This window comes from Psammomys obesus, unplaced genomic scaffold (genome assembly GCF_907164565.1).
Source record: "Psammomys obesus unplaced genomic scaffold, mPsaObe1.curated_primary_1811, whole genome shotgun sequence".
Lineage (NCBI taxonomy): Eukaryota > Metazoa > Chordata > Mammalia > Rodentia > Muridae > Psammomys > Psammomys obesus.
In genome coordinates this window covers 1,487,972-1,557,825 of record NW_026593895.1, presented here as the reverse complement: position 1 = coordinate 1,557,825, position 69,854 = coordinate 1,487,972, and the positions used below count along the sequence as shown (strand labels likewise).

General features: G+C 51.7%; 2 protein-coding genes across 2 annotated transcripts; one reads left to right on the top strand and one right to left on the bottom strand.

Annotated features, from left to right (window-relative positions):
- Positions 1-33,949: 33,949 nt before the first annotated feature.
- Positions 33,950-44,996, bottom strand: Tpra1 (transmembrane protein adipocyte associated 1). Its single transcript, XM_055617431.1, has 13 exons — positions 44,730-44,996; positions 43,781-44,003; positions 40,289-40,413; positions 38,344-38,475; positions 38,098-38,230; positions 36,904-36,990; positions 36,696-36,768; positions 36,504-36,583; positions 35,951-36,061; positions 35,806-35,866; positions 35,563-35,665; positions 35,336-35,416; positions 33,950-34,537 (listed from the first exon to the last, which is right to left on the bottom strand). The coding sequence occupies exons 4-13, from the start codon at positions 38,457-38,459 to the stop codon at positions 34,273-34,275; spliced, it is 1,110 nt and encodes a 369-aa protein (XP_055473406.1). The 5' UTR covers positions 38,460-38,475; positions 40,289-40,413; positions 43,781-44,003; positions 44,730-44,996; the 3' UTR covers positions 33,950-34,272.
- Positions 44,997-47,410: 2,414 nt separating this feature from the next.
- Mcm2 (minichromosome maintenance complex component 2) lies at positions 47,411-63,111 on the top strand. Its single transcript, XM_055617397.1, has 16 exons — positions 47,411-47,458; positions 48,348-48,580; positions 52,866-53,041; positions 53,156-53,416; positions 54,078-54,297; positions 54,391-54,598; positions 56,813-56,947; positions 57,553-57,744; positions 58,342-58,435; positions 58,796-59,046; positions 59,136-59,262; positions 59,656-59,768; positions 60,614-60,865; positions 61,677-61,859; positions 62,041-62,196; positions 62,435-63,111. The coding sequence occupies exons 1-16, from the start codon at positions 47,453-47,455 to the stop codon at positions 62,543-62,545; spliced, it is 2,718 nt and encodes a 905-aa protein (XP_055473372.1). The 5' UTR covers positions 47,411-47,452; the 3' UTR covers positions 62,546-63,111.
- Positions 63,112-69,854: the final 6,743 nt, after the last annotated feature.

Below are 69,854 nucleotides of genomic sequence, written 5' to 3'. Positions count from 1 at the left end.
GTACGGTGCTGAGTGCCTATAACCAGGGCACTGGGCATGCAGACACAGGGGATCCCTGGGGCTGACTGCCCAGCTAGTCTAGATTCATTGGTTCTAGGTTCAGCAGAAGGCCTTGTCTCAAAAATAAGGTAGAAGGTGATGGAAGACACCTGATGGCATCCTCTGTGTGTGTACACACACACACACACACACACACACACACTCCAAATAAATAATTTTTTTTGGCTCCTTTGAGACAGGGCTTCTTGGCTGTCCTGGACTCTCTTTGTAGACAAGGCTGGCCTCAAACTCACAGAGGTCTGCCTGCCTCTGCCTCCAGGGCACTGGGACTAAAGGCGTGTGCCACCATAGCCTGGTCTAAATAAATAATTTTTAAAATCAGTCACAAGAGAACGAATGCCATGTGCTTCCCTAGCATGTGTCCCCTAGAGCCTTGGGTTCATAGATAGTAGCACGGTAGGCTCCAGGGCCTGGGGGACAATGGAGAGTTAGTGCTTAGTGGGCACAGAGCTTCATTTTGGGAGGATGGGTGGCTGCAGGGCTCTCTGGGCTTCACGCTGGTGAGCCATGCAATTAAAAAGGTTAAACAGAAATTGTTGTAAGAATCTCATTGCTGTTTAAACCATTTTATTTATTAAGTTTACAGACACCTCATGTTGATTTTTTTTTTTTTTTTCAGATAGTGTTCATAGATTGGGACTTTGTGTGGCCCTGAAAATGATTTCCATCTATAACAGCCCCTTCTTTGGACTCAGCTGGGTCGCTGCATTGTTGACAGCTGATTCTCCCGTCAGACTCTTGGCGTGAGCCTCCTCCACACATGAAGTAGGCAGACAGCAGGGCTGGACAAGTGATGACTGTTAATGACCACAGGAAAGTGAAGGCCCAAGAAAGAAACAGAAGCTCTGGCCCTCAGTGGGAGGCTGAACAGGAGGGTCACCAGCTGCGTTACACCTCTGAATTTAGAAAAAGCCTGTGGCCAACAAGAGTAGGAGCAGAAGCAGCCAGCCTCAGAGGCTAGCCTGCATGCCCACTGGAGGCAGGAGAGGCTAGTCCAGGAAGTCAGACTACAGGATGATGTGCGAGAGGTTTACATAGACCCAAGTGAGCCCTGACTTGCTGGGTGCATACAAATGAGGAAAGAGTAAGAATCAGTCAGTGGAGAGTTTGCCAAAACTGAGACAGGTTCTCAAGCCCCGGGCCTTTGCCCCCTTTCCCCTCCCTATCAGTTTGCAGGAGAGAGAAAAGCTAGCGAGAGGGTGGGGCTGAAGCTGAAGTTTGAGGGCTGCTCTAGGTGCTGCTCAGACCACAGCTGCCGTCCTTCCTACCGCCATGCCATCAAATCCCGGCCTGGGGTGGGCTGAGCAGTGTCGCAGTGACTCGACCTATCCACAGGCTCTCTGAAAAAGGCTTTCCCCAGCTCACAGGGTTCTCACAACATAGCTGATGACATGTCAAAACCGGACCTGGATTCCAGCACCCTGTGTGGCCTGCAGTGCCTCCAAGGAAACCTCGGGTTCTCTCTGGGGATGATGGATGGTGTCATCACACCGAATGCTGAAGACTGAAGGTGTAAGGAAGGTCTCCTCCCTCAGAACTTCTGTACCCTGACCACCTGTCAGAGCCCGCTGCACTTACAGTATTGAAAACACCACTCAAGGGTCTTCTACAGCATTCTAATGCAACATAGCCTTTCCTTGTACGAACACAAAGAAAGATGATTTAGGCCCCCCACCTCGCGGTTGTTTTAAACTTTTGCTATTATAATTGTCCCTACAGGGAACATACGCATAGCTAAATCTTTACTCGCTTAATTACTACCTTGGAATAAATTACTAGATCTGGAATTAATGGTTCAAAAGACACAAGCATGTAAAGGCTTTTTGATACATATTGCCAAATTGACCTAGCAAAACTGTACCAAAACCTGCCCGCAGACCTGAAGGCAGGGCCACGCCCCCTTCCCTACACACGTCCCAACACCCCCTGCCCCCAGCAGGCTTCGCCCCATCCTCAGCTTGGCTTGTGCTTTCCCTCATCTGTCAATCACACAGTTGTTGTTTTAAGTACCTTATGGTTGTGCTAGGAACGCTCCAGGTTTATTAGCCACTCATGGCTTCGAGCCTTTTGTCAGAGTTCTTTGTCCGTCTCCCTATGGAGGGGCCTCCTCTCCTCTCCATAATGGCCTACCGAGAGCTGAGAAGTACCTGCTTTCCTGAAGCGGGGCCCAGCTGCAATCTGTACCCTCTCTGGTTGCTATGCAGATGTGCCAGTAGAGGGGACCAGTCGCCATGGCCACAGATGCCCGGGTCTCCATGAGGAGCTAGCGGGGAGAGGTTGCCATGGTGATGCTACCCAAGCGGGGCCTGGCTCCCCGCCCACCATGCAAGGCTTTGAGGGCTGTGGGGAGGAAGCAGGGGGTTCCGCAGCCGTGTGCCCGCAGCGCCCAGCCTGAGGAGCCAGCAGCTTACACTACTGCATCCTGAACATGGAGATGCGCGATAAGATGAAAGATGAAGCTGCTCATCCCAAAACTTAAAAGTCATGTCCCTCGGCCAGACCCGAGAGTCCTCAAGGCGCTAAACGAATGCTTTGTGAATAAAATCGGGATTATCTTGTGATTGGCACCGTCACGGTGCGTTATTTGTGTGAAGTGTGTTTAAAAGACTGGCTTGTTAGAGTAACATTCCAAACACACACCAGTCCTTTAACAGCGTGCCTTTGAGTTGTAATGGCCACGTTTCTCAAAAACAATGAAAGGGAAGCATCAGGCCTTTTGGAGGCAACCCTGTCCTTCATTCTACAGATGAGCTATGTTCCCTAAAATCCACCTGATAAATTCCTCATCATTTTAGGATGGGACAGCACTTAGAGGTAGTCTTTAAGGAGATAATTAAGGGAAAATGGGGCTTTAGGGTGACCCAAGCCACTGGCTGGTGTCTTTATGAAGAGGAGGTGACAGACATACACAGAGGGAAGATGTTGGGAACCCACATGGGAAAATGGCGCCTACCAGAAAAGGAAAGTCGACCTCAGAAGAAACCATCCATGACTGCGCCCCCTGCACATACTTCCCAAACACTCTGAGCTGTCCCGAGGATGTGGAGGGCAGCTCACTGCTTTGCTTATTTCTTTGGGGGAAACTGAGTTATCCCTGCTCCCACCTCTGTGGAGAGGCTGAAAGCAAGATGTCACCACTCCTCAAACTGTCACAGCTCTGGCTATCTTTGGCAGGCCCGCCTGAGGTTAGGGATATTTATATCTTTTTTTTTTCCTCTTTCTCTCATTGTGAATTCATCCCATGACCTCACTCACATTCTCCCAATGCCTCCCTCGCACCAGGCACAGGGGAAGGTCTGGGCTGACAGACTGTGTGGAGCAGGCCCACCCTCACCACCCGTTACCCAGGACATCTTCTCAGATGCTCCATCGGCAGCATGGTGTTGATAGGACAGATCTGGAAGAACAGGATATAGTCAGGGATAAAGAAGAAGGGAACATTTGAGAAACCAGTGTTCAAGGGACAGCCAGAGGGAAGGCTGGGGGCAGAAGGAGGCATGAGTGGCTGTCTCCAGGCTGAGGTAAGTGTGGGCGGCCGTGAGACACTGCTGCAGTGTTCTGTGTGGAGGGTAAGGGCGCAGGGGCAATGAGGATGGTGTCTTAAGTTGCCCCCGAGTTTACTGTGCTGGGGTGGTGTGCAGCAAGCCTTGGTGGTATAAAACAAGCGACTGTTAGAAAACGAAGTTAGACTCTTAGTTTTGAACCAGCAGTGTGTGTGACCTCAAGGGTGCTGTGGAGTAGGAGACACTGTGCACAGCCCCGACTCCTGCTTCTTGGCCAAGAGCAGCTGATCCTGCTGAGGCAGATGGGAGTGTTGATGGCTGCCTCTGGGCTTCAACCAATGCCAGCCACCCTGTTAGTTCACATTCCTCTCAGAGAGGAAGGGGTGTCAGAAGGAGCCTGTCCCATTCAACAACTGGCTAGTGTGGGGCTCACAGACCTGGAATTAGGGACAGTTCTGCAGGAATACCGAGGGGAGTTGCTGGGGTTCTGCTGCTCCCCTCCAAAACCCTAGTCCCTGCAGGCAGCTCCCCTCTGAAACCTCTTTTCCCCTGGGAAATGGCTCCAGGCATACTTGTTCTAATCAGCTCCCACAGATACACCACAGGTACTCAGCAGTCAGCATCCTGAGAATGGTGATACTATGCGGACTGCTAGCCCAGGATGTGGGTAAGCTCTAGATTCATGCCACTCTCCCCCTTGTCTGACCTGGCCAAGCTACCCATTACCTTTTCCCACTGAGCTATGGCCAGGGCCTCGCAGAGAGGGCTCAGCCAGCAGCTCCTCCCTGACTTTTCTCTGGTTCCACTTTGTTGTCTGCCACTTTTGTTCAGGATGCTATCTCTCACTCCCTTCACTGGCCTGTCTCCAGGAGGGTATCTTAGAAGCCAACCCCACTATGAAGATTTAGGTGCCCATGAAACATTTTTAAAAGTGTCTCCAGGGAAAGCAGTTGGGAGACTGGAAAGAGTTAGAGAGACAGTAGAGGAAAGCCATGAAGGAGCCTCTCTGTGTCCCTATACCACACAATAGGGCAGAACTTCCCTATCCCCACCCCACCCCATATCACCCAACACCCTGTGCCTATCTGCACAGGAGAGAAGCTTTCCAAAGAACTAGGAAGGGATACCTGAGTTGATGGCAAGGTCTGTGGAGGATCTGGGCCAGGTTAGAGGCATTACCCCATCAAGCTGGACCAAATGTGTCTCCTCCTCCTCCTCCTCACAGCCTCTGGACCCAGGAAGGCTGCTTGTAACACAGGGGTCCTCTGTACCACTCACCCCACCCCCAGCAATCCATCCCATCCTTGTGCCCCCCAGGACCAGATAGATAACAGGTGCTAGGTTCGGCTTTCCCTACAAGGCCTGTGGTTTGGTGCTCACTCAGGGTACCAGGAAATTGTTCCCTGGTAGAAAGGTCCAGCAGGGACAATGGCACTGATTCCATTCTGACACAGCTGAAGTTCACGTTCAGAAACAACCATGAGATCAATCCCTGTAGGTGTGGTGAACTTTAGACAGACTCCTGAGAGTCCTGGCCATGGGGGCTTCGCAGCTGACAGGAACACAGACTTAAATCTATCTTATTCTATGTCACATCTGTGGGAATAAAAGATCAAGACATGAAGCAGCTGCCTGCTGACTCCCCTCAGTTTCACACAGGCCTGTGGTTACTTCGAGCCTGGTGCTAGCTCACATTTCTTTGTCCTGACAGATGCCAGCATGGAGTTGATGAAAGACAGGGAACAGGCACTTTTCTGTGGTTCACAAATGTACTCCATCAGCAGGCAGACTACTCACAGAGACCACGAGGAGAAGCCGTGAGTCCAGGCAGCCTGAAAGTCAATCCTCAGTTACTACCTTGCCAGCCTGGGGCGGGTGTTTCAAAGGTGGCTACCACAACAGACGCTTCAGCAAAGCTGTACACAGGAAGGAGCCAAACCCTTTCTGGACGGTACAGAGACTCTGTGCCCTCCATTCTTTCTAGAAAACGTCCAGGGCCACTCTTACATGCAGGCGTCAGGCCTTCTTTGTAACCACGGGCCTGACTCTCAGCCCTTCTGCCTCCAGTGTAAAATGGAGGCGCTCGTCCTCCTTGCTCTGTGTTCCCTCCAGCACGGAGCAAGCTGAAACACTCTAAGGATTCAGCACGGAGCTTGGCACGCACACAGCAAGTGCTAAATGAGTCTGGCTATTCTTAGATCCCGGGGCTGCTGTTCTGGTGGGTGAGATGGAGAACTAAGAAGTCAGTGAACGGTAGGATCACCCAGAGAGGAATAAGTGCCGCCACCCAAACAAGGTAGCCATGAAGGGTACAGAGCAGGAGGACTGATCTTGTGCACCAGCCAGAACAGTCCAGATTGTTGGCCTGGAACACGATGGAACAGGAGAGCATCAGAGAGGAGACCTGAGCCCCAGAAGAAAGTAAGGGCCATGGAGTGAGTACCATGCAGAAGCACTTGAGCTGTCTCCTTCCCATTCCTGGGAGCTCTGACCTCCTCTCCATGATGCTGGCTTCCAGGGAAGGCAATCATAGTCCTGCAGGGAGAAATAAGACAAACACCTCCACCCAGCCCCGAAGGCCCACCCTCTCCTGAATGGCTCCAACCCAGGCTCCAACCCAACGTTGGCCTGGATCTGAGGGGCCAAGGCCTCAAACTCTAAGGCCAACCAGATTCACACCTATGCTGTCATCTTGTCTTCACCCCAGCCAAATGAGGTCCATGGAAGCCCACACAGTGGCCAGTGGGAGCAGCTTCTGTGGGAAGGGTAAGCATATCTGAGGACTTGGGACCTCAGAGACCCTCTGGCCACCTGAGAGGCTGAAATGCGGAAGGATTTACACAGAAGACAGAGCAGCAGACTGATGAGGGGTCCGCTGAGCTGACAAGGGCTCACAGTAACAATTTCCACAATGCCCCTCCTCCACCTTCCACATTCCCCTCCCCCTCTAAGCTCTCCCCTCAAAAGAACACTTTTTTTTTTTTTTTTGTCTGAGAGGCTACCATTGACTGGAGTCCCCAGTTGCTAGGTGATAATAAGAGGGAGCTCTTGCAGGCAGAGCAGGGAGTATGGCAGGGGCTGGGGGGCTTGAGTATCTTCCCCTCCCCCCACAGCCCTGCAGGCAGCTGGGCACACAGACCCATAGGCCCATCAGCAGGCAGAAGAGACAATAGCAGACACAGGCACTGGGCCCCTACAGCATACTCTCACTACCAGAGTGCACCCAAACAATCCCAGGCTTCTGTATACAAACACCCCCACCATCCAGACAGACACAGCAGGAAGACAGGAGGCTTGGATTCACACAAACACAGGCACAGGTGCACCCCAGATGCCTGCCACTCTTCAGAGAAGGGAAGGGCCTCTTCAGGCTGTACCAGAGCTCAAAAAGACCCCCTCCAAGGCAGGGACAATAGGACACCCAAGGAGAACGACATCCTCTTCCTAAGAATGCTGCCCACACCGTCCTTCCCTCCTCCCACATCATCTAGAAGAATAGAGGCCATCTCCAGGCCAGAGCCCAGCCAGGCTTTGTGCATCTCTTATCTCACTTGCTGGGGACACTGAAAATGCCCTCTACTCCTATGGTCCATTGATACCTTCAGCAAATATCCCATGAATGTCTGGGGGGGCCACTGTAGGGAAAAATAGTACATTCTAAGGCTCTGGGACCACACACACATAAACACACACACACACACACCCAATTGAACTGACCGCATACAGAGAGATCTGCCTACCTGTCTCCCAAGTACTGGGATTAAAGATATACCCAGTGACTGACCCTAGGACTTTCACAGAGAAGACAATGTATCCCAGAGACCCTGTATTACAGCGGCACATTGTATCCCAAGAGACCCCTACCTGGAGGTAGTGTCCTAAGAGGGGTGTTTTGATCAGGGGGTGCTGCTGGAGTGGTAGGGATCATCTGAGGCACCAGCAAAGGTTGCCACGAGTCAACGGTACCGGGCTGAGGGAGAAGAACTGTGATTAGGTACTTTTCTCATTGCCCAGATCTGACAGGTAGCAGGTTAAGGAAAGAAGGGTTTATGGAGGCTCGTGGTCTGAGGGCGCAGCCTGTCATGGTGAGAAGCCTTGCTGGCGGGACCGTGAGGCAGCTGCCCACAGTGCATCCACAGTTGGGAAGCAGGGAGAGAGGCATGCCGATGCTCCGGCGAATGACACTTCTCACGTTCAGGGTGGGTTTCCCCTCCTCAGCTGAACTCTGGGAACACCACACAGACTGCCCAAAGTGTGTTCCTGTGGTGATTCTAAGTCCAGCCACATTAACCCTCCCGGGGAGCCACCACGGCTGCTGCACAGGGGTGCTTGTGGAGGCTTGTAAACAGGGAGTACCGTGAATTCTGGGGGAGGCAGGTCTAGAAGCGAAGCCTGGGTGCAGAAGACAAAACGGCCTTGCAACAGACTGAACCGGGGATGGCCTCGGGGACTAAGAAGAAACAGCTTGATTGATTAAATAAAACAGAAAGAGCTAATGGTGAGATGAAGCTATATTATATAAATGCAAGCTTATTGGGAGCAGTGAGGGAGGGGGAGGTGGAAGGGGGAACGCACACGGGTCGGGGGAGGGTAGGAAATGGGGAAAGGGAGAGCAAGGGCGGAAAGGAGGCCAAGAAACCAAGCTGTCTGGGTATACGGTTAAGGGCCTCTGGAAGAGAAGCCCCACTCCTAGGTGAAGGGCAGGGGATGGCAGCCCTGCCCTGCAGCAGGTAGGCACGTTAGCACAGCTGTGTGGTTTGGCAGGTTCAGGACCAGGCGATGGGCACAGTGGGATGTCTTCCATTCCCTGAATAAATCCCAACACTTGGTCCTCTCCTTCAGGGGGCATGTCTGTGTCTGTCGACACAACAATACTGGAAAGCAAGAAGCTGAGATTCGTTCTTAGCCTCTGAAGCCACTGGTGGTCCTGCCCTTTGTTCTACACTGTGTTGTGTTTGGTGTTGTGTAGGAGCAAGGGGAAGATGGGAGCCATGGACCAGCTGGGGCCTGACATCACTGAGCAGTTAGGCCAGGCCCAGAACAAGCCAGCACCCAGCATATGCATGACACCTTTCGCCTGGTCAGGTGTGGTAGCACCTTGTAGCTCAGGAGTCTTAATTCTCCTGGCAGGCCCAGCCACAGCAATTATACTACAAGAACACGCTAGAAACTCTACACCTACCACAGGGTGTGAGAACAAAATGTTAGAATCTCTATTGTGTGTCTCCCCGCAAAGAAAAACAAATTGGCATACGAGGGCATACAAAAGTTCAATCACCTCATCAGGCAGCCCCATCCCTTCCTGGGGAAATATGACAGAACTGAGCCGGCCTCTCCCAGGCTCATCCTCCTTCACATGGCCTGTAAGTGGATTTGTGGATTATCATCTCTGTACTTAATTAAACTAACCCTAACAAAATGAGCAAGCGGCTTAAGAAGTGTCCTGTTCAGGAAACAAGGTTGAAGATAAGGGAAACAAACGCTTAGTGGGAGACTTGGGGATGCACCATCGGCCCTGTCTTTCCATGTGCTTCACACGCGTGGATTCCCCCCTTGGGGTCCCCTCCCTGGGGGACAGCTACACTTTATATCCTGTGTGTGACAAACAAAATAGTGAGAGACGTACATGCTGACAGCCGAGTGAGCCCTGAACGGTGCACACACTCGTTCTCCGGGGCTGCCCTCCCTGCAGGTCTCTGGGAGGTCAAACCATTATAGCGAGTTTGTATTACAGCAAAGATGAAAGTGCAGTAAAAATGTTAAGCATCTTGGGCTTTTAGACTATTTTGAAAATAGTCGTAGGCTCATTATTGAAGAATTGCAAACACACACACACACACACACACACACACACACACACACTTCCTGAAAACCCTCTCTTAGCACCCTCTAATGGTAACATGTCACATAAGCAAGCTGTGCTTGAAAAGATAAAAAATGGATACTGCTGTATAATGTTGGGGGAGCAGTTTTTTGAGTTTTTGTTGTTGTCATTTTGGTTTGGTTTGGTTTGGTTTGGTTTGGTTTGGGTTGGTTTGGTTTGGTTTGGTTTGGTTTGGGTTGGGTTGGTTTGGGTTGGTTTGGGTTGGGTTGGGTTGGGTTGAGTTGGGTTTTTCGAGACAGAGTTTCTCTATGTAGCCTTGGCTGTCCTGGACTCACTTTGTGAACCAGGCTGGCCTCAATCTCACAGAGATCCACGTGCCTCTGCCTCCCTGAGTGCTGGCATTACAGCCCTTCACTGTGCCCAGCTGAAGGAGTAGTTTTGATGGTGTTGTGAATGCCCGAGAGGACACAGAAGAAGTCTACCTCCCCCTCTGTGGGAATAAGAAAGAACTACCAAGTCACCGAACTCAGGACTTCCCTAAAGAAACCGGCAGTCCTCTTTAACGTCAAAGATGTGACGTTAAAGATGTGATAGGTAAGGAAAGATTGAAGAACAGTGCCGGAAAGATCAATGAAGACTTGGACATCACCCTTCCTGCTAAGCTACCCCAGCTTGCTCCTTGCCCCCCCCCCTTCGCCCTCCATGGACACCAATGGTGACCTTGAAGCCTCAGCTGACTGTGTCATGGTACCTGCAATGTAGGACCCTGGCTTATCCCTGGAACACAAAAGAACATTAGTGGAAAAACAGGGCATCTCTCCATCAGTGAACAGGAATGCTGTGGTTTGGTTCTGGACTCTAGAACATCATAGATCTTAGTTTATGTTGAGGTTGTTTCTGCCAGCTGTCAATCGAGTTGGAATTTGACTTGTGACTTGGGTCAAGAGACAAGGCAGAGGACAGTCTGGATGGCCTTTACCACAGAGTCTGAAAGGCCTGGTGCTGTCAGAGTGGGGCTCTGAGGTTCCTGAGTTATCCATGGGTGGGGCAGAAGCAAGCCAGAACAGCTAAGCAGGAATGGTAATATCCAAGTGATACGGGAGGAGAGAGACAGATACACCTTAGCAAGCCCTGTGATAAGAGGAGACAGTGGATATGAGGGGAGCATCTCTCCCCTGGAGAGCAAAAGCCAGGCCTCAGAGGGACTCTCTTGGGAGACAACATCTGTCACGAGGCACAGACCCACATCCTCAGAAGGTTGGCTCGGGGGAGGGCTGTGCACATCCTCACCCTGTATCACGAGAGCTAACACAGCAGGGGCGGGGAGCCAGGGGCTCAGCTTGCCATTGTGTCTCTGTGCTTGAGTCATCAGCATGTTCTGAGCCTCATGCTTCCTGTTTAATGAATGAAGGAGACAGACTGGGGGAGGTGGGGTCAAATGACTGGATGCAACCCAAGCCTGAGTCCCTTTCCTCACCATGAAGGCTTCTCGGAGCCTCTCTCTGGTCCTGAGCTCCCGGTCCACAAGCTCCCTGCTGGGGCTGGCTCCCAGTTAATAATGTCAGTGGCCCAGATCAAGTGGGGACCAGCAGGAGGGGGCTCTGCTATAGTTACTGCTGCTGTGAGCCTCTCCTGACTTCCCAGCATTAAACAGTTGCCATTTCCTCCATTGCTCTGCTCTAAGGGACAGTACTTCACAAAGAGCCCAGCGGGATAGCTCACCTCCACGAGTCTGAAGCAGGGCTCAGGGAAGCTGAGGGCTGGCAGTGATGAGCCACTGAGGGTTAGCGTCACCTGGGGCTTCTTCATCATTGGAGGCTGGGCTGGGATGCAGGCTGGGTGGCTGGCAACATGTGACCTTCCTGCTTAGCCTGGACTAAGAGCCTGCTCTAGGTTCCCAAGGGGCTGCTACAAAGAAGGCAAAAATCTGACCCTCACCTCTAAGCAGCATTCTGTCCAAGTTGTGGAAATCAGGAAGATTGGCCCAGATCCAAATCGGAGGCCGGCCTTGACAAGGGCAGGAAGCCATTGCAAAGGATCCTGGGAGCTGGAGCATACTCTGACCCACTTTAGGAAATGCTTCTTTCCACAGGGTCCTTCCGGCCCTGTGTCTATACCCAGGTTCACACAGGGCCTTCCCCCTGGCCCTGCATCTCCCCCAAAGCCAGCACCACCGCAGTGTTGATCCAGCCCAAAACTGGGTCTACTGACCTCAGGATGCCCACCTGACACTTGGCACAGTAACCTGAAGGAGAGACTGGCTCTTGGCCTACCAGTCTTGTATGAGGCTCTGACTTCAGGGGTAGCTTATGTCATCCACAATGTTGGGCGGGGGAGTTGACTCCTTGACTCCTCTCTCTCCCTCTGCCTCAGCCCTGCACCCCACTCCTTTACCAACTTGGCCAGTAGTCCTGCCCTGGGTTGATACTCCACTCTGACAGCCTCTGGTCCCCTCTTTTTCCCTGGCCTGGGGATTCTAGTCCTGTGATCCTGCTCACGCCTCAGTGATGCCACTGAAGGTGTAGGTTCCCTGAAACTTTTCAGGGATGGAGCCAACACCTGCCAGCTGCTCATCCTCCCCTCATGTCACAGGCCCAAGCAAGAGTACAGCCCTGTCCCCGTGGAGTTCACATGCCAGGATGTGTGGGGCACATGGACTGTGCAACTAGGAAACCAGCCTGGAGCTGGAATGAGATCAAGACGCATCCAAACCCTGAAAATCTCAATCTTGAGACCAGCAGGAGTCAGGATCACTCCCTCCCCGTTCTGTGCCGGCACGCCCTGGTGCATGCAGTCTCCACCCTCACAGTTCTTGAGGCAGTCTCATAGCCTAGCACCTGAATTCCTCTCCATGCAAATGAAGCATTCCCAGCACCTCAGCCCCAGCCAATGATGGACGCTCACCCCTACCCACTTCCCCAAGGTATATATAGCACTTATGCCCCACCCACTCCCCCAGTAAAGAGTGCTGTATCAGTGAAGGAGCTGTGTCACTAAAAGGGCAGTATCACTGAAAGAGCTGTATCAGAGATGGTGACCCTCCCCCCTCCCAGACATCCACTGCACTGGGATCCCGCAAACCCACCCAACCAGCTAAGCTTCATTCCTTTGTATTCATCCCATACCGCCGAAGCACCTGTATACTTCTTCTGCTTCAGTACCTGGATGCCCTGGGGGGAAGAATCAGGGCGGGGAGGGGGGTGAGGGGAAAGGGGGGCTCCAGACCACCAGGAGACTCCTAGTGCATAGACCCCTAAACCAGCAGGTCCTGGCCAGAAGCAGATGCGCCTTGTGGCAGGCTGGAAGAGGGGGGGCAGGTGGACAGAGGGAGGAGGAGGCAGAACTGAGCTGGGATACTGCACTCTGACCAGCTGCCCTCCAGCCCCAGCTGGCCCACCAGAGCTTGGGAGGTGGATACCCTGCAGAGCTGCCCCCTGAAGAGAGGGCCATGCCCCATCCAGGCAGCTCTCTGCAGCTGGCAGGCTGGCCCTACTTACCTGATCTTGAGCAGCTCAGCAACTCCCACAGGTGCCATGTAATTAAGACTTCCGTGCTGGGTAACTCCGGGTCAAGTTAGCCAGGTTAAACCAATACTCAAACAGAGGTCAAAAGTTAGTCTAGATGTTTCACAAAGGTGTTTTTTTCAGACAACGTTCATATTTAAATCAATGGACTTTGAGGAGCTCAGATCATCCTCTCCGGCACAACAGTTCTCACTTGATCCATCAAGGCCAGAAGAGAGCAGAGGCTGACCTCCCCGGAAGGAAGGAAGACTTCAGGATGCTCTCAGATTTGAACAGCAAGGCACCTCTTTCCAGCTGCCCAGTCAGCTCTCAGGTGCTTGACCTTGACATGCCTGGGAGCCAGTTCTGCTCCATTTTCCTCATGGCTATGTTGATTTCCTCCTCAGGAGACCAGCTTCTCTAAGGAGCAGTCATTTACACAGACCTGAATGGCATGAGGGACACTGACACGAAGGCACCTGGGACATGGGTTCAATTAAGGACCTGAGGGCAACTGGCAGCTTATTGCCAGCCAGCATGGCTGGGGAGCCAGAGACCCCAGCAGAATGCAGAGGTGGTGACAGCTACAGGGCCAACCACGTAGGCCAGGTAAGAGAAGATAAACTGCTGTTTGTCCCAAGGAGTTAGGAGGGAGGCAACCAGGTGAGCATGGAGGGTGAGGTCCGTGGAGAAGGTTATGATGTGGCCTCTGTGAGAGGTGACAACCACAGCTAATAAGGCTGGAGGAATGGGTGATTCGATACGGACTATGTTTTAGAGGTTGAATCTAAAGGCCGGGGTGCTGGATGTGAGCCTTGAAGCAATGAGAGGGTTGGGGTGGGATGAGGATGAGGTCAGAGTTTAAAAAGCTCCAGAGAATCCCGTCACAGTAGGATGGCATGAGAGGGGCAGTCACCACTGTCCCCCTAGGCAGAGTGAGATTTGGTAACACATGAGTCGAGGCACCATCTTTATCCTAGGCCCTCTGTGGCCCGTAGGTGTGGACCCCTTTGCTCCAGGCAAAGGCAAGAGTAGACCCTGACCTAGTGAGCAAGGACCCGGCAAAGAGAGCAAGACCAGAGCCGAGCCAGCCACAGAACAGAGCCTGAGGAACTCAGGCGAGCTAAAGAGAGAAGACACAAAATAATTAGTGAGCAGAGTGTGTAATTAAGTGCTAAATTGTGTGTTTCAGACTGGCTGAGCTGCGGGAGTGTGGGGTGGGGAGTCACCACACTGGAGTGGCTGGGGAAGGTGCTCCACAGAGAGGTTTACCAGGTGTGTGAGCAACGGCAGGGGCTGCGTCCAGATTACAGTTTGGAGGGGGGTGAAGGAGAGAAACCCCAGAACAAGTAGAGGACGAGCACAGTTCATGAGCCAGAAAACCCCAACATCCTGTGCCAGGGCCTCAGGTGACAGGATTCTGAAATATGGTTGCTTGTACTTGGGGACACCAGTGTCATTCAGGCTCAAGGCAGGGTCTGGAACTCAGAACGCTAGGCAGACAAGGGGATAGGCAGGCAGGCAGGCAAGGGAGACCTGGAGAGATAGGTTGACAACTGCTTTTGGCTCACTAGCCTGGCCCTGCAGCAGGACCCCTGGTGCAAATCCTACTCACTCTTCTTATCCTATACCTTATCCTATAGGAGTATAGGGCTGCATGTCAGCCCTGGTTTGGTAAAGACTCAAGGAACCTACATGACAGGATGACCTCACTGAAACTCTGGGGAGTCTGGGGTGCTGAGAGAGGACCCTGTGGGAACTACAGCACCAGGAAAGCAAAAGTGGGGGCCTCAAAGCCCAACAAGACTCAAACATGAAGTTCACAGCTGGGGCAGGAGAGGGCAGACCTGGTTGAAAAGCAAGCCAGGAGGGCCAGGCTCCAACAGGGACAGGCAGGGCCTGGCAGGGCACCAAGGCCAGTGGCTGGAAAAGAAACAGTGTGAGGAAGCCCCCCCTCTTCCGCTCTCTGTTTGCAGTGTGGCTTAGCACACACTGCCGGCTAAACAAATGTTATGACAGGACTACTTGAGCACCCAGAGACAACAGTAACACTTGGCTGTCACCAGGGGTGGCCTGTAATGGGGCACTCTCTTTCAGCCAAAGCCTTCCAGGGTTCACACATGGGCAGAAGGGAGATAGCATTGCAGGATCCTTCTGTCCCGCCCCCCCAAGCATGGTCCTATCCGCCAACAAGGGCTGATCAGGCCCTGTCCTGGGACCTGGGACACAGAAGCTGCCTGGCTGCAAATGATACCCACGTGCAGTAGGCTGACCAGAGAGAAATGAATCCAACTTGTGCAGGACCCATGTATAGATAGGGCATAAAGACTCAAGATGAGGAGATGGGCACAGAGGGATAGCAGTCTCGGACAGACTTCAGGGCAGACACACACACACAGTGAAGGAACCAAGTGGGGATACGCAGGAAGACTATCTAATCCCTGAACAGCACAAGCAAAGATCCTGAGGCCAAATGACGCTGGGCCGTTTCTGAGATGGGAAAAGAAACAGGAGCACGGAAGGCAAATGAACATAGCAAGCCAACTTCAGGAGGCCAGAGAGGCACCTGGATCTGTGCACTCAGCATGGGGCCACTGGAGGGGATGGAGCAGCAAGGACAGGATCTGAGTTTAGAATGAGCAGAACCTCTCTGGATGCTGAGAGGAAGAGGTGTTATTAAAAGCAGAAACAGGGAGGCTAGATATTGGGGATGAGTAGCTCTGCAGAGGGAGTTGCCACAGGCTGGGGTCAGTGTGTCTAGGGTAGCCATGACAGGACCTTTTTACAGAGATCTCAGGGGCAGGAAGATCCCCAGGCTTCCAAAGAGTGCTAAGTCTCCTCCATCCATTCATCCATCCATCCATCCATCCATCCATCCATCCATCTTCCACCCATTTCTCTTTGCTTTTGGTGGGTACCATGAGACACAAAGATCTGGGTACAGCATTGCTTGTCAGAGTGAATTGGTTGCCCCTTTATCAGAAGGGTAATGAACAAACACACCACTCAGAGTCGCTCAGAATAAAGGAGGCAGTTCTGAGACTGGGGGAGAGTTCTACCCACCAGACTTTTGTTCTCTACAACAAATACCGCTCAGCCCTTTGCAGGCCCCTCTCGACGCTGAGACCCAACAGCCCTAGCCTAACCTAGGCTAGCCCCATTGCACCAGGACACAAGAGGCCTCTGACCAGCCAGAGAGTAGAGGGAGGACCAGGGAAGTATACTGAAGGTGATGACAAATCAAAGCTAGCTGAAGACATAGCTGGGACCAGAGATGCTTGGAAAATGATCAGGGAAGTGTGTTTGACAAGGCAGACAGGGTGGGTCTTACCTGTCTTCTGTCCTCTGAGCCCTAGTCCCACACCTTACTACGAGACCTTGGCAAGTCCTCTGCCCACTCTGGGCTTCCATGGAAGGCCTAAATTCAGTCTGCTCTTTGCAGAGTCAGGGACACAAGGCACAATGAGCCAGTAGCCCTCAGAGGGCCGTCTCCACGGCAGTCGCCCAGCTGAGCAGCTGATTTCACTGTCTTTAAACAAAGCTTCCAGATGGGGCACTGCTGTCTGTGGGTGCGCTAGCCGGCTGCTTCAGTGAGCCACTAATTGGGTCTCCAGGGAAGGGGCTGAGGAAGAGCAGCCTTGACTCCCTCCATCGGTCCACCCATCCGTCCATCCATTCACGGAAAGCCTACCACATGAATGAGGAAGCGGGGGGGCCGTTGCGGTTAATGGGAAGAATCGTTGCACAGATGGGCCAGCTGGCCCACCATGCCTGCACAGGGCAGAAAGTTAAACAGGATTGAGGGGCAGAGAAGGAGCATCTCCCAGGAGGTGAAATTTAAGTGGAGACCCGGCAGGTGAGATGGGGCCGGCCGGCCACCATGGGAAACAGACTTCCAACAGTGGTCTGTAAAGTAAGAACCAGCCTATGCTTAGAGGTGTTGAACTGCTTCCTTTAGGTTGATGGGCACGGCCAGGAAGAGGAGAGACAGGCTGCCAGCAGGGCCTGTGAATTGGCATTCTCTAGGAAGAAATGGCCCCGAGCCCCATGCATCGGGCCCAGGAAAGGTGTGTCATAGCTGAATTCCTCCCCCTGCTGGGGAGGGCTTGGATGACCATCAGTGTGTTCAATTGCTGTATTGGGGACTAAGGACCAGGGGCTGACTGAACAGGATTCTGTCCTGAAGAACCTTTTTCTTCTACCTGAAAAGCTAGGAAAAAATCTGAAGCTGTTACCAGCTCTCACGAACTGGGAGGCTAAGCTGGACATGGCAGCACATACTCCTCTGATCCAGCACATGGGAAGTTGAGGCAGGATGGGAAATTCAAGGCCAGCTTTAGCTACAAAAGGAGACTGTTGAAAGAACCAAAGTCAAATGAGATAAAACTTCATGCAAATGAGTGGCTTTTCAGTGCCGCCGGCACTGTCTGGCACAGGTGGTCAGACATCATGCCAGGCCTCATCCCTCTTCTGCATCTTCTGCCAGGCTGCTAGCTCCCTGGGCTGCCCCTGTGGGGCCCACCATGGCCAAGAGCTCCTCTCTCAGCTGATAAGGGACCCAAGGAACTGGGCAATCTCCAGCCTCTGGTTCCAAGACTGTCTCCTCATATCCCTGTTTACAGATGTAGGAATAAAACCCTTTAGGATACAATTTAATTTCAAAGGCCTCCACAGCCAGAGTCCATGAGTGGGTCAGTCCCACGAGGTGAAACTGAGGCTCAGTGGGGCTCAGGATAGCCTGGCCAAGCACCTCAGGTGACTTAAAAGACATTAAAAAAAAAATCTTCCTAAGTCTTGGAGCACTTGCATTTAGCTGTGCGATTCTGGGTGAGTGTTTGACCTCTCTGAGAATCTGAGTCTTTGTCCTAAAGACAAGTTCCCAGGGACGGCCAGGCTCCTGGCAATGTCCTCAATGTCCACCTTTCTGGGTGATGCAACCAAGCCAAGATGGGGAAAGGGGAGTGGAGTGGTGCTAGGGTCTAGGCAGCCTAAAGGGTTGGAATCATGCAGCAGTGGATCCCAGCCCAGCAGTCCAGGCTACGGGGTGAAGCAGGAGAGAGGAGTCCAGGCTAGGAAAACAGTGAGGGTGGAGCAACCTGGGGTGGGGAGGGGCACAGCAGCAGTATGCAGTGTGGGCTAAGCCAGAGCTAGGATGAAGGGAGGGGCAGGAACCAGAGAGGAGACTTGAACTGTACCCCAGGAGGAGCATAGGAGGAGGGACAGGGTAGAGTAGACTGAAGTCTAGGCAGGAAGCGTGGGCAGGACACCGTGAGACCATAGAGACACAGCATATCTCCAAGATGACTGGGATGAGCAGCTGAGTGTGGCCAGGTCCGAGGAGGTGGCCTGGAGGGGGTGGGGGAGATAGGGGGAAGGCAGCAAAGGCCCCCACCTCCCTACTCACCCTTCTCTGATCTGCCTGCCTTGCCCTATCCTGTCTTCCTTCCCCGGCTCTTTAGAGCCTGGTGCCACAGCACCCCCTGCTGTCCTCACAGAGCATCGCGTCCTGCCAGATCAGACCCACCAGCATCCTGAGACCACATAGCCTTCTCTGGCTCAGTCTTCCTGTAGGACACAGCCTAGAGGTGTGTGGTGCTGTCCACTGAGGCAGAAATTGTGAACCATGGAACCTCCATCTGGCTCTGAAGGACAAGGCCTGGGGTCACCATCTGTGCATTTGTGGTGGGACTGACAGAATGCAGGCGCCCTAAGTCCCAACCATGCGGAGATTCTCCACATCCCTTCCCTCTTCCTCTGCGTCCCTCCAGCACCTGGAGCAGAATGACACTGAGGGTCTTTGTGTGCGGAGGTGGCTTTCCTCCTGGTGTCAGAGCTGGAGAGTAGCCTTGGTAAAGCGGGGCCTGGGAACTGGTTTCCAATTTAAAATACACTTGAAGCAAAGGAGGAATAAAGTCACATGACAAATGGAAAGCTGCAGCCCTTCACAAGCCGAATGAGAGGTCAGCACAGAAAACAGCCTCACAGGAAAACAAAACAAAACAAAACAGCAGAGACCTGGAGCAGAAGGTCTGCAGCAAAGAAAAGCCCAAATGGCCCTGAGCTGGACAACCGCTGTCTCTCCAAATGATGAGTGAACCAGGGATGTGCCAGGCACCATTAGTCACCATCGGAACCGCAGAGTGCCCTCAGGTGTGGCTGAAGTGCTGTGGAAATAGAACCCTGCTGGGCTGCTATGACCGCGCCCCCCTGCCCCCAGATGGACCCAGCACACACTAATGGGTCTTTACAGACACTGGGTGTCTCCACAGCTGCACCCTGAGAGCTAGGGCATTGTCACCTTGGAAATGCTGACGACACCCTGCCTGGGAGCTGGAGTTACATAAGCTCTGCAGTGCCACAGGAGGAGGGCCTCCGGCTGTTGTGGGCTGGGAGCGCCCTGGGCAGCACAGAGTCCCAGGCTCTGCATTTGGAAGCCCTCCCAGGGCAGGCGGCTCACCCCCTTACAGGGAGAGTGAGCTACAGCTGGATGGCTGGATTCAAAGCTCTCCTCGTACTCCCTGCCCTACACCTCCGGCAGAGTCTAGCCACCCTACCCTCCAGCAAAAGCCATGAAGACCCATGGCCAGCGGTCTGGGGCTAGGCACTGCTGCGGTGGCTTCTTCTGAGTGACACTGGCAGTCCCCCTTCTCCTCTGAGTCAAGGCAGGTAACCTGTCCTCCTTCATGGAGGACTGTCCCAGAACACACAGATGAGGCCAGTATCCTCTAACTCTTCCCCAACTCCATGGTTTAGTTGCGATATTTGGTTTTGCCTAAATTGGGCATTCTGGGCCTACCTCCAGGGCCTTTATACCGTTGTTCCTTCTATGTGGATAGCACCAATGCCTGTATCGTCTCTCCTCTCTTTAGATAGGCCTCCACTGCCCATTCTGGCTAACAATAGCCTCTTTGCATTCCCCTCTCATCTTCTCATCCAGGCTATTTATTTGCCTATTATCTGTGATTTCTAATAGAACACAAGCCCAGAGGGCAGAGGCCCTGTCTATTCCATGCACCACCAGGTCCTAGTGCCTAGAACAGTGTCTGGCACATAGTAGGTGTTCAGTAAATAGACCGATGAGTAAGCAACTGCAGGCTGGGAGCTGCAGGCAGGAAGGGGGATGCTGTGCACGGGGCCATAGTCGTGAGCTCTGCCCTGAGCAGCCCCCACCCAGGTCCCATGCACTGGCAAGCCCCTGCCTTTGTGCCCCTCCCGCTCCCATCAGCCTCCTCAGGCAGAGAGGAGGCCAAGAGGTCATGTGTCTCTTAGAGACATCCTTAGGGTCTCAGTTCACTAGAAAGGAGGCAGTGTGGTGCCTAGTCACTCTGCTCCGGTGCAGGCTGGTCACAGGTGCCCCTCAGTAGCCCAGCCAGCCTATCGGAAAATTAGCACTGCAGCCAGAGAGAACAAAAGAGGCGGAGTCCAGAGGGCGCCCTGCTCACAGCCACCGCACTTCCTCACACCATGCCAGGCCTGGCCACCACAGGACAGAAGGGATCTTGAGAGCACAGTGCAGGTGCTGTGGGGAATGAGCGGGTGCTCAGCCTGTGGATGGACGCGTCTGGTCAGTGCTCTTCCGCGCACGCCTGTGCTGGCCTGTCTTTTGTTCTTAAAGTAGACTTTGCGACAGAGGGCACACACAACACAGAACTCGGAATAATAGGTGTACGGTGGAAAAAATCCCTCTCCCACACCTGGCTCCCACCCCCAAGGATAAGAACACCCAGTGAATCCTTGCAAGATGTATTTATGTGCACAGAAAGGTGTGGCCACACACACATAAACACACACACTCAAGCCCGTGCACGCACAAATACGCACAGACACACTGTAAGCTTGCTTCTGCTTGTTGTATTTCTCCAGTCAGTGCATCTGGAGACTCTTCCTCATCAGAACTTCTCTCGAACCCCCACCCCCCGTGATTCACTGTGTGGATTCACAGTGAATCCCCTCTTGTTGGACATTAAGGGTACTTCCAGCTTTATGCTTTTACAGATGATATCTTGATATGCCAATCTTTACACATTCCTCATTTTGCAAGCTGCTTTTCTTTCTTGCTCAATAATAAATGATGCTTATCTTCCCGGGTAAACAGTTCTGCCATTCCTTTGAGAGCTGAATAGCATGCCATTGTGCTTTCTAGCCAAAGCAGATGTAACCACTCCCTTACTGGAGTCTAGACTGTTGCCAGCGTTTTGTTATTACAAGCTTCTCTGCAGGGACATTCCTTTAAGCTAAGCCTTGGCACACGTCCTTAATTCTCTCCTCGGCCATGTGCCCAGAGATGGAATTTATAGGTCAAAGGCTGTATGTGTTTTCTTTTTCTTTCTTTCTTTCTTTTTTCTTTTTTTGGTGCCACATTTTAAAAAATCCTTTGAAGTGTGTGTGTGTGTGTGTGTGTGTGTGTGTGTATCTATGTATGTGTATCTGTGTTTTCTTCATGGGCTAGGGGCTGTATCTGTAGGTGTCTGGAAACTTTCCTGTGGTTTTTCATAATGGGCCATGTGTGCTTTCTTTCCCTGACTCTAAAATTGCCCAGCCATATTCTGCTCCTAACTCATGGGTGTGGACAGATAGGAGTCTCTCCCCAGCCTGGAAGTTTTTTTCCCCTGCTAGAAATGTGGGAGGAGCTTCAGCTCTTACTGGCGCTCCTGGCTGACCTGGGCAGCCAGGGCAGAAAGCAGGGAGTGGTGGTGTGTCTATAGCCACAGCTGCTCAGAGGCTGAGTTGGCCTGAGACCTGGGACAAACATCTCATCACCAAAAGCATAACTCACAATGAAGCACGGGAGCCTGATCCAAAAACTAGAGGGCAGAGTTCCAGGCCATCCTGCTTGACAGAGGGAATTCCAGGTCAGCTAGTGATCCTGGAGACAAGCCAACTCAGCACCAACAGGCCTGACTTGATGCCTCAGCCACTAGGAACCTTGCTCGGCTTACTGGCCAGTAGGGGGGTGTCGACTAGGGTCTCACCCATCAGTGTCACTGACTGCCATTGGTGGTGGTACTGGAGCCATTGGAGGGAAAGAGCCGCCTTCTCCCTGTACTCTCTGGCCTTCCAGCCTGCCTGGGTGTCCTATGCTCAAACACAGACTCCCTTTGGCCTAAGACAGACAAGATATAGCCAAAGGGGCCGAAGCATTTATACTATGGCCAACCCCAGCCACCAGGTGGGCAATGTAATAGTTCTGAGAGACCTGAGACAGAGGAGAAGCCCCTGCTGACCCTGGAGTGCTTGCAGGTGTTGGACACTGTTAAAAATCACCGTTATTGGTAATTATAAATATTTTAGGTTCTTAATGTAAACTCACCCTTCTGCTTTCCATGTTCCTGAAAATAAACAAAGGCATGGGAGGGGGACAGCAATCTGACTCCCTCATTAGCAGATATTAGTCTCCCTAGCTTCTCTGAGCGAAGGATTTATCAGTCAGGCAGATTGCCCTACACCTTGAGGAAACTACGCAACAATTGCAGCTGATTGCTGCAACGCTTGATGTAGCCTCAGCCCGGGGTGTTTTAGCATGTCTTTTGTTTTCACAAATCTTGGTGAACTCTTGATGATCCTGAAAAACCATTTCTTCCTAGAGGCCAGTGGAAAAGTACTTCCTCTGGTGGTCTCCCAGAGGGACTGCTATCATTGGTGGCAAGAGGGAAGGCTGGAGTGGCCTAGACATAAACCTCCCTGGCTGTGATTGGAGTAAAGGACTAAGGCTGTGGTTGGCACAAACTCAAACCGTCATTTGCATGGGATGTTTGTGCAGTTTGTGCACTCACCTCTCTGCAGGCTTTAGAAACAGGCTGCTTAGCTCACTTGCCTCAGCAGTAAGGAAACAAAAAGTGTGTCCCAATAAGTCCTAGTGCCAACCTGTCCTGAGCACCCACTCGGGGCTGCTGAAAAAGCCAGTGCTTGCTTCTGCCTGACACACTTTAAAGACCCTTTGTCAACAGCATCCCAAGAAGCTCTCCTGGATAAAAGAAGCAGACAGAAGACTCACAGCTGCTTCAGCCTGAGGGGGTAACCCTGGGGACTCTCATGCTGGTTGTCATGCTCTGGCCCCACCAGTCTAAATGGTGGTTCTGTCTTTGGCAGAACCTGAAAGGTTTTGATCTCAAGACTTTTTTTACATTCTTAAACACTGAGGACCTCAAAGAGCTTGGTGTTTGTGTACACTGTCTATATTTACGATACTCATTGTCAAAATAGACAATTTCTTTTCATTTGAGAAAAGGTCTTATGTAGCTCCCAAGTGCAAAGATTATAGACATGGCTCATCATACCTGGTTTAAAGACTTGTTGTTGCTGTTATTGTTTTAAGACAGGGTATTTCTGTACACAGCCTTGGCTGTCCTGGAACTCATTCTATATATCAGGCTGGCCTCGAACTCAGAGATCCACCCGTCTGCCTCTCTGCTAGGATCAAAGGTGTGCGCCACCACCGCCTGGCAAAAGACTTTTTAAAAATGAATTTTAAATTACGTGTTTTTATTTATTGAATGTGTGGTCACATATACCATGGTGTACATACAGAGGTCAAAGGATAACCTGGAGGAGTCAGTGCTCTCTTTCTACCATGTGGGTCCCAGGGATCCAGCTTGGGACTATTTACCTGCTAATTTATCTGCTGAACCATCTTGATATCCACTAAAATAGCTCCTTTAAAAAGAGAGAGACTTTTAAAGGACACACATAAGCTCATGCTTGTCCCTTTAGCTGCCAGAGCTATGAAGTCAACACATACTGTGCCTAGAACGTTCTACTGGACACCTGTGAGAGAATGAGAAGGCAGGGGTTGTCTCACATTATTTTAAAATAGCTTTGACCTCAAGAGCCCTTTTAAAGGATCTCAAGACTCCAGTTTGAAATTTCCAGGTTTGTGTCATGCCCCTGCTTCAAAATCTTCAGAGATTGTTAAAAACACTGAAAAGAAAATGGCAGCATGAGCGATACTGCAGATGCATGTGCTATGATCACAGTGGCTTTGTTCCTCAGAACAACACATGGAAGGGCTTTCAAGAAAATCAGATGCAGGACATGTGTCCCATCCTCCTTTGTTATCACAGCTACCAAACAATTGAAATTGACAGGAGAATCGACAAATAAATGATGCCATTTATGTAACAGGGGCACACAGGCATCTTGAGTATTAGCACTAGTCTCTAATCAAAGCGAGATGAACCAGCAAGTTGTGGTTCAGAACAAACTGGTTCACATCAAAGCAGACATGACAGAGATCACATGTTATTTACACACACATACACTGAAGTTTCAGTTTCAGATTGGGAAAGAAGGGATGGATAGAGGGGTTTTCACTGTACCTGTGATGATTGATTCCTAAAATAACTGCTTCAGCACCCAGTAACGATGGGAAAGCGCAGGACTCCAGCCAGGCGTGGGTTGAACCACACCAGCCTCTGGGCCCATTTGTTACCATTTTCAGTCTGGACAGCCAGCTGCCAGCTTCCAGCTGCCTGACTAGTATCCATCTCTTTGCTTTCTCCTTCACTTATGGAGAGTAGCAGCCCCAGACATGGAGAAGTGACTCTTTCAGCCACTTTGGGCCAACAACGCAAAAGTAAGCTGTGAGGCAGCCTTCTCGTGCACACAGGTGAGAGTGTTAGCAAGGGGATGGGGCCACTCTTGAGGACTAAACAGTTGGAGCCTCCGTCCTGTGATGGAGAAGTGGGGCTCAGGAAAAGCAAGGCACAGTGAGGAGACATCATGGGGCCCCTGTGCCAGCCTGGACCCAGGCTCTCTTCTTGAAGTCGGTATGGTCCAGCTGGTACCTACTCAAAGCCGTGTATCCGTGAGCACCCCTCACACGGCCCAAGCGGGACCGGCACCCCCCCAGCATATGCTGAGTATGTTTATGCTACTAAAGATGCAGATGTCACGTGCTCCACCTCACTTCTCCCCCCCAGCCCCTGCCCTCCCTCTCCTGCCAGCATCTCTGAGAAGGCTTCCCCAGGCACAGCAGAGCTCAGACAGGGACTAAGCACATGAAACAAGTCAGCATGGAAACATCTGGATCTGCCTGTATGTGAACCAGCACAGCTAGAGATTTTGAATGCCTTACAGGCCTCTAGTTTAGTTCAAGCTAGTTTGAAGTGAATTCTTGCTGCTTATATGCAGAGGAGTCCAACCGATAAAAGAGCAGGAGCAAGATGGCCTTTGTGCCTCTAGAACAACCATACCATAAAATTATTTCATTGCTATTTCATAACTATAATTTTGCTACTGTTAATGACTCATAATATAAATATCTGATATGCTGGATATTTCTGGTATGCAGCCCCAGTGAAAGGGTCATTTGACTCCACAGGTTGAGAACCTCTGCTTTGGCCCAGAAACCTGCCACCACAGTTCTCCTGTATTTTAAAAGAAATTAGGAAACACAAATTGGTGAAGGAAATGGATTTATTTAGAGCTTGGCCAAATGTCGAGGGTCCAAGCTCTTCCCCATTCTGGTCCCCGTGCCTGTATTAAAATTGTGAGAGTCATGAGTCAAAGCCTGGGGCAGGTGTCAGCTCACCTGACAGACAAGGCAGCAGGTTCATTCCTGGAGGAGGAAACCTGGACATCAAGTTGCCTCCTGCTCTGTCACAGGGTGAGTCTTTTATTCAAGTCTAGGCTGAGGAAAGTGGAGGTCTTGAGGATTTCCCACCTGGAAAGAGGAAAGGACTTTAGAATTTTGAAAGATTCTCTACCAATTTCAGGCCTGGCCAGAGGACTTTGGCCAGAAGCCCCTTCCTTTGAGTTAAGTCCACTCAGTGTGAAAGATGAGCATAGGGGAGGGAGGGCTCGAGGGAGGGCCAGGCAGGGAGGCTGTGTCTGAATGCCTCCCTCCCCGGGTAGGGGTGGGTTGCTGCCCAGGGTCACAGTCCTTGTGCTTTGGAGCCTCTTACTTTAAAAATTCTTTTCTTCCTCTTGGTGCCGAATAATGACATTTCAGCATTTAGCCTTGAAAACTCTGAGCTTTTCTTCTTGCTCCTGAAGAATCCAAAAGAAGATAAGAAAGAAAAAAGTGCCCACTTTGCTACAGCTGCAAAAGCAGCCGCACTCAGAGCCATAAAAACGGGTTCTAATCAGGCAGGAGAATATATATATATATATATATATATATATATATATATATATATATATATATATATATATCCTTCAGCGTGGAGAACAATGTGAAAGCCTGAAGCCCGTTCTAGTTTCTGCTGCTATAGCTACATCTTCCTGGAAGGTTGATTTGCACAGAGCCGTTAGGATGCCTTCAGCCGTGTCCCCCGAAGCGTGTGATCGTTGAGACATCTCCTATGATCATTTCTTGCCCTGCTAATAACATCTAATTTGGCGTCTGCTGTTTTCTGAAATCTCTTTGTCAAGTCTTAAGAAGATCACTGCCATTTGCATGGATGGAAATAATTAGCAGACGCTGAGATATTGTTAGGGGCCTTATGGGAGTCAAGACTCCCAGGGTCTGGCTTCATTTAAATCAGCACTGACCTGGGTTCTCCCTCCTGCCCCACCCCACCCCCATTCTCACCCCTTGCTCACCTTCAAACCTGCCCCAGTGTCCGCTTCTCCTCAGGTGGAGCCTAGCATCCCTTGGCTTCTCCCTCTCTTTCACATCAGCTGGGCTCTTCCAGGTTTGAGTGGTAAGAGCTCAACTCAAACTGGTTTGAGCTAAAAAGCAGCTGCCCTCATTCTTGTGTCTGAATGTCCCAGCTGGTCCCTGCTCAAGCCCAGGTGTGTCCAGGTGTTCGAAAGCTGGTGGCTCCTGTGCCCAACTCTGGCCCGGTTCTCCTCTGCCCCTGGATGACTTCCTTGTCCAAGAAGAAAAATTATTCAGCAAGTACTTCACATTCAGAAGAATTGCAGAAGCACCTTGGCTGGATGCTGATTAGCTGGGCTGAGGGATGCGCCCGTCATTCCCTAGGGAGGAGTGCAGCTAGTTAAGTTGGTGGCCCTGTCCAGCTCCCTGGAATCAATTGCTTACACCTCCCTAAGGACACAGTGACTTCACCTTGCTAACTGGACATCAGCAATGAGCGGTGAAAGTAATGAGCAGACACTATACAGGCTCTCTTGGAGCCGGGAATGTAGCTCGGTTGGTAGGGAGTTTGCCAGGCATACACAAAGTCACTGCCGCCTCCCACTCGCAGAATTCCCTGGGGAAGTCAGGGCAAGGGTTTCATGATGGCCAGTCTTCCATAATACAAGTCAGCGCTGCAGTGCAGAGGCGCTGGAGTAAAGGAGAGAGGGACACACACTGTTAAGGCTGCTATTACCAGTGGTTGCCTTTGCTGGAACTGTGCACTGAGTGTTTTCTGTGAATGGTTAACAACACTGAAGAGGTTCCCCCCACCCACTGTGGTTTCCGCCTTAGGCGGAGGAATGGTGTCAGTCAGCTGCTCCTCGTGGGCAGCCTGGGACTTTGAGTACTATGCAGAGGCCTGAAGGAGCCAGTCTGAGACCACAATTACTGCTAAGCACAACGGTAGCCCTCCAGACAGTTTGGTGCTCTCTGGGCACCACCAGCCTCGGGTGAGCTAAGAAGAATCTGCAGCCATTTCCACCCAGGCCAGAGGGAGCATTTCCCCTGGTAGCCAGCATGAAGGGCTGTATCCTGACTGAGGCAGAGAGCCCTTGCCACACCCCTTCTGGCTAAGCATTCTCTAATAGCCGTAACTGTCCTCACAATGAAAACACAGGTGCTGGTAGAAGCAGAGACACCAGGTAGTTAAAAGAGAGAGGACAGAGAGCCAGGGCTGATGAGAAACAGAAGAGAAACTGTTTCTGGTCACCAGAAGATTTCACACCAGGACACTGCCCTGCCTCATGAGCCAAAGGCCGTTACAACTAAGGCCACTACTAAGTAGGGTCTGAGGATCTGGATGTCCTATACCTGAGAGCTGTTACAATAGCAGCTATGGGAGCTGAGGATCCTAGTCTCTGAGGCTCATCCAGGAGCTGTAGCTCCAGAAGATGTCATTTGGTATCACCATGAGAGGTTGCTTAGAGCTGAGGGTGAATGCTGTACCTTCAGAGCAGAGCAGTGAACCTCCAGCCTCCGTGCCTGGAGCTACAGTCCTCTGCCCACTGAGGGTGACGCTGTATGTCTTTTAGTTCTTGGAACTTGTGGCCTCTGGGATCTGTTGGCCTATTCCTGAGCCTTCGGCTTCATGGCCCCAGGTCTGCCAAATGTCAGAGGCTTCTTTCTTTGTATTCATGACATCCTTCTGAGACACTCCTTGGCTGGACAGGCTGAGGGACAGGTCACTGAAGACTGGGTGGGCAGAGTGGGGTGGGTTGTCCTCTAGGTCACATGGCTCTTGGCAGCAGCTGCTGGCGGTGTCCCAGCAGCCTGTGAGGTGTCACCTTAGTGCCACAGGATGACATTTAAGGCTTATACATGCACAGGGCTGCAGGATGGACGCTAGGTCTGTGGATGTATAGAGTGGGGGCTCCCATCCCTGTAGTTGGAGAGCTGTCTCCTTGGGGTGGCTTTGTGCTTCCCAGCTCTGTTCAAGTTGCCCTCTCCAGACACTATCAGGCCCCAGCCAGATGGAACTGATTCTGTGTTGAGAGGCTCCTGTAGGCTTAGATTTTTCCAAAACCTACTTTATTTAGGGTTCTTAAACACTTCTACCTCCCTTCTAACCCACTGACAAGAGGTGGGGGAGAAAGAAAATTATGAGGAAAAGGGGGTTGTGGACCTTTTTAGATGTAGTTCCTTGAAGCAAGTCTACTCTTCATTATCTGGACACCAGCAGTCCAGCCAACACCAAACAGCAACACAAATCAACAGCAACGGCACAATTCAGCAGAAATGGCAAGACTCTGCCCAATCGGAATGCACCAGCCAAAGCCACAAGACTCAGCCAGAGTCCCACGAGAAGTTCCCTGCTCTGAGGGTTTCTCTCCGAGAAGTGTAGAGAAACGAAGACCAGCGAAGCAACGTGCACCTTACAAAGATTTTGCATGGATGCCCTGTCGGTGGGCCTCTATTTATCCCTTCTCAAGTCCACACAGGCTGTTTAAAAGTCATGCCCCTTGCATGAGGCAGCTTCCAGCAAAACATCACATGCCCGCTCACCTGCCCCTTTTCAGCTGACCAAGATCATGGGCCCTCTCATGTGTTTGTTTTCAACTGAGAATGAACTAAAAACATTTCCACATCCCACATTTGGGACCAAAACAAAACAATACAAAACAAAACAAACAAAACATAAAAGAAACCAAACCTTTCACTCCAGGCCCCGAAGGAGATCTGACTGCAGTAGTGCTGCACCCACCTCACAACAGGCTACAGTGCGCAGCTGAGGCCTCAGTGCCAAGTGATACGAGGAACCAAGCATTAGGCATGCTCTAGCAGTCAAGCCTTGGGGCCAATCACACAACAGCTCCCCTTATCACCTGGGGCTCCTAGAAGGCTGCTTAGAAACAGACCATGGAGGGGCCGGAGAGCTGGCTCGGTGGTTGTGAGCACTGTCTGCTCTTCCTGAAGGTCCTGAGTGCAATTCCTAGCAACTACATGGTGGCTCATAACCATCTATAGTGAGATCTGGTGCCCTCTTCTGGTGTGTAGGCACACATGCAGGTAGAGTACTGTATAAATAGATAGGAAGAGACCATGGAGAGTGTCTCAACAGAGAAGCTCCCCTCTGCAGCCACCTCCTGCCCCACCCCTACCACACCACACCCCCAACACGATCAGCCTGAGATGGAGAAAACTGAAGGCGGCAGAAGGGGACTGAGAAGCACTCCCCTGCGTTTGCTGGGGATGCAGTTCAGTTGGTATAGTTCCTGTCAAATGCGCCTGAAACCCTGAATAAACTGGCTGTGGTGGTTCATGCCTATAATCCCAGCGTTTGAAGTAGAGGTAGGAGGCTCAGAAGTTCAAGGTCATCTTGCACTATATAACAAAGTCTAGTTGAATAAGTGACTGAAGAAGTGGTTCAGAGCACTGGCTGCTCTTGCAGACGACTGAGGGTCAGTCTCCAGCACCCTCATAGTGTCTCGCAGTCAGTTATAATTTCAGTGCCAGGGGATCCAACACTCTCCTCTGGCCTTACAGGCATTGCACACGTGTGGCAAACACTCTCACACACAAAACAAAAATAAATACATCTTTAAAAGAAGAACAAGTAAGGCCAGCCATGACGGCACATGCCTTTCATCATCAGTCACCAGGGTTACAGCTCTTATGCTTACAGCAGGGCACATCATATCAACTAGTGCTCAGCTCTAGGCCTGTGGTGTGGTGAGAGCAGCTCTTAAGAACTGCAAAGAATGGAAACTCCTCCAGTGACTTGGACTTGTAGTTCCTCACAGCCTTCTACTCCTACAGTCTTAGCTCTCCACCATCTCTGTTGCACCAACACTATCCCTTCTGCCATCCCTTTTCTCTGCTGTCCTCTCCTCTCCTCAGCGGCCTTCAGAGCCGATGCTGAAGCTGCTCTTGACACCAGGGGGCAGCATAGGATGGTCAGCAGACTGGAAGGGTGAGCCAGGCCGGCAGCTTTCAAAGGTATGTGTGTGTCAGGTATCAGCACCAACCACAGCCCAGCCCTTTCTGTAACATAAAGAACTTTATTCACATTAAAAAAAAAAAGAACTTTATTCACAACATGCAAATGAGGGACCACTTTGTCCCCAATCATAGCAGTCCCTCATGCAAATGAGAAATCATATTTGCACCAATCACAGGACTTCCGCTGCTTTTTGGATAAAAATGTCTGCCAGAGTCCTCCCCCACAGCCCCAAAAGGCTTGTTATGGTAAAAAGCTCTCGCACTCAGGGCTTCAAACAGTGGCCAAAGCCTTCAGGAGCCTGAGTGCTTTGGCAGTGAACAGCTGCAGTTGGCCTGGAGATTTCATCCATGGAGAGTTCAAAGCAGTGGGTGCTGGCATAAGCCACAGTCAGGCTGGCTGCTTGGCTGACAGGCTTTGCCCAAGGCAGACTCTTCAGAAAGACAAGGCGTACACAGCATGTGATTGGCAGCCTGGTGTGTTGGCTAAGATTAGGTTCAAGTGTGAGGGGAGAGCCCAATGTGGTTAAAAAAGATAGCCATTTATCTTGCTCATTCCAAAAGCCATTGGAAAGCTGAATTACAAGGCCATGGCAGACACTTTGCAGTGTCAGGGATATCAGCCCCTGTATCTTGTTGCGGGAGAGGCTTCTGGTCCCCGAGGTAACCTACGGTTCAAAATGGCTACCGTTACCACAGCCATTACAAGGACAGCTCCAAGAGCTGGAAAGGGCCCTGTCCCTCTCCTTCTGGGCAGAATGCTGCTTGCCCATTCCATCCCACTGACCAGAACTTGGCTGCTGGGCCCATCATTCAGGGGAGGCTAGAAAGCATAGGCTTCAATTAGGAGCAGTTGTGCATCGAGTCTCACCAATCCCCCCAAAAGGCAGGGCTTCTATTACAGTAGGAAATGAAAAAATAATAATAAGGCCTATCTGGGAGAACAACTCTTAGTCCCTGTAGAAGACTGATTAAAAGTACTTTAACTGTGAATTCCAGAGGGTTTAGAGTTGTACTGTTCACTGCGGCAGTATCAAGCCTCTCCAGGTGGCTTGCTGGTCATGACTGAGCACCCACACCTACAGAGAGGCCCTTCTCCCACCTGCCTGGAAAGGCCACCAAGACCCACTGAGATGGGGCATGGACAGCTGCGGTGCTCTCAAGGTTCAAAGGTGAAACGATAGCAGCCTCCTGGTGAGCACGGCAGGCAGGCTAGCTCCAAGGCGCCAGCTCCTGCCCTGCCTGTAGAGATAACGTCAAAGTCAGAGGGGGAAGGTCACCTTCCACCACCCACATCGGCAACAGACGTTTACTGCGCCTTGCTTTGTTCTGCTTCTCCATGTGTAAAGTGTCTGCATTCATTTTTAAAACAAAACAAAACAATACAAAACAAAAAAGCTGGGGAGATGGCTCGGTGGTTTTAGAGCACAGACTACTCTCACAGAGAGAGGGCTGATGTCTTTGGTCAGATTTTCTGTTGCTGTGATGGAACACCATGACCAAAAGCCAAGGAAGTCAGGGTAGGAGTTCAAACAGGGCAGAACCTGAAGGGGCTGACAGACGCCATGGGGAAGTGCAGCTCACCAGCTTGCTCCTCACAGCTTGCTCAGCCTGCCTTTTTTTTTTTTCCCCAATAGGATCCAGGACCACCAGCCTCAGAGCGTGTCCTCCCACATCAGTCACTAAGAAAAATAACTCCATCAGTGGTTCTCAACCTGTGGGTCACAACTTTTCACAGGGTCACCTAAGACCATCAGAAAACACAGATATTTATACGATTTAGAACAGCAAAATTACGGTTATAAAGTAGCAACAAAAATAATGTTATGGTTGGTGACCACCACATTAAAGCGTTGTAGCATTAGGAAGGCGAGAACCACTGCCATACAGGCCTGCCCACAGCCCGATCTTATAGAGGCATGCTCTCATTCGAGGGCCCCTCCTCTCAGATGACGTCAGCTTATGTCAAGTTGACATAAAACTAACCACCACCACTGGACTGTGTTTCTAGGACCCACTTTAGGTTCATCACCATGTAACTCCAGCTCCAGAGGATCCAATGCCTTCTTCTGGTCCCTGTGGGCAACCTCCCACAACACACATAGAACAAGCATATACCCACACATACATGCATTCACATAAAATTCAATCTCTCTCTGTATTTTTGAGGCAGGGTTTCTCTGTGTAGCCTTGGCTGTCCTGAACTTGCTTTGTAGACTAGGTTGGCCTTAAGCTCAGAGATCCACCCTCCTCTGCCTCCCCGAAGCTGGGAGAGCCCAGTAATAAAGTTGGCATCTGCCTCAGCTTTGTGGTGGCTCCCACAGCTTGCTCAATAACAGCTTGACAAGCAAAGTTTGCTACTGTGATGTCACAGCCTACTCCTTCACACTCACTAAACACGTGCACGCACACACACACACACACACACATGCACACTCACATTCATGTACAACTCACGCACACACACTCAGCAACAGCATGAACCCGGCTCTGTACTTGACTGCCCAATCCTCCTTGGTGGTTCCCACAGCTGCTGGAATTTCAGGGAGAGCAAGCTCTCCACACCCACATCCCAGACTCCTGTGTGCGCCTTATGAAAGAAGCTCCAAGACTCTGCCAGCTTTGTGGTCTGCCCCTTCACCGCCAGTGCTCAAGCTCACTGACCATACCAGGTCATCTGAAATGTCCAGGCCTAGATCCCAAGGGCTCTTCCATGGGGGCCTTACCATGTGACAAGATGTTAGGGGCTGTGCCCTTGGCACCCTCCTGGCCTGAGGGCCAGCCACTGGACAGGTAGACACCCAGCTGAGCTGTGATTGCCTCTTAGCTCTGACCACTTGGCTTGGCTATGACCTTGGCAGACCTCCTGCCTGGAGGTCACCTACTAGACTGAGCTCATTTTTCCTACCATGTCTTATAGAACACCCTCCAGTTCCAGCCTTTTGTTTTACTGTTATATTTTAATGTACATGGTGTTTTGTATGCAAGGATGTCTGTGTACCACATATGTACCTTGTGCTTGAAGATGTCAGAAGGGGGCAGATCCCCTGGGATTAGATGGTTGAGTTGCCAGATAGGTGCTGGGAATCGAATTCAAGTCCTCTGTAGGAGCAGCCAGCACTCTTACCTTCGAGCCATGGCCCCAGCCCACTCCCAGCACTTTCTTCCACCTGTTCTGCTCTGAGCCAGGATCCCTCCGGGGTCCTGCACTGTCCAGAGACTTACAGTGAGTTGTCATGGCAGGTGACTGGTACACACAGGGTTAGAAGGGTCCCTTTGCCCCTACTTTATTGATGACATTGCTGGAGGGATGGCCCGAGATGAGAGTGTAAGGAGCCAAAGGGGGTAGGGACCACAGGCTCCACCATACTTCACAGACCTCAGCTCCCAGAACTCCCTTCTTTCCACATTGGTCTCCTACCCTCCAACAAGTGGCCTGCTCCTCACCCTGCCCTGGCAGCCAGTTCTGGGGACATCACTGGGTGGGGCTTCCCTGCCACCTGTACGGCCCTGCTGAAGAAAGGCATCAGCACACACCTACTACGCTTTCTGCTTTTATTAAAAAATAGATCAAGAAAATATACACACTGCGGCCCTGTGGCTAAGGAGGCTGAGAGCTGTAGGGAAGGGACAAGGGGGTAGGCAGGCAGGACCCCAGCAGGAACGTAGTGCTGGGAACGTGGGGGTCCCAAGCTGGAGCAGAGTCAGCAAAGGAGAAGTGGGGATGGAGAACAGGAAGAGCCCGGTGCCTAGGGCACAGGTACACCTGTCCCTAGGGGGTATCCACACAAGTTCCTCAGCTGCACTCTGCTCCACCTGGGAGCCCAGCTGTCCTCACAGACCTCCCGATGCCTGGGTGGCCACTCAGGCATTGATGGCTTTCCAGCGCTCGCTGTCTGTGCTGTTGATGCTGCCCGTGTGGCAGGGCATTGAGGCAATGTCATCTAAGTAGGCCACCCCGGCAGAGTCGAACTGCGTGCTGGAATAGCTGGCTGCGGAGGCCCCCGCAGGGCCTGCAGACTCTATGCCCTCGCGCCGGGCCACCGCGTACGGTTGTGGCAGGTGCATGTCTGGCTCTTCAGCCTCATCCACTTGGCATTTGTAGGAGAAAAGGATCTTGGGCTCTGAGCTGGTGAGACAGTGCGGAGGAAGCACTGCAGTCAGGAGGAGCAGGGGCCAGACAGAAGCCTAGCTCATCTGAGGTCCCTGAAGGAACCCTTGAGCCCACCAAGATTTATTTTGAAGCTGGTCCCACACACACCTGAGAGTTGCGGCAGGGGTTTCCATACCTCCCCATCCATGGGTGTGTCAGCACCCCATGGGAGACAATAAACTAAACCCTAGCCTTCACCAACCCTGGCCATGTGTGACCTCCATGCCTGCAGCATATGACTGCCTACTCCCGAACCTGGTCTTCAGGATAACTAGAGGAGGCCCAATAGAGCAGCAGCCTATGCAGATTGGTGCAGGCAGCAGCCCCTTATAGCCTTACCTAGGCCTCCCCAGAGATAGTCCATGTCCATCACCCCAGCCCTGACAGGACAGCAAGCCCCTGCCTGCACTCCACCCTATCAGCCGGTCCCTGCATCCTAGCCTCTGACGTTACCCACAAGCACCTGTGCCTCAGCTCACTGGGGACCCTCAGGGCCCCTGCCAGGTACATGCTGCTGCCTCATGCCTGCTTTGCTCCCCTGGGGTCTGTACAGCAGCGTCTAGCTCATAGTAGGTGCTGCTGACAAATTAGGTAATGGAACAGCACTGCTAAGCTGCAGCCCTGTCTGGTGGGAAATGCAGCCGTCTGTGCTTGTTGCACATCCGCAAAGAGATACATAGTGCCATTCAGTGCCCTCTGCACACCCACCCCAATGGCCATGCATACACAGTAGTTACAGGCACATTGGAGTGCATAAGTCTGGCCATCACTCACCCAAAGAAGCCACGGAGGAAGGCCACATAGATGAGCGGTGCAAAGAAGCTGAAGTACAGGAAGGTAGTGGCATCCACACAGCTGTGGTAGAGAGCAGGTCAGCATGGCCAGGGCCTGTGGTCCTGCCCTGACCCCATGCCTTGCCCAAAGGAATGGGGACCCCTTCTGCCACGGTGGTAGCCACTCCACCCAGGCCCAACCCACTCCCACGGTGGGCACCCTCTTACCAGAGCCCCTCAATGATGTTAGCGCACAGCAGAGCACTCCCCAACCCCTGCAGAAAGTTGAGTGTGGCCAGGATGCCTGCATACACGTAGAAACTCCTCCGCGCTAGGGGGCAAGGGTCATGAGCTTCTGAACCACCCTACCCTTCAGGTATAAACCTTGAAGCGATGCTCCTTCCCAGTGCTCCCCAGCTGCAGGCCGGAACAGGCCAATGCCCCCACACCCTTGCCCCAGCAGATACTCACAAGGCAGGGACACACGCTCCCTTAGCGGGGTCTTGGGGAGAATTACCACCAGTGAGTAGACCTGCAGAGACAGGGGTGACAGGGAGGCCGGGCCGGGCCGGGCCAGGCTATTTCACCTGCCCCCAGGGAGCACGCCAGACCTCACCAGGAAGAAGAAGCAAGAGCTGACTAGCCAGAACTGGCGGCCGCCATGGCCATAGATGTTGAAATCCTCAGCCGAAAGATGGGAGTCAGGGTAGAGGATCTCCAGAGTCCCCTGTTGTAGGTGAGGAGGTCGGGTCAGTCCTAGCACTGGAGCGTCTCTTGGGTTTCCCTTGCAGAGCCCAGGGCTCTCCAGCATGCCAGGCCCCACCCTTGCCTATGCCCCAGCCATGGCTACCCACCTAACTCCAGGGGCAGTTCAGACCCTGGCTGAGTCCCTTGTGGACAAAGCCTTCAAGGCCGGCCCTATCCAGCCTAAAAAAAAACAAAAACAAAAACAAAAAAAAAACCAAAAAACAAAAAACAAAAAAAAAAGGCCCCACCTCATATACTCTCAGAGTGCCTGTCCAGACACCAGCTCTCACACTTTTCCTAGCCTTCCTGGGGCTCACTTATGGTCTGCGTCCAGGGGAAGGTGGCCCTGCCTGGTCCATGTGGTTCCTTGGAAACACTCACAGTTTAGAAACAAGACCCTTGATACCTCCCTACACACATACCTGGGTGACTGAGTAGGCCAGAGACAGTACTGTGGTGATAGCCAGCACCCGCTTGATGCTGGACTTGCTCTCTAGGTGACCTGTAAGGTACAGGGTGAGTCAGCCCCTCCTCCTAGGATCCACTTGTGGGTAATTGCAGGAAGGGTAGGGAGAGCGGGTCCGGGTTTCAGCACAGCCCTACAGCACACATACCAAACGCAAGGCCCAGGATCACTACACTCAGCTCAATGGCCAGCAGGAAAAAGCGGGTGATCTCCCACAGGATCTGGGCACAGAGAGGCACAGGGTCAACTGAGGGTGGGCTCCACCCAGATAGATATCCTGAGTCTCTCCAACTCAGGGTGGATCAGGGTACAGAGGGCACATCATAACCTCCACCAGACTGGCTTCCCCCCTGCACCTTGTCAGCAACTGTCGCAGCATCGGAGGCGCTGACCGTCATAGAAACCACAGCCCTGGCAATGCCCACCAGGGCTACCACAAACACCTGCAGGGCAAGAGAAGGACAGAGTGTAGTGTTAGGACTAACAAAGCCTCACTTCTGCAGGATCCACTCAAGAATGGGAGGCTGTAACCAGATAAGGAATAGGACAGGGAGGGTGAGGGGGACATAAGAAGGCAGGTCCCAACACAGGGCTCAGGCATGGAGAACTCCACTGCTGCCCACCCGAAGACCCACTGTCTCACCGTGGTTAGAGGACCAGGCAGCTGGAGCTTTCCTAGGCCCCCTGCTTCCCTGCTCTGTGACCTTAGGCAAGTGACAGAAGAAAGCCAGCCTTTGCTCCACTTCTACCTCCTTAGCCCCCAGTGCTCCCCACGTCATGTCTCCCTACTTGCCCACTACACACCAATGGTGGGAAGCTTAGAGTCTGACAACAGAAGAGACCAGGGAGCCACTCAGCTCTTGGAGTGACATCTCAGAGCCTCAATGTAGGGTACTCCAGTCAATTAGGCTCCTCTCCATAAGGAAAAAAGAGTCCCACACCCTGAAGTGGGGGTACACCCAGGGAGGTTACCCTTAGAGCCTCTGCCTCATGCACAGCCTTGCTCCATATCCCCAAAGCAACATGCATAGGGCCCACCAAAGGCTGAGACTACAGGTCCTTCTGTCAGGTGAGACTGCTGCCAAACCATTACATAAGTGGAAGAATGGACGACTGAATGGGGCTGCTGTGAACATTTTCCTCATCAACGTTCATTCCATCCCTCTAGTACCAATTCCCCATGTTCCCACAGGGATCACCTGCCTCCTTCAGTCAGCATGGTCTACTGACCTGCCTCAACCTTCCCTTTCCTTGCTAACTGGCTCAGGCAGGAATGTGGGATCCTAGATGGGACAATTCAAGGCCAGGCTAAGTCTCCCCTACAGGCCAGGAAAGAGGGATTCCCTGGTGCAGCTGGAAAAGCCAGGTGAGCTCCCAGCTGTCCTTGGCATCATTTCCATGGAGAGAACCGAGTACAGTAAAGAGCAAGAGGAACAGTCCCTGGATCCAGCCATAACTGAAGCCATTTTCGTTATGGAAGCAATTCATTCATTTTCCTTTTGTGCTTAAATCAGAGATAGGCTATCTGTCACTGATTGGAGGAAACTCACCAAGATGTAGAAGGTGATAAAAATGGGGCTGGAGGTGACACGGATCTTGGCCCGAGCTAAGGGAAGCTTCCAGAGCAGGAAGATGAAGAAGAGCACATTGGGAATGAGCAGCAGGAGGTCCCAGTACCGGACCCTGGCAGAGGGCACAGAAGCTATCTCACTGGTGAGGTAGATCCACAGTTCCCCAGCCCATGACATGCTGAGAGCCCACCCACAGCCCACCCTCAGCAGGGTCAGGAACCCTACCTGGAGGAGCCGATATCCTCATACAGCAGCAGCAGGCACTGGTGGGGCTCACTGATATTGGATGCTGCGGGCGGTGGCCACGCTGTGCTTCCATTGGCCTCCTGCAGGCTGGCCATTCCACCAGCAGTGGCCCTGAAGACAAGCCCATGTGGTTAGGGCACAGGGTCTTGGCCCTCCTCCATCGGCCTAAGGCTCTCAGGGAAAACCAAAGTGGCAGCGCAGAGTAGAAGTCATACTTAAGACTCGCCTGGTAGGAGGCAGGGAGAAGACTGAGGGGGCTCTTAGCTCTGTACAGGGCATGGGCCCTCCTCTCAGGCTCTGCCTTAAGCCTCTGCCCCCTGACAGTCACCCAAACCAATTACTGAGAATCATGTGCCAGAAAGCAGTGACAACATACCTTCCAGATTCTTCCTCCAGTCTCAAGAGATGAAGGAATTCAGAGCACGGCCCCCACCCTGCCCCTGCCATGGTGATGTAGAATGCTCAGCAGGATTGAAGGCTCAGTGATGTGGCTCCTAACCCCACCTTGCAAAAATTAACCCACCATTTGATCTATGAGGCCACACGGCCACTAATGTCCTCGGAGGAACCCTCTCTGCTGCACTGGGAAAGCAGCTACAGGTGGAGGGGATACCTGGAAAGACACGGAGGTCTCTAGATATAGGGCCTGGAGTAGTGGTACAAAGAGAGAGGGCAAGGGTGGTGCATCTGAGAAGGCCAGGCTGCCAGGAGAAGCTGGAAGCCAGAGTAGCCCAGAGGTTACCGTCTTTGTGGCCATCTGGGTAGAAAAGACTGATGTTCAGTCTGGGGGACCAGAGAGCTGAGGATCTGGTGTCCCTGCAATGCCTTGAAGAGAGGAGACTAACGGTGGCCAGAAAACCCTAGATGAGGAATCTTGATGAGATAACTGCATGGGAATGGCAAAAGGGCTTCCTGCAGTACAAGCTGAGCCCCAGGACTCATGGGTGATGATATCAGGGTTAAGAATCACTCAAAACAGCCAGTATCCAGGCAGGGGATGCAGTGTCAGCCCGTGACCACAAGATGGCAGTAAAAAGAATGAACCTGAATTGCTGGCAAAATGAATGGGCCTCCCCAATGTGAGGTGGGTGGATCCAGACACGCCACACGTGACCAATATGGAAACAATGCTGGGATCCACTTTGCAGCCTAGGGGGGCACACTGCGCCCCAGGCACTCCACCCAGGCGGGGGCGCACGATCCTACATACTAGCAGGAAAACTTCAGAAAGCTTTATACAGGAAAAGGTCGTGGCCTGATGACCTGCCTGTGGCAGGAATGGCCAGGAGCTTGGTGTTGTCCCCCTCTCCCGGAGATAAAGCAAAAGGAGCCCTGTAGGTCTACTTAAAGCTCTCTGGACAGCAGCAAGAAGAGGCAGGCCTTGGGAGACTCAGGGACATCTCAGTTTGCTGGGGCCATTATACACTCTAGTGCTATCTCTGCTGAAAGGGACAGGAAACCCCTAAACAGGCAGCCAAGACCCGGTCCCCAGCCTTCTCTGAACAGGCTGTGCCCTGGCTCTGATTTGTTACACCTCCAGCTTGCTGATGGGGAAGATTAAGGAAGGAAGTATGTGCCTGGTTCCTCCAAAGACACTGGCTTCTTCCCAGCCCCAACGATGGCAAAGGCGAATGGAGCAATCATCCATCACTCATGCATCCTTCTGCTTGCCCAGCAGATCTGACCAGCCATGTGGTCAGTGTACCCAACAACTCACTGGATCACTTGGATATGGCAGGGACAGGGCAGGCAAGGCCTACTCTCCTGAGGTCTTCCTCCCAGGGACAGAAAGAGAGCAGACACAAACCTTTATAAGTAAAACGCAAACTTCTGCTGGAGAGAAGTGCTGAGAAGACAGCGGAGTGGGACACAAGGACAGAAACACAGCACACACAGGGAAGTCCCCAGTATCCACACTTCTTACCAGCAGAAGCCTGGATTTCAGTCTGCTTTCCCCAGCTTCCCTTGCAGGAGAGACTGGCCACGTGGACAGCAGCAGCAGAGCGCGACTCGCCAGTTTCAGGTCGTGCCCTTCTTTCTTCCCATCAGCTGGAATATGAACACGATAGAACACAAGCAGCCATGTTAGACCATTAGACAGAAGCATGTGTTGAAGTCAGAAAGTAGCAAGAAAGATGCTCTGTGGGTCCCTCCATACACGCCCAAGGCTGTTTCCAAAGACAGCACGGTCTTCTATCCAGTTATCATGGCCTTGCTTCACAGTTAAGGCTGAGTTCCAGGGAACATGTGAAGGTTGGTTTAGGTTGGTGTTCAGTCAAGATGACACGTGACTGAGGAGTCAACCTTGGAAAACTCTAGATAAAGAACATTCTTTGGAGAGAACAGCAAACACAAAGGCCCTGAGGTAGAAACAGACTTGGCCAAAGACCAAAAAGAATAGGCCTGGGCAGCTGGACAGATCAACAGGGTTGGGGTGGCCGGGTCAGATGGGGTAGCACACCTACATGCAGTGTGACTGCACTCTCAAGAGTACTGAAAAAGGCCTTTCCAAAAAAGGCGACAGGGTCCCATTTCACCTGGGCAGGGTCCCGTAGGCTACTGCAGAGGATGGGCAGGCCTAGCAGAAGGTGAGACAGGGAGGAAGCACTGCAACAGGTCAGAGAGGATAGGACAAGGGTGAGGCAGCAAGAGGGCCCCACTTTCCCGAGAGAGCTCAGCCAGCGCTCCTGCTCTCCACAAAGCACAAATGTCAGGAAATGTGAGCATATCCAAGCCTGGCCAACCAGAAAGTTGCAGCACCCTGGCCAGTGATAACCTATCCTGCTGAGGTCAGCAGGCCAACTGTGACACTGGGCTGGGGCTCTGGAGAGAAAGCTCACAAAGGGCAGAGCCACAAGTTGGATGCAGAGAGAAACTGTGAACTCCCAGCAACCCCTGGATTCAGCCACACATGACACCCATCCTTCCCGATCATAAGACCCCCGGCAAGTCCTCTTCACTACTAGGGTGTCTGAGTTTGACCTCTCAATGTCTCAAACATATATTTTTGCTTCTTTATCTTGCATTGCTGGAGACTGGTCCTATTTGAGGCAAGCACTGGACCACTGGACCACTGACCTACATCCCTAATCCTCCTTCTGAGACAGGGTCTCCCTATGCTGCCCAGCCTTGAACCTGTGATTCTCCTGCCTCAGTCTCCTAATAGCTAAAGCAACAACAGGTTTGTGTCCCCGGGCCTGGTTCCCATCTCCTGTAGGTTACAGAATTGGCAAGCCTGACTAGGATGGCATTCCTGGCCCTCGCCTGCTTGCTGTGTGACCTCTGATGAGTCACTTCCCTTCTGAGTGTCACAGGGACAATCACAGCTATCCAGCAAGGTTGCTATGACAGCCAAAAAAGGCAAGCTGTGAAAATGTCTACAGAAGCTAGCAATGGATGAGTTTCCTACAGGCTGAGGAAATGAATGTGGGGCGGAGGGGGGGGGGGGTCTGCCCATGGACCCAGGTGTCCTTACAAGGTCCAGTGGCTTTTCTGGGAAGAAGGACCAGAGGTGTCTGCTGCCACCTGTGACACTCCACTGTAGGACTGGGAACCCATCCCTGGGAGGTACAAATATTCAGAGGTATGGCCTCCAGCTGCCCATAGTCCAGCTGTCCCCTCCAGATCCTGACATTCTGGCCAGTTCTACACCTAGCAGTGGCTCAAGGTATTCATCTCTACCTGAGCAAGTGGACACTGCTAAGCAGGCAGAGGCCTATGAGCTACCAAGCCACACTCCAGACCCAGAATATTCCGCTCCAGCAGCACTGGGGCTGGGAGGCAGCCAAGCACACTGCACCTGACAGGATGACTGTCCTCCGAAAGAAACTGAAGTAGTGAGAAGAAATACATCAGGACACTCTTCCTTCCAATACACAGGTCCGGTACCCTGCGCTGCCCTCCAAGGAACACTGGGCAAGCACCCTTAGGGGAAGGGTGGGCACTGCCCAGTGGACCCACAGACTCTACCCTACGGCCCCAGAGCCTCTCCTTCCCCAGACCTTCTTCTGGCCTTGGCAGCATGCACTGATAGAGAAGTGAAAGGAGCTGGCCCACCAGGAAAAAGAGGAAGGAGAGAGGGCTGACCTAGACAAATATGGGCTGCGACATCTTGAAACAGTAGCAGAGCATCATGGGGGAGCCCGGGCCTCTGGGGACCAGGGAACTGAGGCAAGGTTTCTTCTACCTGTGAACCTGAAAGGGCAGCTCTGACCTCAGAGCATTCTCCAGAGGCAGGCTCCTGCCCATGGCTCCGGGCTCGCCTTCCTCCCACCCTCTGTGGCTAGCCTGCTGGGGCCTTAGGTGGGACCTAGTCTGACATTCCTAGACACACACACACACCCCTCCCAAGGGCCTTCTCTCCCTGGCAGCGGTTGAGAGAGCTTGTCTTTCCCATCTGTGAGATGGAATTGCCCAAACCTTCTGAGCTTTCATATGGGATCCCTACCCAGTAGGAGGGTAGCAGACTCAAACTCTTACTTCTCTCCCTTAACTCCTAGGATGCGGAGCCTCTAAATCTAGCTGCAGGGCAGCATGGGAAATCTCCAGAGGAGAGAGATTCTAAGTTCAGTGCCTCTCTGAAACTGTCAGCCTTGGTGACAAAGAAGAGACTCTATCCTGAGGCCACCGTGGACACCAGGAAAAAGGGATGGTCCAGATGACCTGCCCTCTGCCAACCCTTCTTGCCCTTCTTTAGCCACCAGCTTATATCTCACCTACTTCAGAGGTCTCTGTGCTCGCTTACCTTCCTTCCCCCAGCTTGATTTCATCACTCTGGTTACCTTCCCCTCCAAGTGGCCCACCTGGGTGTTCTTTCAGTAGGTTTTTAAAGGCAGGGTCTCATGGGGCCCGGGCTAGCCTCCAACTCTGCATGTACCCAAGGCAGGTCTTGAACTTCTGATCCTACTGCCTCCACCTCCTGATTCCTCCACCACCACCCGGCTCTTCTGTGTGCTGTTTATAGCACTAGGAGTCCATCTGCGGTAGGTGTATTTACATGTTTTCTGTCTGTCTGTCCTCACAAAATGCTGCGACGCGCACAAATTTCCAGCACAATGCACCCGAACGGGGCAAGGATTGGAGGTCTGTGTCCCATACCCCACAGCCCTCTCCTCCCTACGGAGCTGAAAGGAGTTGTCCCTTCCTTCCGAAAGGCCAGGGAGGCAGAGGCAGAGGCTGGGCTGTCCTTTCCGGCTGCCGCTGAGCTCGGGCTGCGCCGGGAGCTGCCGGTGCCCAGACCCACACAGGGTTCGGTCCTGACCGCTAGGGTCCCCAGAAACTTCTCAAAGGCTGTCCTGCGGCTGCATCCCGAGGGGCACCGGGACAGGAGGGGACGGTAGGCCCGAGCCCGAGGAAGGAGAGGGGCAAGGCCTTCTGGCTAGCTCAGCGGAGCAGAAGCCGACTCGGCCGCGCTTACCTGAGAGCTCAGCAGCGCAGGCCGCGGGACTCCGACCCCCCGAAAGCAGCGAGAACCGGGGAGCGTCGCGCAAGAGCCGCGGCCGAGTTTCCACTCGGGACGGCGGCAGGTAGCCAGACACCGCCAGCGCGCAGAGCACCCACAGGACCCGAGGACTTCCCTGGCCCTCTGCAGCAGAGGAGTCTCGCAAGCGCCTCGGCTGGTGTTTTTCGTCTAAGCGAAGCTGCGAAAACAGTCACGACCCCTGTTATCGGCACTCAGCCCCGCCCCCGGCCTGCAGCAGCCAATCGCAATGGGCCCCCACCCACAGGAGTGGAATAGGCCAATAAGATTTCTCAGGGGGCGGGGCAACCCGCGGAACTCTTAAAGGGACAGCAGCAAGCAGCGAAGAAAAGTATAGACGATAGAAACTTCTACCGGAAAAAGAGGTTCTTTCTGCACAGCTCACCCCTAGAACGTTTCGGGACAGCGGCACCGAACACGCTCCGCCTTTGCCCCGTGTCTTTCTGGAGTTAACTCCGGTCCTCCGACCGGGTTGCTTCATGTCTCCGAGGGCGGAGCCTCGGGAACCGGCCCCCATAATAGTGACCTCTGGTCACCTGGACCAGGGAAGAGGGAAGGGGAGATGGCCCTTCCTAGGACGCTACGTGCTTGCCAACTTCAAAGAGACCTGAGTTTACAGGGCTCCAGCCCCAGCCCCAATTACCTCGAAGGCTGGGTGCTATTATTTGCGTTTTGCAGAAGGAACCTGACATTTCCTGAAGGGGTTAAGGAGTGTGTCCAAAGCCATCGGACAAGGGAGTGGTCAGACCAGGTCTCATGCTTAGGCAGGTGCCTTCTGGAGAGACGTCTCCCCACCCCCACCCCCAGCCCAGGGCGCCCCAGCAGTGTGCGACACCCCCAGGGCAACTAGGAAGCCTGGCCTTATCTCAGGCCACCTCCTGCTTACCTAACTGCACCTTGCACCAGCCGCACGAGCTTTCTTGTAGGCCTTGTGGATCCAAGCTTGTGGCCTCCCCTGGGCCTCTGCTGTGCATTCTCAGGCCTGGCTTCTCATATCGACACGCCTGCCCCTTCTCAGGCATCCAGGGGCCCAGGACACACCCCACCCTGAGGGGTGACTCAGTGCCAGTGGAAGGTGCAGGCACCTGCTTATTATAGGATCCCAGGATAGCCCAGGCAGCACAGTGGGACTGGAAAGAGACTGGACTTCCTCGTGACTGGTGTGTGAGACTTAGCTTCCCTGAGGTTTTCAGGTTAGGCCCACCTGTCAATTTTGTTCCTAGCCAGAGAAGCTATCTCTGCCTGCCTGCCTAAGAGGTCAGCAGTTGTCATGGCCACAGTGGGCTGAGAAAATCACCAAGAGCTCCCAACTTTCTGCCAAGAGAATATAGTACCCTGTTTAGGAATAACGGCAAAAACATGTCCTAGGCCCTCATTGGCCTCCAGGAGTCAGAGAATTGAACTCAGGTTTTGCTGTTTAGATTTCTTTATATGGTGTTCTGCCTGCATGTGAGTCAGTAGGCCAGAAGAGGCCCCCAGATACCTCTATAGATGGTTGTGGACACCATGTGGTTGCTGGGAATTGAACTCAGGACCTTTGGAAGAAGATAGTGCTCTTAACTGCTTAGCCATCTCTCCAGCCCAACTCAGAGCTTCCACAAGGCAGTGAATGCCATGGCATCCCCCATCCACTAACAATCACACTAGGACCAAGTGACTAGGCAAACAAGGTGTGGTAGGTAGGTAGGTGTGAGATTACATGCTTGTAATCCCAGTGTCCTAGAGGCTGAGACAGGAAAATTGCCTCAAGTTTGAGGCCAACCAGGGCTACATAATAAGACAATGTCTCAGAAAGACAAAAACATGTATGTTACTCTGCGTTTCAGACTTTGGAATTTTGGGACCCATGTGTAGGTTATCTGGGAGATATTATGGCATTTGTTGAGGTCATCCAACGCCTCTTTCCCTCTGACAGCAGAGGCAGGGGCTCCTCCATTGCAGTCTCCTCTGCTCTCAGGACAGTGTGGCATCCGGAAGTCACATGAATGGGGACCTGCCAGGTGGTGTTCCTGGCCTACGCCAGTGCCGAGTGTGGACAGCTGTGTCTGTCTTGAGAGCCTAGAGTCTGCCGGGCCCTGGGGACCCTCCGTAAGCCTATTTCACTCATTGTTCTGCTCTTTACAATTACAAACCACACCTCCTTTCATCCCATTACAGTAGGGGATAACCCAACTGCAGGATGTGGTGACTCCGCCCGCCTCTCCTGTCCCAGGGTCTGGCAGCGCCCATGCCACTTGGATTCTTGTCAGGATATGGCTCTGGTTTATCTTGTCCATGACATCCTGCTAGTAAGAATGGATGAACATGGAGTAGCAGGCCAGTGATGAGCCTCTGTAAAGGAGGAAGATAAGTGTTGTAAAGAACTGGGGACTTGTCATATCCTTGGAGCGTGTCGGGGTCTAGGGGCCTAGGGTAGACTCAGTCCAATTTTCCAAAGAACATATCCTATTATGGTGACAAAATGTGTCCGTTATTTTATGTTGGTTTTGTTTTGTTTTATGCTGCACTTGGATGCAGTGTCTTCCACAGTGGAGAATGTTGCTATCACCGGCATATGTCTGGGTAGCACAGTGGCTTCTAGCTTCGAGGGAGACCTCCAGCAGAAAAACGGCTGTGGGTTCTTGTCTCAGAGGCCATGCAATTAGCCCATCTCCCAGAGACACATCCTTTAGCCCCTAGGGTTATCTTTTGTACTAGAAGGCCTGCAGAATCCACCTCCTGAGCTTCCTTCCATATTTCTTCTCTGCCCTGTACAGAACTATTCATGCTGTACATACAGCAGAAATCCCATCCTGCCCTGTGGCTGAGATCCAGCTGCCTAGGACTGTATGGAACAGCAGCAGCTCTCTCACTGGAAACATCCAGCCTGTCTCTGCCACCTCGCCAGGCGGTTCACCCCGCACCTGCCTCTCACAAACCCCTCGGGTGACCTCACGTCAGGATAAATCTCCAACTCCTAGACAGACGGCAGATCTGCGATCCGAGTTCTCCCACCCCTTGCTGGGCGTTACAAGCCGTGAGCCAAGGGAGCAGTAGTTCCTATGCCCTCCAGCATGCAGGCTACTGCTTCATGCACCAAGTCCTTCCCGCCTGCAACACCCTCCCGTACCTTTGCCACCTCAGCCAAGTAAGACTCCCAGTCTGATAAAAGCCCACAGCAGCCTGGGTGCTTGCAGGACTGAACCTCAAAGCTTTGGGAGAAGTTGATACCAAGTCAGGAAAGAAAATCAGAAAACAGATTCAGTTGCATCAAGTGGCCATACCGACACCGAGGTCTCACACCCGCAGCTGGAAGGCCAGGTTGCCGGTTGCCACAAGCAACCCTGCTTCTCCGCCAGAGCGTAACAAGCTGAAGGGTTCGGCCTCTGTGTCTGCACGCGTGGTGTTGGCGCAGCCTTTGGAACGCTGTGGGCGGGTTTCCAGGAAGAAGGGCTGGGCTTCGCATGTTGTGGGTGTGGACCAAACGCTCCAGCCCTGCTCCCGCCCTCAGATACACGCGGACGTGGTGACGTCTGGGTTCTCCCGGCGTTTCCCGGGCAGGGGCGGATCACGTGATCCAGTTTTCGCGCGAAAACCAGTGGCTGCTGGTGCGGTGGCACTATCGCAGGGATGGCGGTGAGTAGTGGGCTCACCCCGGGAGGGCGGTGTTCAGCGGTCTCAGCTTGCTTTGCCGGGCACTTCCCTCCGTGGCATGCCGGAGTGCGTGGCCGCTTGCTCCAGTCCGGGACGGGCTTGCGCCCCTCGTGTGTCCCTAGGCCCCGGGTCTCCGCGCACTTTCGGCGATGAGGGTGCAGGAAATGGAACCCTGAAGCTCGCCCATGGAGGAAAAGCGTGCTGCCACGTAGCTGCAGGCACCTGGAGAGAAAGGCTCACGGCCAGGCGGTGGTGGTGCACGCCTTTAATCCCAGCACTAGGGGCATAGCCGCAGTGGGAGCTCTGAGTTCGAGGCCAGCGTGGTCTACAGAGCGACTTCTAGGACAGCTAGAACTGTCTTGGAAAGAAAGAAGAAGGGTCTCACAAAGTAACCCAGGCTAGTCTTGAACGCACTCTGTAGTGCGGGTTAGCCTTGAACTTGGGGATCCTCAGGCCTCAACCTCAGTCTTGGTGTATCTACTGTTAGTATTAGAGCCCTCAAGAAGCTCATTAAAGGTTTAAAGGTCTGTTCTTTCCGCCACTCAATTCTAGAATACTGTTCTGTTCCTTGACGGGTCTTAATCCTCACCTCTTGTCCCAGCACCCAGCATATTGTGGGGCATGGGGTCTCTGGGGTGTGGAAATAGCTGACAAACTTAAGGAGCAGAAATAGATGGTAAATGGCTGTAAAAAAAAAAAAAAAAACAAAACCAAAAAAACAAAACTGCATCTCTCCTGTGACCAGAGATGACCTGGTATGTGAGGAGTGGGCCCGGCAGGTGGGAAGGACTCAATGCCTGGTGGACAGGACGGCCTGTGGTAAACACTCAGCCTGTGTCCCTCCGGTGTCTGATCGCGTCCTCTCTTGCAGGAATCTTCTGAGTCCTTCTCCGCAGCATCTAGCCCTGCCCGGCAGCGGCGCCGAGTCAGTGATCCCCTTACCTCCAGCCCGGGCCGAAGCTCCAGGCGTGCTGATGCCCTCACCTCCAGCCCTGGCAGAGACCTCCCCCCATTTGAGGATGAGTCTGAGGGGCTGCTGGGCACCGAGGGCCCCGTTGAGGATGAAGAAGATGGAGAGGAACTCATTGGTGATGGCATGGAGAGGTATTTCTAGTCTAGGCCATGGTTACATTGCTGAGCAGAAGGACCCTCTGTCCGGTGGCCTGGCCTTGGGGACCCATGAGTATAGAACCTGGTGACTTTGCCATTGAATGTGGCTTGGTTGGGGGCGAGGGTTCATCAGCCACTGTGAGGATCTGTTTAGCTCAAACTAGATCCTAAGGCCTAGGTAAGCCCCAGCTCAGAAGAAGGGGACCCACAGAGTCTGAGCTGAGGAGCCCTGAGGGGTGGGCCAACTCAGAAAGATGGATTCAGTCAGCAGTGTGGTACCCAGCCTGCCTCAGGCTCTGGGTGAGAAATGTTCAGGTTTTTAATTAGATATGCTGAAGGTAACTGAGGCCTGACTGCTAGGAAGCAGGATGTAAGCTTTGCCCGTTAGTAGTCAGATCCCCACCTCGGCCTTACTAGCAGTTACTGGGATCTGGTACCGATTATGTGAGCACCTAGGAGCTTCGTGGTGCCCTTCTTTTGTACCCTTCCGTGGGGGACGCCTGTGAGGTGTGAGCCATCATAGGGAGTATCAAGGACTTTCTGCACCATTCAGTTCTTTGCCGCAAACAAACACTGCCAGGCTAGGTATGTAGTGTGAGTCCAGGTTTGGGAGGAGGCGATACAGATCATCCCAGGCTCAGGGTCAAGGGCTTCCCTGCAGAGCTGCAAACATGGAACCCCTCCTGTACTACCTCCTTCTCTGTCTTGACTCTAGACGAGGCTGGATTCAAACTTTCAGAGATCCCGTCGCCTCTTCCTCCTGAGGGCTGGGATTAAGGGCGTGAACCACTACTGCCAGGCTTTTAAACCTCCTTTTTTATAGTGAGGACCTTGGGGGTGCCTGAGGGCTGTCTGACTTAGGGCTTGTGTGGAAAGAGGCTAATTTATATGTTATAACCCTGATCCTTGTAAAGAACACAGCACAGGGACATTCAGTGCAAGCTTTCTGAGCACCATTTCTGTCACCCCACTGCGGTCCCTCCAGCCTGTCGATCATAGTTGCCGACCTCACCACAGGCTACCAGCTTTCTACTCTGGATCGCCTTAGCCCTCCCACTTGTGATCATTTTATCTGAACTGGAACCATACTTTGTCTTTTTGTGCCAGCATTTCACTCACTCAGCACAGTGTTTTCAAAGTTCAGTCTTGTAAAAAAAAGAAAAAAAAGTGTATTGAAGCCGAACACTGTGGCAAATACCTGTAATCCCAGCACTCAGGGTGGCAGAGGCAAGCAGATAGATCTCTGATTTTGAGGCCAGCCTGGTCTACAAAGTGAGTCCAGAACAGCAAAGGCTAGACAGAGAAACCCTCTCTTGAAAAAACAAAAACAAACAACAAAAAATGTTGTTTTACCATATGCATGCCTATTCCTGCAGAGACCAGAAGAGTGTCAGACGCCCTGAAACTAGGGTTAACATGGTTGTAAGCTGCCTTGCGGGTGCCGAGAACTGAACCCAGGTTCTCTGCAAGAGCAGCCAGTACTAGTAACCACTGAGCCATCTCTCCAGCCCCTCATTTTTTTTTAATACTGTCTCCCTCCTCACCCCTGTTACATTGTTCATTGTGTTTGTGTATGGGTGCTTGGCACACATGGCACGTGTGAACGTGTGATCGGAGAACAACTTGCCAGAGGTGGATTTTTGTCTCTTTCCACTATTGGGTCTCAGATTAAATTCAGACCAGGTTTGGTGGCAGGTCTTCGGCTGTCCAGAAATGTTTTTTTCAGGCACAAAAGTTTTGAAATTTGATGAGATCCAAATTGTTTTGTTTTGTTTGTTTGTTTCACTCTAGACTAATTAGAATTTCACTGAGTGTGTTTCGAGTGACTGAGATCCTTTAAGGGTCAGACATATTTTTCTGAGAAGCCTTTAAATTCTACGTAGGACCAGTCTGGGCTTTTACCAGATTTAGCCTTTGGTGTTGTGAAATTGTTTGTTTTGAGACGGTAGTTTGAGAAAGGGTAGCCTTCCCAGTAACCCTTGAAGAAGGGAGAACTTGAAGTCAGTTTCCCTGGGAGGTGCCGGCTCCTGTGTCACACTGAGGAAAGAGCTTCAGCTCGTTAGACTACATGCTGATGTGATGTAAAATCACATCACCCCCTCAAGGATGAGATGGCACCAGGGAAGCTGTGCCCAGTGCTCTGTGACACAGTGCTCTTTTCAAGTACCTAACTGGGAAGGGACTGCTTGACGGTCTTGGAATAGCTCAGGCCATTGAGCTGTGGATGCGAGCTTTGCAGGCAGCCAGTCTGACTGGGTTCATGGAGGGGAAGGTGTAAGCCTGGTCTGCTCTCTCAAGCCTTTCTGGTGTCAAGGTCCTGGAGTCCTCTAATTCCATTTTCTTTTTCTTAATGATTCTTTTTTTATGTGCACTAGTGTGCACATACATGCATAACTATATAATATATACACATGATGTGCATGTATGTGTGCGTGAGGGTGTCAGATCCTCTGCATATGGAGTAGTAGTTGTGAGCTGCCATGTGGTGCTGGGAGTTGAACCCGGGTCCTCTGGAAGAGCAGTCAGTGCTCTTAACTGCTCACCCATCTTTCTAGCCTCTAATTCCATTTCCTTATTGGAGTTAGCAGCTCTCTGTAGAGCCCCCATTCTAAACTCCCACCTTTAAGAGAATTATATGTGTGTGCTTGGGTGTCTGCATTTATTCCCATGAGTGTTTAGATGCCTGCAGAGGCCAGAGGAAGGTGTCAAATCCCCTGCTTGTAGTTGGAGTTACAGGTTGGTTTATGAGCTGCCTGGTGTGAGTGCTGGGAACCCGGGTCCTGCTGAGCCCTCTCCAGCCCAGCCCCCTTATTTGTAAATACACAACAAAGTGTCTTCACCATTTTTAGTGTGTGGCTCGGTGGCATCCCTCTTTATTATTGTGTGGCCATCTCCACAACAACCTCTTTATCACCTCAGAGCTGAATCTCTGTCCCTCGTAAACACTGACACCCCATCCACCATTTGGCTATCTTTTCTGAGTCGGTCCCCTCTGTGGACTATGTGGTATGGCGTAATCCTTTGGTGTGGTATCCTCAGGATTCTCCCTGGTGCTGCTTCTGTCAGAGTCCCCATCCGTTTTAAGGTTGAGTGTGATCTACTCTGTGGTCAGGTTTATCCACTGGCCACCCTGGGATTTTATCCCTAACTCCTTTTTTAGAGTTTCACTCTATTTTCCTCACCTTAAAAGTGATTGATTTTCTTCTGAATGTCCTTGGTAGTCATTTTCATTTTAACTCGTGAGAATTCTCACCCCTTTGGCTTCTACCCTGTTCTCATACTGGTGTGGATTTTAAAAGTTTGACTCTCACTATGTAGAAAGCTTTGATTGGCCTCAAACTCTCAGAGATCCACCTGACTGCCTCCTGAGTACTGGGAGTCAAGGTGTGCCCTCCTACACCTGACAAAGATGGTTTCTTTTAAAATAGATTTTTTTAATTTAAAAAGGTGTATCTGTGGGTATGTGCATATGAAAATACAGGTGCCCAGTATGGGTGCTGGGAATTTAGCTCTGTCTTCTGTAAGAGCACTTTGGGCTAGGTGCAGTGGCACATCTTTAATCCCAGCAGAGGTAGGCAGGTATCTTGAGTTCCAGAGCGATTCCAGGACTACCAAGAGAGACCCTGTCAGAAAAGGAAAGGAAGGAAAGAAGGAAAAGAACAGTCTGTGCGCTAAACCACTGAGCCATCTCTAGCCCCATATGTGTTCATGCTGTTGAGAGCAGACTTGGTTAGCCAGTTAGTGCCTTGCATTTCCACTGGGGTCGTAGAGTTCTAGAGATTTTCCCACCTTTGTTACCCAATTTTGTTATTTGTTGTTGGGTTTTCCTAGTTTCTGTCCTGTGTCATGAGTCTCCAGTTTCTCCTGGCATTTGACAGTTTCATGCTTTATAGTTTCTGATGAAGATGGTGCCAATTGGAGATTGTAAATGACCTCGTTTGATTCTTTCTTGGTAATTTTCTCAAGACCGTGTTGGGTTAGTACCTTTGCAAAGAGACTGCATAAGGGGAAGCGTTGGTCTTGTCCACCAGCAGGTGGCGCTGTGGGTGTGGGACTTGCTCTCCTGACCAGACTCACATGGCTGTGCACGTCCTGTACAAGGGTGGACCCCCTTTCCATCCTGGGGGCTTGTGCCACCTTGGTGGAGTTCCTAAATAATGTATTTCAGATTTTCAGCTTCCTGTTTACAGCTGTTGAACTAGGGCCTTGTAAGCCTGGAGCAGATCTTATTCCCAGGTGCCTGTCTGGGGACTCAGTGTGTCTTGTTGGCTTCTCACAGAGACTACCGTCCCATTCCCGAGCTTGATGTCTACGAGGCAGAGGGACTGGCCCTGGATGATGAGGATGTGGAGGAGCTGACAGCCAGTCAGAGGGAGGCCGCTGAGCGGGCCATGAGGCAGCGGGACCGCGAGGCTGGCAGAGGCCTGGGCCGCATGCGCCGGGGGCTGCTGTATGGTATGTGTGGTGGGCATCCCAAAGGGGCTTCGGGAACTGGGGAAGGCATGGGTGGCAAGCGTTGTGCAGAGGATGCTGGGAGAGGCTTCCTCACAGGGTGCCTTGCTATCTAAGACAGCGATGAGGAAGACGACGAGCGACCTGCCCGAAAGCGCCGCCACGTAGAGCGGGCCACAGAGGATGGTGAAGAGGACGAGGAGATGATTGAGAGCATTGAGAACCTGGAGGACCTCAAGGGCCACTCGGTGCGCGAGTGGGTGAGCATGGCGGGGCCCAGGCTGGAGATCCACCACCGCTTCAAGAACTTCCTGCGCACCCATGTGGACAGCCATGGCCATAACGTCTTCAAGGAGCGCATCAGTGATATGTGCAAAGGTTCGTCCCTGGGAGGGGAGGCTGGAGTGCAGAGGTGCAGCACCTGTATTGCCTGGGGTCCCTGGGTCAGGCTCAGCACTGTGGGCTGAAGGTGGCCTGTCTTCTGTTCCCTGCCACGAAGGCCGCTTCTGCCGGCTTCGATGCACCACACTAAACCCATAATGCACAGGGACACATGGTGACCCTGATAGAACCCAGGCATCCTTTCAGAGGAACCCAAGGTGTCCTACATCTGCAGCAGGGCTGGGCTGTTTGGGGACATGCTTAAAAACGTAATTCCCCTGCTTTTTGTTTCGGTTTGGTTTTTTCAGAGTCAGGTTGAACCCAGGGCCTAGCATATTCGAGGCAAGTGCTCTGCCACTGAGCCTCTCCCCGACAACTTTGATCCAAAAGTGGTAGCATTTCTGTGTGAGTCGTTGACTTTAAAGGGGTCCAACAATGGCTGTAGGCTTTTTTTTCCCATGGCCTATGGCACTCTACTCTGTAGTCTCCTGGAAGTGACACCTCTGGAGAGTTGCATTCTGTTGATGTTATCACTCGGATCTCTGTTGCACAGCCACAGCCTCGGGTGCGAGCTGCGCTCTCTGGCTGGCTCGGGCTTGGTTTAGGTAGAGAGCCTTTGGCCAGCAGGGTTCTAAGTCCCACCCACTACCCTCCTTAGAGAACCGCGAGAGCTTGGTGGTGAATTATGAAGACCTGGCAGCCCGGGAACACGTCTTGGCATACTTCCTGCCCGAGGCACCGGCTGAGCTGCTGCAGATCTTTGATGAGGCCGCCCTGGAAGTAGTGCTGGCCATGTACCCTAAATACGACCGCATCACCAACCACATTCATGTGCGCATCTCCCACCTGCCTCTGGTGGAGGAGCTGCGGTCACTGAGGTGAGCAGGGGGAGGGAGAGCAGGGCCTAGTCCAAGAGAATAGGGTGGGAGGTGCCCCAAAGCCTCTGATGTGCTGCCTTCCCCCATCCCCAGGCAGCTGCACCTGAACCAGCTGATCCGAACCAGCGGCGTCGTGACCAGCTGCACCGGAGTCTTGCCCCAGCTCAGCATGGTCAAGTATAACTGTAGCAAGTGCAGCTTTATCCTGGGGCCTTTCTGCCAGTCCCAGAACCAGGAGGTGAAGCCTGGCTCCTGTCCTGAGTGCCAGTCAACTGGGCCCTTTGAGATCAATATGGAGGAGGTGAGTAACCCCGCCCTGTGGCACTCTCCTTACTGTGCCAGGCCTAATCCGTCTTCTTCAGCGCCAGGAGATCTTAAGGCAGTTGAACATGGCAGAATGAACCAGATTAGCCCCACATCTTCAAGAGTTCGGTGTATTTGAAACCAAATAGGCAATCCTGTTTGGTGTGTCTACATTTGAGGTCTCTAAAGATGTAGGCAAACGGAGCCCAGTAGAGTATCTATCTACTTGCCCATCAGATGGGCATCTGGACCACCTGTTGTCTTGTTGGTAGGGCCTGGTACCTTTTGTGGGTGTCTGCAGAGTTAGAGCCACCTTGGACCCTGCAGAGTCCTGCTTGAGAGACTTGTGTACCTCTGGACTCTGAGATCCTGGGTGCAGCACACACCTGTAGCTGACTGCCCCTTACTGTCCGGCTCCTGGAGTATTAGCCCTCTTCATGTTTTCTATAGTTATGAGCTGTCTAGTTGAGAGCTGCCTGGTCAGGAAGTCGCCTGCGACAGTGTTCGGGTCCAGGTCTGCTTCACCTGGGTGACCCAGCTCCAGGGCTGCACTGATCTGTGCCTCTCTCCATCCTTTGCAGCCTCCTTTAGCCGGGTCACAGGCTTGGACTCTGCTCCAGGACATTGAACTGTACTCTGGGGGATTAGCAAGTGGGGTCAAGTGTGTGCTGGCCTTGCTGGCTGCCTGCTGTGTTACTTGATTATATTCTGGGAGGGGGGTTTCACAGCTCTTCTCGTGGAAAAATGGGTGTTTGGAGGCTTTCTTGTCTAAGGTCACCAAGGAAGCAGTGTCCTGAGGATCAGACTAGCATATGATGTGTGTGGTTGTTTTTTGTTTGGTTGTTTGTTTGTTTGTTTGTTTTAATTGGGACAGGGGCTTACGGTGTAGCCCTGGCTGGCCTTGAATTCCCAGGCATCCAGCTAACTTCCCTGGAATTCTGGGCTTAAAGGTGTATACCACTGTTGATAGCTTCCAAATAATGAGATAGAGACCTGTTAAAATAATAAGCTTTAAAGCACTTTCTGGGCAGATTCTTAACTATTCCAACCCAACTATGCTAGCCTGGGCTACTTCCCAGCCATGTGCCCTGTTGCTGTCCTCTAGTCTAGCCCTGGCCACTTCTGCTCCATCTTTGTCCTCATGGACTCCTCATGGCCCAGCAACACCCTCCTCCTCCTCTTCCCCCCCTCTCTCTACCTGGGACCCCCAGACTAGGAACAGAAGTCCTGCCTACTGTTTCCTCTGCCCAGTCATAGGCTCTTCAGCTCATGTATTAACCAATCAGAGATAATTGGGAAATAATATTTACACAGCATTGAAACAGGAGATTCCTCAATCGCATTGACAAGGCTCAGAATCTGTTAGCATTAGCTCACTGCCAGTTCATCAATTAACAATTGAATACACGGACACACACCTTAATACAATGTGAATCAAGGTCGCCTCTACGTACCTCCATGACCTGGCATTGTGCACTTTTAGCCATTGTCCTGTGGATCAGTCAGCTCTGGGTTCTTGTAACTAAACCCCTGCTGTAATCGTCTTGAAGGAGGAAAGGTTGGTTTTAGAGTAGCATTTGGGGTCAGTTGACCCGGTGGCGTTGGGCCTGTGTGTTGCAGTGATGTGTGGTACAGCAAGCTGCTGATACCGCATCCGACACAAAAGAGAACAGACCAGCCGTTTCGTAGTCCCTTTCAAGTGTACCTCTGTGACCTAAGGCCTCCCACCAGGCCCCATTGTCTCTCACACGTGGACTGAAGTAACAAGGCCTTCTATGATTAGGATGTAGGAGACATTTGCGGCCCGGACTGTAACATGTTGCTTCCTTACTACGGGACAGTAAATGAACTAGTGGGCTGGAACAGCACGGGGCACAGCTCCAGCATGTGGTCCTGCTTTGCTGTTAGTGGCTGCTGCTGTAGGCGCCTCATCTATGTGTCCCAGCTTGATCCTCATAAGGTCATGCTTAACGCTCGGCATCCCCTTTTTGCCAAGAATCACACTATTGGATCTAGGCTCCAGGGTGTAGATGAGAGGCTGGGGCTCAGGAGGAGGGAGACACTGCCCAGGGGTGGTGGTCAGTGAGGAGACTAGCTGGGTCACAGTTGGCCTGCTTTCCCTGTGGGACCGCAGTAAGGTCAGAACACACAAGAAAGCTGTGCTTTGAGGAGAGCAGTTGCTCATGTAGGAACTGAAATCTGTCCTGTGCAGACCATCTATCAGAACTACCAACGGATCCGGATCCAGGAAAGTCCCGGCAAGGTGGCGGCCGGCCGGCTGCCCCGCTCCAAGGATGCCATTCTCCTGGCTGATCTGGTGGACAGCTGTAAGCCAGGAGACGAGATAGTGAGTGAATGCCAGAACTGGTGGGATCTGCTGTGGCCAGTGGGGGTGGGGTCCACGTCCCCAGGGAGCTCAGCCTGGCACCAGCTCTTGAGTTGGGAGGAGAGCTTTTTTTCTCTTGCTGATTGGAGTGACGGGTATTACTTGGTTTTGCTGTGAAAGAGGAGGAAGGGTTTATCTTGGGTCAGTGTCAGAGGCTTTAATCCGTGGTCTTTGGGCCTGTGGCTGTAGCTGCATGGTGCATTGTAGCGAGAATGTGAGGTGTTGGGAGTGTAGCTGCCCACCTGGTGGAACCCAGAAAGCCAGAGAGCTGGGAGCAGGGAGGTTTGTCAGTGTCTAGATAAACCCTCCCAAGGCCACACCCTAAATGGCCCCACTAACACTTTGCAGTTGTGCCGAGCTGAAGATGAAGTCTTGAGTGCCTATCTCCTCCCCACACGCAATGCAGAGCGGGACAAAACTCCTGTTTCTGGGCTTGATGAGTTCATCTTGTCTGCAGCGTGGGGAGTTTGGGGTGGAGATAGGAGAAAACAGCATGGATGTGGCCCCCACCTTCACTCAGGACCCCAGGTTGCATCCTCTGACTTGTGACCTCCTCCTCCTCCCAGGAGCTGACCGGCATTTACCACAATAACTATGATGGCTCGCTCAACACCGCCAATGGCTTTCCAGTCTTTGCCACTGTCATCTTGGCCAACCATGTTGCCAAGAAGGACAACAAAGTAGCCGTGGGTGAGCTAACCGATGAGGACGTGAAGATGATCACCAGTCTTTCCAAGGATCAGCAGATTGGAGAGAAGGTGGGTAGCCGGGCAGCACCACACCTGGAATCTTTAGGGATTAGACACCCTACCAGCTAGCCTGGGTCTCAGAATGTGGGCCTTGGAGCCAGGCCTGCACCCTTCAGGGAGACCATAAGCTGATATTGGGAACAGCAGCCCCAGTTCTGTCTGGAGTCTAGAAGTGCAAGATCAAGAGTCTACTTGACATGACCAAAGAATCCATGTACCGGAAGGGCAGAGGCTCAGCTCCTTTTGATGGGAGCCCACTGTGTATGTACTGAGCCCTGCCGGCCTAATTACCTCTTCAAGCTTCTTCTAATACGGTTGCACTGGAAATTGTTTCTAGTATGTGCTTCTGTGGATACATTCACAGCACTGCCCTCTGCCCCAGTGTCATAGCTGTCAGTTATGGCCAGTCTTGCTGCTTTGAGTCTCACAGACAGGTTTTATTTGTGGCTATATGCTTTCTCTTTCAAGACCATGGCCAAAAGCAGCTTGGGGAGGAAAGGGTTTATTTGGCTTTTCATGCCCTGATGATAGTCATCGAAAGAAGCTGAGGCAGGAACTTACCTGCCTACGAGGTTCCAGTCTCATGGGTCTCCCTCTATTCCTCAGATCTTTGCCAGCATTGCTCCCTCCATCTATGGGCATGAAGACATCAAGAGAGGCCTGGCTCTGGCCCTATTTGGAGGGGAGCCCAAGAACCCAGGTGAGCCCCTCTTGCCAGCTGTCCCTGAGGGGATTATAGGGTCTTTGTTTTAGAGAGTACTGCATGGGCCTGTGGTTAAAAGTTGTAGGAGAGGCTGCTCACCCTGGTCCACTCTCATGGGCTGACTCAGTTGGTGGCTGTGACCTCACCACCCTCTCAGGTGCAGAGCACATTCAGGGTTTCATGATAAGTGTGCTATTTTGCTTGTATCCCAGTGCTGTGTAACACATTCCTCTGGACTCCCCTCCTAGGGTCCTGTTTTACTGAATAGCAGCTTTGAGGTGGAAGGATATTGCCTGTCCTCTGGCCTTTTCTCCTGTCGTCACACATGCCTTCTCTCTCCATCCCTGGCTCCTACAGGTGGAAAGCACAAGGTCCGAGGTGACATTAATGTGCTCTTGTGTGGGGACCCTGGCACAGCGAAGTCCCAGTTCCTGAAATACATCGAGAAAGTGTCTAGCCGTGCCATCTTCACCACTGGCCAGGGCGCATCTGCTGTTGGTCTCACCGCTTACGTTCAGCGGCACCCTGTCAGCAGAGAGTGGACCTTAGAGGCCGGAGCCCTGGTTCTGGCTGACCGCGGCGTGTGTCTCATTGATGAGTTTGACAAGGTGGGGCTCTGGGGCTAAGCTCCCGGTGGTAGGAGGGCTTTATTAGAGAGTGGTGACGGAGGCCTCCTCTGATGCCCTGTGTTGTACAGATGAATGACCAGGACAGGACCAGCATCCACGAGGCCATGGAGCAGCAGAGCATCTCCATCTCCAAGGCCGGCATTGTCACCTCGCTGCAAGCCCGCTGCACTGTCATTGCCGCTGCCAACCCCATAGGTAGGCCTGCTGTGGGATGCAGAGTACAGGCCTGAGGATGGTAGCAGACAGCCGCATCCCACATGTCCAACCAGATGGGGACAGAGGAGGAAGAACTTGGGGACGCTGTTCCTTACACTATCTTCGAGCGCTTTGATCCTTTATCCAAATAGGGCGGGGGCTTCACCCAAGCCCAGCCAGGAGGTGACTAGTACCCAGGAGCCCATTTATCTTCCTCCCCTCAGAGTGGGGTTTGCTTTGGAGAAGCTCTGGTGCTAATGGAATTGGGCATAGTGTCTCCGATCCCCTCCTCTGTCCTCCATCTCTGCGTTGGAGGCAGCCTGATCCTGGAAAAACTTCCAGAGCTTAGGGTCATGGATGCATGCACTGAGACCTTGCCTCTTCATCTTTCAGGGGGCCGCTACGACCCTTCACTGACCTTCTCAGAGAATGTAGACCTCACAGAACCCATCATTTCCCGCTTTGACATCCTGTGTGTGGTGAGGGACACGGTTGATCCAGTTCAGGTACATCCCCAGATCCCTGGTGGCGCCTGTGGGTTCAGAGCCATTGCCTGATGCTTGGGTTGTGCTGTGTGCTAGATGGACATGGGGTTGGTACTGTGTGGACGTGGCCTCCTATCCAAGTGTTATCCTGACCTCTTAGGCTTCCCCAGTCCCTCCCTGGCTACCTACCTAGTCTAGTCACAGGCTTTACCCTGCCCTTATATCCCTTCCTCCAGCTCCGCCCTCTGACCCAAGGGACTGCTGTTGTCTAGCTTGGTCGCCTATTACTCCCCAGTTAAAGGAGTAAATTGCATGGCCACCTGTTTTCCACAGTGATCCACAGAAGCTCTTGCTTTGTGGCCAGCGCGGGTTCCACATCCTCCCTGCACCTGCTGGGTAGGGATAGCTGCCCCGCACTGCCCTAGCCAGCTCTGCAGCTGCTGTCTCCATATTAAATGAACCCATGTGCCTGCTGTCCCTCAAAGACCTTTAACTGTGCTCTTTCCTCTGTAGTGCCCCTCCCCCCACCAGATGCTTCTTTGTCCTGTGGTGAGAGCGGTTTCTTGGCCACTGGATTCCCTTGGTTCCATTACCCTAATTTTTTTTTCCTTAGCTTATTACTTTCCACTATTTTTCTGTTTTTGTTTTGGTTTTAGTTTTCAAGTCTGGTCTGGGCTCCTGATTAGCTGGGATTGTCATTGGGGCACAGATGTCTCCTCCCCCCTCTCCATGCCTGTCACTGCCCTCCATGCTCATGAGTCTGCCCAGCCTCTAATAAGAATGACAGTCGCTTTTTGCTGTGTAGCTTTTCCTGTCTTCCTATCCCCACCCTTATAGCACCCCCCACCCTCTGCCTCTTGTCTTAGGACGAGATGCTGGCCCGCTTTGTGGTTGGCAGCCACGTCAGGCACCACCCTAGCAACAAGAAGGACGAAGGGCTGACCAATGGTGATGCCTCGGAGCCAGCCCTGCCCAACACATACGGCGTGGAGCCCCTGCCTCAGGAGGTCCTGAAGAAGTATATCATCTATGCCAAGGAGAGGGTCCGCCCAAAGCTCAACCAGATGGACCAGGACAAAGTGGCCAGGATGTACAGCGACCTGAGGAAGGAGTCCATGGTGAGCTAGTAGGTCACTGCGCAGGTTTTCTGACCTGGACACAGGGTGGGGCCGGCGTAGGCAGTATTAGGGCCTGTCACTGCTCTGTGGTGAGTGCCTCCCTTACATGGACAGGACACTGACCCAAAAAGAAAAAAAATGGCCTTCCATATCTTATGATTTTTCGAGACAGGGTTCCTCTTTGTAGCCTTGGCTGCCCTGGACTCACTTTGTAGACCAGGCCGGCCTGGAACTCACAGCAATCGGCCTGCCTCTACCTCCCTGAGTGCTGGGATTAAAGGCATCCGCTGCCACACCCAGCTGGCCTACCATATTTTAACAGATGATCTTAAGCTATGTACAAGAGGGTCTTAGTCTTGATTGCACAAGTTCTGTATTTAAAAAATCCTCAACCAAATCAACATGGGGTCTGAGCTGGTTTGGGTTCCTAGTATTTATACCAGAATGCAAGGCCATTAGCACACCTAACCAAGAAACTAGCTGGGTTTGTTTGTTTGTTTGTTTGTTGGGGGTGTTTTTTTACTTTTCCATTCTAACATTTCCATCTTCAGTACATTCGGCTTGATTCTTACAGAAATGATGGCTTCTCTCTCAGTGTTCTGGATCATATAATGCTCTGTGTAAGCTAAATGCAGACGTAATAGACCAGAGTGATACAGCTAGCTAAGGCCTGCTTTTGCACCTGGCATTGGAGCTGAGCTCAGCTGTACTTGCCGTTTCACTGGCCACTGTGGCTGTGGCAGCTTGGCATTTGCCTCTGGTCCCTTCTGCCTCTCCCCTCATGAGGAAGGCCCCACCTTGTTCTCTGCAGGCAACGGGCAGTATCCCCATCACGGTGCGTCACATTGAGTCCATGATCCGCATGGCAGAGGCCCATGCACGCATGCACCTGCGCGACTACGTGATGGAAGATGATGTCAACATGGCCATCCGAGTGATGCTGGAGAGCTTCATTGACACACAGAAGTTCAGCGTCATGCGTAGCATGCGCAAGGTGGGTGTGGCTGAGGCCAGGTTACTGGCCTGTTTTAGGGACTGGAAGGCTGGCCTGGAGCCTTGGTTAGCTGTGGCCTAGATATAGCAGGAGCCCCTGCCCTGGTGGCTCAAGCCATCAAGGTGGCCTGACATGACAGGCAAGTGAGCTGGCTTCTCTGACCTGTGCCCTCTTCCCTCAGACTTTTGCCCGGTATCTCTCCTTCCGGCGAGATAACAACGAGCTGCTGCTCTTCATACTGAAGCAGTTGGTGGCTGAGCAGGTGACATATCAACGAAACCGCTTTGGGGCCCAGCAGGACACCATTGAGATACCTGAGAAGGACTTGATGGACAAGGTATGCAAAGACAGGGCAGGGGCGGGGCTTATTGCTCTGGGGAGCTCATACCCATCTTTGGTGTGTGTCAGGTAACAGGCAAATAGGCAGGCCCAGGGAAACAGGTCCTAGTGGCCTTGTCTGAGTACCCGTGAGGCTGGCGAAGCTCAGCTTTGGGGCTCTGAACCAGCACAGCCCTTCTAAAGGTGAGGGCTGCCGTCTTTGCCTGCTAATGGCTCTGATGCCCTTCTTTCTCCAGGCCAGGCAGATCAATATCCACAACCTCTCCGCCTTCTACGACAGTGAGCTTTTTAGGATCAACAAGTTCAGCCGTGACCTGAAACGCAAGATGATCCTGCAGCAGTTCTGAGACTAGCACAGGACCCCTGTGTCTAGACAAGGCTCAGTCACCACTCTGCAGACCCAGCCCACTTCCACCAGGGGCTCCCTGTGAGGGTAGGATGATAGCTTAATGCAGACCTTTACCGGTGAGCCCCATGGCCCAGGCTGCAGTGTGAAGTGACTATTTATTCTTCTGCTCGCCTCTAGAGCACTCTTCTTGGCCAGACCCTCTGCCCAAGGCCCTTCAACCTCCCAGAGTGCCTCAGAGCTGGTGTTCAGGAGGCTGGGGATGTGTTCAAGTGTTGGACTTTACCAGAACTATTGCTGTTTTGGCATGAGTTTTGTTTCTGGGCTGTTTCTTCCCGTTTTAGACAAAGAGCAACTTAGAAGTGTTTGTAAACTTTTCCAGAACATTCTCAGAGACTGTGGTGGAAGAGCCCTGCCTGCCAAGGGCCTATGCTCCTTGGGGCAGACCACTTGCTGGTCACTGCTGCTGTGTGGGAACCTGTTTCCTTCCCACCTAACCAGTGCCTTCGTTTGCTTTTGTACAGTTTCTTGTCTTTGTAGTTTACTTTTTAATAAAGTTGAATAAAACTTAAATACCGCTGTTCCTTTGGTTCTGTTTCAATGTGGTGACCGGGGCTTCTTTGAAGGCCCTTTCTGCCTTCCCTCAGTTTCAACATGACTTTGATCTGGTTAGTTCTGCTTTGTAGATGTGTCCTGTGCTTAGGGTTTTTCCTTAAGGGTCATTGCTAATGAGATCTCCATTTTTCTTCTTTTTTCTTTTTAATTTATTTTATTTCATGTGCATTGGTATTTTGCCTGCCTGTATGAGGGTGTCAGATCCCCTGAAACTGTAGTTACAGAGAGTTGTGAGCTGCCATGTGGGTGCTGGGAATTGAACCTGGGTCCTCTAGGATGAGCAGTGAGTACTTTTAGCCACTGAGCCATCTCTCCAGCCCAAAGATCACCATTTTTCAATTCAGGGTCTCACTATGTAAACCTGCTAGTATAGAACTCAGTGTGGAGTTCTCAGCAGCTTGGAGCATCGTGGGAGGAAGTGAGGTTATTGGACCCCAACATATCCTTTGTTTCCAGGTCACTATGAGGTCAGCAAGTCTCTGACCTCATATAAAGTTCTGTCTCAGTACACTCAAGCCAACAGGCTCTGGGTAAATCCTTACCTCCTTTGAAGTTGGTTGTCACAGGTCCTTGGTCATGGAGACAGCCAACACCAGGCACTGCTGTCACAGTAGTGAACTTGACATCTTTATAGTCATAGTTCAGACAAGATACATCTTTACCCATTGTTCCTGCTGCTTCCTAGGAAGCTGCAGACCCTTCTGCATTTAGATTCTGCACATCTGGTTTGAGTTCCTCTGGCTTCCAATTGTGCTGTTGAGACTGAATGTCTTCTCCTTTTAAGCAGTGCCAGAGCCTTGTGCCTGCCCTGCAAGAGCTGCGCTGAGCCACGCACATGCCCCCTGCGAGTACTTCCCAGTGGTTACCATCACGAGGCTGACTGCTTCTGTCCAGCCTTGAATTCTGTTCAACTGGCTTGTGGGTTTTGCGGTCTTTCCCCATCAGTCTCCCTGTTTTCTTTATCCAGTTGGCTCTTACAGAATGTTGAGCAATGTGGGTGGTAGCAGTGGGGCTCCTCACTGATAGACCAGGACTATTGACTAGCTTTCCGGGAGAGCCTCTTGGATCATGGGAGTTTCCGTCTCCTAGTTTGTATCCCTGCAAGAGTGTTGTTTGTTCTTTTTTATAGGGATGCCAAGTTTAATCACGTAATTGAGAGAATAAGGTTTATGTCTTTTTCCCATACTTTACCTGTCATGTCACCGAGCTGAGCCCTGCTTAGCTGTGACAGTAATACTTGATGAAAGGCTTCAGGTGGTGTGCCTGTGATTTTGTGAGGCTGTGACTACTGGGTGAGACAGGCTCAGGCTTTCTCTGCTGTGCCTTGGTGCCAGGGCTTTTACTAGAACCAGTACATTCATGGGCTTTGCTCTGGAGACATTGTTTTCTGGGTACTTGGCTTCCAAATGGCTCTAATGTCTTAGGATTTCTCATCTCCTTTCTTTCCCCATAGTTATTGGTCTCTAGCTTTTCTACCCCTGGGATAAATTTTACTGAACATAATTTTACTTTAAAGCATTCATTTAGGGGCTGGGGAGATTGCTCAGTTTTTATATTTATTTTCTGTACATTGGTGGTTGCTGCATGTATGTCTAAGTGAGGCTGTCAGGTCCCCTGGAAGAGAGTTACAGACAGTTGTGAGCTGCCGTGTGGTTGCTGGGAATTGAACCTAGGTCGTTTGGAAGAGCATTCAGTGCTCTTAACCACTGAGCCATCTCTTCAGCCCCCTTGCTCAGTTTTTAAAACACTGAGGACATGAGTTCTATTCTCATGTCCTATGTAAGATGCCAGGAGCAATGGCGTGTTTGTCACAGCACTGGGGAGGTAGAGACAGGCAGATTCCTGGGGCTCAGTGGCCAGCCGCACTACCCAGCTTGGCTAGCTCCAGACCAGTGAAAGATCCCATCTCAAAAACCACAGTGGATAGTACGTGAGGGCTGACCCTCCAGGTTGTCTTCTAGCCTCCACACACTTGCACACTCGCATGCAATTAGACTTTTGTTTTACTATTTGTATGTGTGCAGGTGTCTGTGTGCGTGCAGATCAGAAAACAACATTCAGGAGTTAGTTCTCTTCTTCCACCATTGGCTCCAGGTTGTCAGGCTTGGTGGCAGGTGCCTTGCCGAACCATCTCACCAGCATCGTTTAGACCACTGATTCTCGACCTTCCTAATGCTGTGACCCTTTAATACAGTTTATATTGTGGTAAACCCCCCCACCTTAATATTTTTGTTGCTACTTTATAACTAATTTTGCTACTGTTACAAATCATAATGTAAATATTTGATACGCAGGACCTCTGATATGCAACCTCTGTGAAAGGGTAGTTCGCGCTTCAAAGGAGTCGTGACCCACAGTTTGAGAACAACTAATTTAGACCGTTTAAATTTTATCAATAAGTCATGTTCATTTTTAAAATCAATTTTGTACTTTTATTGTTTTCTTAATGTCTTCTCTGCTTTATTTACACACACTTATTTTGAGACAAGTTCTAACTATGTAGCCCTGGCTGGCCTGGAGCCCAAAGAGATCCTTTTGCCTCTGCTTCCCAAGTTCTGGAACTAACGGTGTGTGCCACCGTACTATTTTTATTTTTGAGACAGGTTTTTATTCTGTGGCTCAGCTCTATCTAGCCTAGAACTTGAAGCAATCTTCCTGCCTTAGCCCCCTGAGAACTGGGATTCCAAACATGAGCCACTGTGCCTGGCTTTCATTTATCTTTCTGAATAAAAGGCTTTTAGCACTTGGGTCTGTCAGGTTCTTTTCTCTTAAAACAATAGGCATTTATTGGTTTGCGTATTTTGTGGGTTTTTAAAAGCAGCTTCTTAGATTGAACACTTAGTTCATTCACATTCAGCCTTTTTTGAAAAATACATGTGTTTGCAGCCATGATAGCTCTGCGAGCTGTTGGCCGCGTCCCTGGACTTCCACACACACAACATTCTCATGGTATTAATTTTTGAAAAGACTTGAGGTTTACGGTATGGTGTGCTCTGACTCGGACTATTTAGAAGCACATGCATTTGGGCCTGTGGTTTCCCCTATTGATTAAATCTCATCTGCTTCTGTGCTGACGAGTTTTCTGTCAGCTTGACACAAGCTTGAGTCACCAGAGAGCCTCAATTGAGGAAGTGCCTCCAAAGATTGGACTATAGTAAGATTGGTGTAATGGTGAATGCCTTTAATTCCAGGAAGCAGAGGCAGGCAGCTCTCTGAGTTCAAGGCCAGCCTGGTCTACAGAATGAGTTCCAACACAGCTTCTTAATAAGTTGTTGATGTGGGAGGGCCCAGCCCACTGTGGGTGGGGTCACCTCTAGACAGGTGGTCCTGGATTCTATAAGAAATCAGGCTAGGCAGCAAGCTATGGGGAGCCAGCTAGTCAGCAGCACTCCTCCCTGGCCTCTGCATCAGCTCCTGCCCTGTTTGAGTTCCTGTCCTGACTTTCTTTGATGATGAGCAGTGATGTGGAAAAGTAAGCAAAATACTTTTCTTTCCTCTCTAAGATATTTTAGTCATGGTGTCTCTTCACAGCACTAGCAACCCTAGCTAACACAGCTCCTTTTACACCTTTAAAAATATTTGTGTGTGTGTGTGTGTGTGTGTGTGTGTGTGTGTGTGTGTGTGTCACACGTATGCATACATGTACAAAGACCACAGAGGATGTCAGATCTGGAACTGAAGTTTCAGGCAGTTTTCAGTGGCGTGTGTGTGTGCTGGGAACCAAACGCTGGCTCTCTAGAACAGCAAGCACTATTAACTGCTGAGCCATCTTTCTAGTCCCTGTCATTTGCTTATTTTTCAGTATTCCTCAACATTGTATACCTGCCAGTCCCCAGCATATGACACAGAACTCTGGCTGTGTTGGATGTGTGTCACTCAGGAGGGGAAGCAGCCTCTGCCCAGGACACTAACCTGTCTTGTGGGAGGTTAGTTTTTTTCAGAGATAGGAGAGGTTTTGTTTGTTTGTTTGAGACAGCGTTTCTCTGTGTAGCCTTGGCTGTCCTAGAACACTGTAGACCAGGTTGGCCTTGAACTCACAGAGATCTGCCTGCCCCTGCCTCTGCTAGGATTAAAGGTGTGTGCCCAGTGAGGTTTATTGCTAACAAGAATGATGAGGAAGAGAATCAGGCCAACGTTGTCCGTAGAGATGCCGCAGTACAGTGGGATGAGGAGCCCAGCGGAGGGAGATGCTGACCTGGACACATCTCACCCTCTTTTCCAAACCAGATGCCCTCACCAACAGCTCTTCTTGACACTGCAGCTGCCTCTGACCTGCCCCCTCCGCACAACGGTCACTGTAAGAAAGTGTCCATGATGCTCAAACAGTTCAAAACAGCAAGGCCCATTAACTTTCTGGACTTTTCATTTTACTTTCAGCATTCCGTGCCTGTGTCCTCTGGGTGGCCTGGCTTTGCACAGAAACTTTGCAAGCCAGTTCTTATCTAACCTGAGCTTGTGTTTAGAGTAAAGCACCAAAATAAATAAATAAATCAGTCACAGACGCTAGCCAGTATGGGCACTCTTTAGGTCCTATCAGCTTCATCTCACTGTTCCCTTGACTTTAACTCACGGCCTAGCACTAGGTTATACTTTTGTCACTACCCCCAGGATGCCATCAACATCTTCCTCCCAGGTCACTGATGGTTTGCTTGAGTGCTAGTTCTCTACTATTCATGAGACCTAATCAGACCACAATTCCTACTTTAGAAATTAATTTCTTGGGGCTGGAGAGATGGCTCAGTGGTTAGTAGCACTGGCTGCTCTTCCAGAGGACCTGGGGTTCAATTCCCAGTGCCTACACGGCAGCTCACAACTGTCTGTGACTCCTGTTCCAGGGGATCTGGCATCCTCACATAGACATGCACACAATCAAAACACCAATGTATATAAAAAAATTAAAATAAAAAAAAGAAATGAGTTTCTTACACAACAAAGTGTGTGCTTACCCTGACACCCATAATCCTTCACTTTCTAGGACCTGACTCACCTTTACTGCCCATCAAAATGACACAGGCTGTGCAGTCAGGTCAACCTCTGGCTTGGTGGAGGAAAAGAGGGTCTACACTCCTGTGTTCTAACTGTTGCTGCTTTGCCTGTATCCTTAGGTTCGCTGCTTGTCCTTGTGTTCAGGGTCCTCACACTGGATAAACTACAGAACTGCTAAATGCCACCTATCTCTGTTTCTCCACTCTCTCCCAATGATGCTCATTCTCCTTAACATATATGACACAGCATGTCCACTATGTTCTTTCCCTTGAAGCTCGGGTCTTACCTGTACCTTCTCAACTCCTGTTTTCTAAATAGACTAGAAGAACTGGGTGTATCTGTCTATCTAATGACAGCCCCTGCAGTGAGAAGTGAGTTTACAAAAACATCCAGCATAGGCCAGACGTAATGGCACAAGACTTTAATCACAGCATTTAGGAGGAGGCGGTAGAGGGATCTCTGAGTTGAAGGCCAGTCTTGTCTATGTGGGGAGTTCTGGGCTGGCCAGGGCTACAAAACTATACATAACATTAATTTTTTTATTATTTATTATAATTTATTCACTTTGTATCCTAGCTCTGGCCCCCTCCCTTGTCTCCTCCCAATCCCTCCCTTCCTCCCTCTTCCCATCCTATGCCCCTCATACATAACACTTTTTATCTTTAAAAAGTGTAATGATAAAGCCAGGTGCTGTGGCACATGCCTGTAATCCCAGCACTCTGGGAGGCAGAGGCAGGCAGATCTATGTGAGTTCGAGGCCAGCCTGGTCTACACAGGGAGTCCAGGACAGCCAAGGCAACACAGAGAAACCCTGTCAAAAAAAAAAAGACAAAACCAAAACAAACAAATTATAATGATATTTTATAATTGGGAGATGACCCTTTTCTAGTCATTCACTCTAGATCCCAAATAATGACATGGAGATTTATTAGATTTATTCAACAAGCTTTAAAGCATTAGAGCTGGGCAGATACTGATCTAGTCTAACCCTCTAAGCTAGTCTCGCTACTTCCCAACCACATACCCCGAATTACTTGCCATATTGGTCCTGCCTGGGCTGCTTTTGCTCCATCCAGTCAGTCCCAATGGCCACAACCTTTCTCTCTCCCTCTTCTTCCTTCTTCCCCTACCTGAGATCCCCCAGACTGGAAACAGAAGTCCAGCCTCCTGGACCTCTGCCCAGTCACTGGCTCTCAGCTTCCTTATTAATCAATCAGAGATAATGTTTACACAACATTCATACAGGAGGTTCTTCATAAAAAAATGGCAATACCTGTGTCCAGACTGTAGCCAGATCTCTGGACATAGAAATCAGCAACTAAATAGGTAGTGCACAAAATCATCCCTGAACAAAAAAGGTTTTTAATTTGTTTTTAGATTATTAATTTTATTTTATGTATTTGTGTGTCTGCCTGCATGTGTTGTGCGCCCTGTGCATAAGCAGTGCCCACAGAGGCCAGAAGAGAGTGCCAGATTCCCTGGAACTGGAGTTAACACCAGTTCTAAATCACGTGGGTGCTGGAACAGAACCCAGGTCTCTGCAAGAGCCGGCAAGTGCCCCTAAGCCAGTCTCCAATCTCTTCATTCTTTGTGTGTGTGTGTTTCTGTGAATATATGCCATGTGTGTGCAGGTGCCCACAGACACCAGAAGAGGCCATCAGAGTCCCTGGAGCCGCAGTTACAGGCTACAGCAATGTGTGCTGGGAACC

Excerpts from the sequence above, each read along its gene's own strand:
- Tpra1 (XM_055617431.1), bottom strand. The coding sequence starts at position 38,459 with ATGGCCAGCCTGCAGGAGGCCAATGGAAGCACAGCGTGGCCACCGCCC. Across the intron at positions 35,666-35,805 it reads GGAGCGTGTGTCCCTGCCTT|CGCGGAGGAGTTTCTACGTG; the intron begins GTGAGTATCTGC and ends CTTGCCCCCTAG. Across the intron at positions 34,538-35,335 it reads TTCCTCCGTGGCTTCTTTGG|CTCAGAGCCCAAGATCCTTT; the intron begins GTGAGTGATGGC and ends CTGTCTCACCAG.
- Mcm2 (XM_055617397.1), top strand. Across the intron at positions 54,599-56,812 it reads TTGAGATCAATATGGAGGAG|ACCATCTATCAGAACTACCA; the intron begins GTGAGTAACCCC and ends TGTCCTGTGCAG. Across the intron at positions 59,047-59,135 it reads TCATTGATGAGTTTGACAAG|ATGAATGACCAGGACAGGAC; the intron begins GTGGGGCTCTGG and ends TGTGTTGTACAG.